Raw genomic sequence first — 65,351 nt, 5'->3', positions numbered from 1 at the left:
TGTTCTGGTTGTCTTTCAGCGTGCTCCTGGACGACCTGCAGCTCAGTGACAGCGAGGAGAGCGATGACAACCAAGTCAGTTTGGGATGTTGGACACACCAGGCACACAGACGTGCCTTGGAATCATCTCACCTTGTTGCACTGTTCTGAGTTCCTTGAGCTAACCTTTCCTTCCCGTCTTCTCTTTTTTTTTGTGACCAAAACAGGTTGCTGAAAAGCCTCCTTCTGCACTTGTTTCTCCGAGAGACAGGTATTTTACCAAAAAAACAAACTTCTTTTTTATGGGAGGGGAAAACGGGAAAGGGTTCCTGGTTTCTGTCGTGTATTGTTAGTCAGAAGTAATATTCACGACAGACTAAAGTGCCCCTGGCCAGCATTAGAGGAAGAAAGGTGGAGAAGCCCAGAATTTTTCCTGTAAGGCAGCACTGACCCACATTTTTGTCTTGACCAAGTAACACAGATGAAGAAGGGAAAACTTAAGGGGGAGAATTACGAAATGGAACATCCTGAAATCTGGTAGCCTTTATTGGAAATTTTGCTTTTGAGGACTGGGGCTTTCAGAAAAGCCCTGGCCACTTTTGGTGGGTTTTGAGAGTTTAGTTAGCCAAATGCAGCTTCAGAATGTAGCAGTGATGTCCTGCTTACATGTTTGTCTGACCCCGTTGAAGGATTTATTATTTCCAGAGGTTTTTTCATTCCAGTGCTTTATGTTTTGAATATGGCAATGTATTCCTCTGGCCTTCTCCCCTCTCCTCTCATTGCCAAAACAGAGGGTTTCAGTTTTATTTCTGAATACTGCCATGTCCCTATAATAAGTAAGTAACACTCTCCCATGCTCCTTTCTAGTTTTAGCACACGGTGGCCACGCATTCCCCTACAGTCCCAGCCCAGGAGTGTGGCATCATCTCCGTCCAGCAGCTCCGAGTCAGGGAGCAGCAGTGACTCAGAGAGCTCCTCAGGCTTGGAGACCCACAGGATTGTGGGAATCAAAAGGCCTGGCAAGCCCCTGGTGCACGATGGGTCCAAGAGGCACCGGAAGGAGGACAGCGACCCCAGTCCACTGGAGATCAGGGCCCAGTCTTCCAGGGACTGATGCTGCAGTCTGTGAGCTGGGACTCACTGTTCTTGGAGTGTTCTTGGAAACCTTGGAACGCTGAATAAAAATGATGTAACTGAGCAGTGGTGAAGCAAGGTGCTATTTGGTGTCCCCTGGTCATCCTAACTTCAGAGGATCACTAATCTGATATGCCACTGTATTATTAAATGGGATGGTCTCTGCCATTTAAAAGCAGAGCATTTTAAGTCTCTCTCCATTGAATCCTCTCAACTTTGTAAGTGCTGTCTAGTTGAGCTGGCAAGTCAGTCTAATTCAGTCAAAGCACATAGAGGAGATGTCAGGAGGGGTATTTCTGACCACAGAAGGTACCATGTACCATAAGGAGGAGAGAGAGACAGTGCTGCAGTTTATTTGCCTTGTTGGGTGATTTGTCCCAGGGAGTTTAGTTGCTGTAATTACCCCTTCACTCAGCGACAAGGGGCTGTGTTGGAGGGATACCTTTTTTGCAGTGTCCTGATAGTCTGGGTGCAAGTGTTGGCTCCAAGGACAAGTCCTGAGACTTGCTCCTACTTGAAAAGCAACTTGTGTGTTGTTGGCTGATAAAGGTGTGATATCTAATGCACAATGAACTGAACAAAGTTTCATTTCGCTTTGGTTGAATCCTCTGTATTAACAAGTTGTCTCACACTTCCAGGGGAATTTAAAGAGAGTTGGTAGAGGATGTAACTGAGTCTTAAAAAAATCCCTACAATGTATATACACCATATTCACAACTTTGCTTCCCATCTCCAGAGCATCAAAACCATCATTTGAAACCCAGAAGAAAGACGTGCTGCCCCCACCCCAGCCAGCCGTGACTCCTGCACATCCTGCACCAAAGCCAACAGACATGACCCAAAAGATACAGAGCTGAGACACAGCTGAGACCTGGAAGAGACACAGAGCAGAGGCTGACAAACTGCCTGCCATGGATAACCCCAGGGATCCTTTGTTCACCAAGCACTGGCAAGTGAAGGGAAATTACACGGAGCTGTCAAAGAGCATCAGAGTAGGCATCCAGGATAACTGGTGGGATGTTTCCAGCAACCCGTGGGTGCTGTGTGATTTTCTTTAGAAACATACTCTAAGATTAGTCAGGGTTTCAGTACTTGTAGGAAACTGTAAAGACAATATTAGTGTGAAAATAAAGGTGTTGATAAAAAGAAAGGATGAGTTGCTTAAAAATAAGAAACTTGCAGTTTTGTCTGCAGCCCAGGTTTAAGGATTTATAGCTTCTTTACAAAATTGTTCATGACCCTTGCAGCTGGATCTTTGCATTTCTGGGTTCTAAAATCAATTCCATGGCTGTTTACCAGTGGCTTGTGTTCTGTGTTGTCCCAGGCACAGTCTATTGTCCAGGTGCTCCCCCTCTCACCTTCTTCCCCAGCAATGTTGTTGTTATGTGTGTGTTAAGCCAGACTTTGCACAGTGTATTAGGTGGCTTCTCATTGCTTGCTTTTCCTTGACACTGTAGTCAGTAATGGAGAGTCAGCAATTGGTGTGTGCTTAAGAGGGAAATAAGTGGGAATGGATATCACCCATTCCTGCCTTGGCTAGTGGCCATGAGAAATGTGCTGCTTGCAGCCTTCCTGCTCTTTTAGCCACTGTGCAAGGAAACCTGCTACTGAATTTCTCCATGCTTGGGAAAAGTTTAATGGTACTGAGCATTATGAGCAGCCAGGTGAGAAGCCAAGTCTCCACTTCCATTCTTGGATGGATTGCTGAGGAAGAAGGTGAGAGGGGGAGAGCCTAGAGAATAGACTATGCCTGGGGCAAATACACAGTTTCTCTTGAAATTTAAGAAAGCCAGGCTTTGGAATTGGTTTAGGCCTCTCTCTCTAACCAGCTTTATATCTGTGGTTTTTCTGGGATTTGCAGGGCATGTCACAAAGCCTTTCCCAGTGCCTTCTTTGCCGATGTCACCTTCAAGCCAAGGAGGCCTCTACTGAAGTTTGAAAAGTAAGTATCTGTTTTACACCCCTTGTCTGTAGTTCCTGAAGACACCAGGCAAGAATGGCCCTGCAGCCACTCTGGCTCCTGCTTCTTCAGGAGCACTTCTTTTGGGAGGACAGAGAGAGGGAGGGATGTGTGAGACCTGCCCTGTTGGAGCAGCACTTGCTAAAGGAACTTGGCTCCTGAGCAGCACTTGAATTTTGGAGTCCTTGCTGGGCACGTGACCAGTATTTGCCAGTAGCAATTTCTAGAATTGTTGCTCCTCTTGTTATTGTACAGTTTTGTCATTAAAACTGTTGTGTTCTCCTATGGTGCAAGCAGTGGTGCATCTTTAAAAGCTGTAGAGGGGGTGCAGTTCAGCCTGTAACCTGCCATCCCACGTGGCCTTTGCAGTGCCATTTTCCATAAAACACAAGGCTTTGTGAGCTACTGAGGATGAAGGGATGCAGTGCCATGATGTGCTGGCAGAGTGGCAAAGGAAAATAAGCACGATGTGCGGTAGGAAGGCTGTCAAAAGGCTCACACTGATGAGGCAGTTGCTGAAATTCTAAAGGCTTTGCAAGTGCCCTTTGAATCAAGTAGCTGTACTTGCTGAGTGTCCTCTGTCAGATGTGCCTGTTGTATGAAAGCAACCAAAGGTTTTCTCTCTCCCTCTCTTTTTCCAGAGATCTTTGCTGAAGTCATCAGAGAGACCCGTGCTCTGGTATTGACCAGGAGCCTGACAGACCTGTCACACTCCACCAGGCAGGGATTACAGTGACTGAGACTGGAAGAAAACATGCCGGAATTGTTTCTCCAGGATGTCAAATACCTCCCAGTTTTTTGTAGTTGTGAAGCCTTTGGAACTTAGAAACTCAGTTAAGCTATTTTTTTGAATTTTTCGAGAAAGCATCTTGAATTTTTTTGCACTTCTGAAAACTTAGAAACTTAGAAGCTTAGTTTTGTTAGTTTTTTGAATTGTTCAAAAAGAACTGTAGGCAAAACTAGAAACAGCTTAGTTATTTTTTTTAATTTTTGAAAAAAGCACTGCAAGCAAAAATATTTTAAATAAAGTTCAAGTTTTCTTTTTCCATTGGGAAAACTTTGCACTGTGTTTTTTTCAGGTAGTGCTTTCACCTGCCTTTAAAATGACAAAGTGCAATGAATTGTGTGCACGGACCAATCTATTGATGATCTATGCACATTTCTATTATGAGTAACCAACAGGACAATAATTGCACATATTGCTGACAAGGAGATCTGCCTCCAGAGGTTATTAGGTGACATCCCACAGTCTGCAGTAGTTGTGTGCCCAGAAAACACCAGAGGAATGTTTTCCAAGCTCTGGCACACATCCGCGCCCTCAGCACTGGAACTGAGTTACTGCGGGTCTTGCTCAGTTTCAGCCTTGGAAGCCTCAAGCTGGGGTGGCAAATGACAAGGGGTGTTTGGGAACAGCTCTGTCTGTCTCCTGTGGTGGAGGGATGTCACTCATGGGCTCCTGCTCAGAAATCTGCTGCAGAAGTACACGTCCCATGCTTTCTAATAGTTCCTCCAGCTTGCAAGAAGTGCATGGTTATACCTGCAGAGCACAGCTGATGTAAACCAATCTACTGGCAATTCTGAAGTACTCTTAGAAAGCTGAGACACTTTGTAGTTTATTTCTTCTCCCCTGTCTCAGCCATATTTTTCCTTTCTTTTGCCTCAGAAGCACATGAACAGGGAGTCACTAGGGGGTTCCACAGGGCTCCATCTTAGGCCCAGTGCTCTTCCACACCTTCTTGAATGACTCGGATGCAGGGCTGGGAAGGATACTAAGCATGTTTGCAGACAACACAGAACTGGGAGGAGCTGTGGACTCCCTCGAAGGCAAGGAGGCCTTGTAGAGACACCTTGACAAATGAGAGGGCTGGTTAATCACCAACCATATGGAGTTCCATATGGGAAAGTTCTTTTCTGTGAGGGAAAGTTCTGGATTCTGCACCTGGGATGGGGCAACCCTGGATGTTCAGACTGGGGAATGAGATGCTGGAAAGCAGTGCTGTGGGGCTGGTCCTGTGCAGGGCCAGGAGTTAGACTCGATGTTCCTTGTGGGTCCCTTCCAACTTGGCATATTCTGTTATTCTTTGTGCCCCCAAAAAGCTTTGAGAAGCCTATCTTTTCATCTGACGTCTAATACTCTTTACTCTCCAACAGTTCACTTACAGACTTTGCCCGGTGCAGTGTGGGGGTCTTTGGAAGGAAACAGATGTTATACTACTTCTCTCTTACCAAATCCTGCCTGGTTTGTCTTGAAAATACTAAATCCTAAGACCCCCCTCTCCCTCAGTGAAGGCCTGACTATTTGCCGTTGACCGTTTTGTCCTCTGCTGTTCAGTAAACGTCCGCCCACGGCGCTCAAGGAGCAAGTTAGTGCATGCGGCCTGTCGGTTTATAGCCAGTGCTTCACATGCAAAAGCCCAGACTTAAAAACCTCTAGGCAGCAATCTCTGGACTCTGGTAGGTTGTGCAGCGATAGAAACAGCCCACAAAAGCATCAGCCTTGAATCCTTCTTTTGTCTTTGTGTTGGCAGCCTGAACCACCAACTTCTATTAAGTGACACCTTGTCAAGTGTTATTTTATGGGGGGGGTGGGGTGTGGATTTCTTTAGCCACTGAAAGGCTACAGTATTCCTCAGGCCGAAGGTGGGAGGAGGTGAATGTCTCCCTCTGCTTTGCCCTCATGAGGCCCCGCCTGGAATGGCCCCCAGCTCTGGGGCCCAGCACAAGCAGGATGTGCCTGTTGGAGCAGGGCCGGAGGAGGCCTCAGAGGGCTGGAGCACCTCTCCTCCACAGCCAGGCCGGGAGAGCTGGGGCTGTCCATCCTGGAGAGGAGCAGGCCTCATTGAGGCATTCCAGTGCCTGAAGGAGGCCTGCAGGAAAGGCAGAATGATTTATTATGTGGGCAGAGACTGATAGGAAAAGAGGGAATGGTTTTAAGCCAAATGTGGGGAGATTTAGATTAGATACTAGGGAGAACTGTGAGGGTGGTGAGATACTGGAACAGGCTGCCCAGAGAAGCTGTGGATGCCCCATCCCTGGAAAGCCCCATTCCAGGACAGGGCCCTGAGCACCGTCATTTAGTGCACGGGGTCCCTACCCATGGCAGGGGGTTGGAACCAGGTAATCTTTGAGGTCCCTTCCAAACCAAGGCATTTTGGAACTCCGTGAGGGTGTCCTGTTACCTGGACATGGAATGTTACCCAGTGGTTGCCGTGGGGACTCATGGACTTCCCCTCTAGCTTTGGGCAGAAACTGGTGGCTCGGGAATGGGAATATTGGAGTGAGGGGATATTTGCAAGCCGTTGGGATAGGCTTTTCCTTGGTGAGGCAATGGTAAGAGATTAGAGGTGATGTCTTTTCCTTGATGTGATGCACTCAGGTAGGAATGGCCCACAGCACCATTCAATGCATATTCCAGCAGTTTGTCATTAGCTGGGCCCTCTACCTCAAGGGAACATGTACAGCATGGTACCACAAAATTAGAATACCCTCTGATTCTCATTTTGGTGTTTTTGTTTCTGGTTTTGTTTTTCTGTGTGATATACATTCCCCTATGTTAAGTGAATCTTTTGTTAATTCCTATCTCCCACAAGCTGCTGTCATGCAACAGAACTGTGTGAGGAGCTCAGCCACTGCTCCTCTTGTGCTGCCACTTGTGGAAGACAGGGCTGGTAATGCTCTGTATGGACTGTTGAGGGCAAAGCTTGAGTGAAATGTTGGACATGTTCCTGAAGAGAACCAGGACACCATTTGAATCTTACCTCACCGTATTCCACCATGGCAGCCCATTTCATTCCTCTGCCATCTCTGATCTTGATTCTAACATTCTGTTTTTCAGCTGGTGAAGAATTCATAGATCTCACAGGTGAATCTTCCAAGCCAATCTAACTGGCAATAGTTCTGTTGTGGTAAGCAGTGAATGGCACCCTTCTCTCCATCCTGCAGTCTCTTGTGCTCCCAGACCTGTCTTCTGGCATGTGACTGAGCAGCCTGACCTCAAGGGTCTGATTTACCACTTAAGACAGAGTTCCCAGTCAACTCCAAATGCACTCATGAACACCTCAGCATGTCTATCACTTGCAGAGGGTGGAGAGTAATCTAAAAAAGCTTGTTGCTTCAGAACTCAGGGAGAACATTTACAAATCATGGGTAATGTTAACAGAAGGAGATGCCATTTAAGGCTGAAACTATTCTAGAGATACCCAAGACATAGGCCGGTGATTTAAAGAAAAAGCAAAGGAGAGGACAGGAAGTCTTTGACTTCACAAATATGAAATGTTTAGCTGGTTTAAGGTATGCCTGTCACTGAGGTGCCAAGCATAATTGTAGTGGATCAGGGCACAAACGAGTTCTGTTTATTACTCCAAGAAGTCTGTAAATAAGATCCAGCCCACAGTGTAGTTTATCCCCTCAGTTTTGGGATGCCACTGCTGCCTTGTAAAGCAGAAACATTTAGCAAGAATAGGAAAAGGCCTCAAGCTTTTTTACAAAAGGATCTGCATGACCCAGCTCAAGTTCCACAAAAATAATAGTGGACTTGGGGTTGGGGTTTTTTTTCAGCAGCAGTTCATCTAATACAGAGTGCTTATGGCTATCACAGCTGAATTTGCCTATTTGAGGGAGAGAGAGGGAATGAAACACCTACAGCCCAAAATCAATTAGGGAATTGAAACAGGGGAGCAGGGAGGAGAGGCTTCAGGTGGCTCCTAAGCTACTTCCATTTCTACTCCATTGCAGCAGCAGGACTAAAACCAGCAGCACCCACTTGTTTCCAGAGCAGCAGATAATTCAGTAGTGACAATGAGTGACAATGAAGAGGAACCAAGAAATATTAATGGGTATGTGACAGATAAAATGTCTCTAAAGTCTAGTTTCTGATACACATACAAACAGGTTTTTGCCAAGCTTTTGGGTTCTGTTTGATTCTGTGTGAAAATTTTTGAGCTGGAATATAGAGGCCTGCCTGGAAAAGAACTAATTAAACAGAAAAAAACCCCACAAAACAAAACAAAAGAAACCACTGTGAGAAATAAAAATATGGTTTTTTATAGGCATATCACAAAGTTGTAAGATATTCAAGTCTCAGGCTGGGACTAGGTCAAAGGACTTTTTTGGCCTGATAAGGGAAATATAAAAATTCCAAAAAATTAAAATTTTTGGGGACCATGTGAGAATTTTGTTCACAGGGATTTCTCTTCTCTCTTTGGGCTAAGAACAAAGGAAGATCTATCATTTTTCACAGAGGATGTCCAGTGGCCAATTGGAAAGAAGGGAAAGCCCCTTTTCAGAGAAAAGAAACCTTTTTAGGCAAAAAAGAATATATTAAGCTTATCTGAAAAGGGTGGGGATTTTGTGAAACTATAAAATGTATGGAATTTAAACCGAAGGGATCTTTCCCTTGGAAACTCGGTGCGAGAAAGACCCAACGTGTTGAATAAATTCTTCCTTGTTTCTTTGTTCCCTGAGTTTATGCCGTCTTTCTAAATTTAAAAAGAGGGATATTTCCCACACCACCAAAAAACCAAACCAAAAGCACCAAAATCCAGTAGGAACCTTTCTTCTTTGTTCATAAAGGCATTATTGAATGTATCTTACACTATGACTTGAGATATATTGAAATGCTTGCAGTACATAATAGTTCTTGGAATAATTTTGTTGCTGGGGTGGGATGATGCTAAATCTGAATAGGGGATGTTTTAATTTCTGACATTTTATGTATTGGTAACCCTTGATGCACAGTAAAATTAGTGGCTGCATGTTTTTTCTGGTTCTGTTCTCTGTAGCACATGGCCAACAGGTCCTGTTAGTTCTCCAGTTTGGGTGGATATGAGCTCAGAGGTAAAGATCCACATGTTGTCATCCTTTCTGCTTTGTCGGGGGGAAGGGGCAGAGGGGGGAGCTGTACCTCTCAGTTGGCTAATGTGGGGTGCTATGGGCAGCTGGCTTGAAGCACAGACCTTACTTCGAAGCTCCAACTAGCACGTCACTCCAAGTCACTTCTTCATGGTGTATGTAGAGGGGGAAACCCTTGCCAAGATGGCACTCTAAGAACTGAGGGTTCCTTATTGTTCTAGGAGTAACTGGCAGATACTCGAAGTCCTATTTCCCTGGTGCCAGTACAGCAGCAAACTGGAATTCTTTACTCCCAATCACCGTTGTGGTTTCCTTTCTTCAGCAGCTGTTCATTTAACACAAAGTGTTTGGGGCTAACACAGCTGAATTTGCCCATTTGAGGGAGAAAGAGGGAAAGTAATACTTTCAGCCCAAATCCAATTAGAGAACTGAAACTGAGGAGCTGGGAGGAGGGTCTTCCAATGGTTCTTAAGCTGCCTCTGTTTTCTGCCCTTTTGCAACAGAGGGAGCAGAACCAGTAGCAACCTATTACTTGTTTTCAGGGTAGCAGCTAATTGACTACTAGTTTGAGTGTACTTAACCAAAATAGGAGGTTGATAGCATTCTTCCCCTGTGCTGTTGTAACTGCTTCACTGAGCTGGTGCTGCACCAGGGGTGCAGACCAAAGTCTAATTGTATTTTCTTTTCTCTCCCTTCCCATATGCATTGATGAAGCTTCCTGAAGGTGAGTTGACATTTTACAGTTGATAATGGAAATGTCTTAAGCATAATTATTATGTTTTGTTTGTCTTTTTCAACAAACTTGAGGAGCAGGAATTGAAACTGCATTTAGCAAAATGAAAGTACAATGCTAAAGCCTCTGTGCAGCATCTTAGAGAATGGATCCAATCTGAACCTGATAGCCACTATCAGGCACACTAGAAAATCCCTGCAAATAAAAGTTGTAGCTGAATATTTATGCAGAAAGGAACTTTAATTTGGGGACACTTTCTGTAATTTTGATTGATTAGTACTTGATTATTGTTACATGGACTGTGGAGTTGCAGAGTTGCCTGTGGTTTCTGAGAGTTAAAAAACAAACAATATTTCTTGACCCTTTGGATGCTATAGAGCAGGCCATTAAAAACTGATCTCCTTTTAACTTGGGCAATATAACTCCATTGTCAAGTTACCTTAACTCAGGAGAGAGATGATGACAATTTCTAAGGAGACTTTAAACCACTTTATAAATTCCGAGAACTGTTCTTAACAAGACTCATCTGATAGAAACTGCCTTTGAGTGGGGAGGTTTGGTTTAACACAGACAAAGAGAGTGCAGCAGTTTAGCATCATACAGCAACAAGGAAGCACAACAGCTCTGGAATATATAGTTTTAGATTTAGGCATCTCTTCAATCTCTTATGAAGGTTTCTGAATAAAGCACTCTGTGTTTTACCAGGCCTTTTTGTTGTGTATGTGCTGTGTCACCATGCTCCTTGGAAACTTGACTGCAGCCCTCTCTCTCCACTATCACACAGCAATTGTTGCCCTTCCTGGCCATAGGATTGCAGCAGACACTTTTAGTAAGAATGGGGTGAGGGACCTTCCCTTTACAGGGCAGCTTTATTCACAGGTAGTGTAAGTCTATAGAACTTATACATTGAGAATGTCTTGGGTCACCTTTTCAGCTGTTTGTAGGGTGAATAGGGCAAATGCTTTGTGTTGGTCCATAGCAGAAATGTCTGGAAAGTGTCTGGAAGGCTTCAGCCTTAATATTTGGGAAACTAGTTTGTTTAAGATTGCATTTAACCCAGGTGAATAGAGTTCATTTAAAACAGGAACCATTACAGACTATTTATGATAATGCATTTGAAGGATAGTTCCGGGGGGAAGAGAGAGGGAGAGAGAGAATAAGAATTTTAACTTATCAAAATTAAATTACAGAGTATATACAACAAATGAGAAATCTTTCACTTACAAGCCATCAACAGTCAGACAGGTCTGTACTGAGCAGATATGCTGAAGATGAAACAACAGTCAATGATGTGTATGGGACTGCTACAGCATCTGAACAACAGGTATCACCAGAAGAGCAAACTGCAAGATCAAAGTATGTATTCCTTATGACCTACCAAACACTGAATTTGCTTTTTAAAAAAATTTTATATAGATAGGACTAAGTTATAGTGCAATGGCCTTCACTTACTCTACTTATTTCCCTCTTTCAATGAGGATAACATCCTGTATTGTATGATGATCAAATGATACCATTTGCACTTTAGGAGAAAAATGCAGCCCGAGACAGATGCATAGCTTTGCATACAACCTTAAAGATGGGAGTGGGGGTATGGCAAGGAAGGGAGATAAGTCACAGGCCGTAGCTCACAATGTACATTTACTTTTTATGCCAAGCTCTGGTAGTGATGTTAGATACAGCAACACTTTCATTGGTATGGATGAGGCTTGGCATCACGAGACCAGCAGGCAGCAGCCGGGCAAATTCTCTGCCGGTTTTAAATAAAACTGGTATGCTTTGAGCCTTTTGGGTTACTGAAAGGCAACATAGGAGAAAATATTAAAAAAGGAACATTGTGTTCCTTTGGTCTCAAGCTTCTCCGTTACAGAATGCACCTTCCTGCTCTGTTCAGGTGAGGCTGAAAGAGCTCAGAGCTGCAGCATTTAACATTGACCAAAGGGTCCTTCCTGGGGCTGGAGCTTGCCAGAGCCATCTGCAGTGTTACGCTGTAGTGTCAGACCTCATTCCCTTCTGGGGTGAAGAGTTCCCAGAGGATAGCTAAATCCTTCAGTTACAAAGCTGTTACTGATGACCTGTTGGAGGTTAATGCTGCCATACATAGGCTGCCCAGTGCTGGAGACTGCTGTTAATTCAAATCCTAGAGCAGGGTGGCTGACTGCATCTGTCTCCCATTGAAAACCAAGATGCTGTTTCCTTTAGGACAGGGAGCTCTGAACTCCTCATTACATGCAGCAAACTGAGAGAGTTACAGATTTGCAGGGTTCTTCAAAAGAAATGCATCATGGCTACTCAGTGCAGTCAGATGATTATGTGATGTTTTATGTATCAGTAACCCTCAATGCCCAGCGATAGTAATGGCTGCTTGTTCTTTCTAGATCTGTTCTCTCTAGTCCATGGCCACCAGGGACTATTTGTTGTCGAATTTGCACGGATTTGTACACAAAGGTAAGGCTCCACATGTTGTCATCCTTTCTGCTTTGTGGGAGGGGGAACGGGGCAGAGGGGGAGCTGCACAACTCAGCTGTCTTATGTGGGATGCTACGGGCAACTGGCTGGAAGCACAGACCTTGCTATGGGGCTCTGAAAATCACTTCTTGGTGGTGGACGTAGAGGGAAAAACCCTTGCCAAGATGGCACTGACAGATCCGTGGGTCCCCCATTACGCTAGCAGTAACGGACTGATTCCAGATCCTCCAAGTCCTATTGGCCTGGTGCCAACAAGAGCAGCAAACTTGAATCCTTTCCTCCCAATACATGTTGTGGTTTCCTTTCATCCAGATTCTGCGAAGTCAACGACTGGTTTTGGCAACCCGGTGTGGCCATATCTTCTGCAGTCAATGCCTCCATGCTGCCATTGAGGTTACCGGGGCTTGTCCAGCCTGCAGCAGACAACTCACTCACAGACAATATCATCCCATTTATTTATGAGTACTTCTGTTTCTCAGCACAGATTCAGATGGATTTTGGTGAATAGGTGGCAGAAAGACTTTTTGCTTCATGTATACAGTTCTCATTGTATACAGCTCCATTTTTTCCTGAATTTAATTCTAAATAAATTGTTGATTTAAGTATGGTCAAGTCTGTTTGCTCATCTATGTTGGACTCAGCTGGTAGACCAAAACTTCTTGTAACAGGTGGAAATAAAACTCTTTGTTGGATCAGTCAGAAGCATTCGTTCTTTTCATCACACTGAAGTCATTGATTTGGCAGAGAAAAAATGCTAAAGGCATAAGCTTTGTAGTTCTTGGGGCAGTGTGTGTTGTGTGGGGAAAAGGAAACAGGCACTGCTTGGGCTGCAAGGACTTCTGTTTCTCAGGACAAACTCAGCTGGATGTTTTGGTGAAAATTTCATGATTTCAGTGTCCTGAGGATTTAAAGAGCAGTAGATTGTGCACACGTCCAAAGAAAGCTATTCCCTTGAAGAGTAACTTGTACATATCTAGACAGCTTGTTTATGGTCCAAGCTGCTCCTTGTTACATCCGTGGTTGTAAGGTTCCATTGATGCCTGCCAGCTGATGACAGGAGCACTGCCAGCTTCTGTGAAGCTCTCCCCCTTCTGAAAAGCCGGTAAGCTTAAGGGCAATTGCAAGAATATAGCAGTGTGAACTGCTGTGTTCAACATTTAACCCGCAAAATAGAAGGTGCTTTAAGTAGCGAGGTAAAGACATAAAGCAACTGCCCAGGAACGCAGCGCCACCTTTTGCCATTGCCCTCACTGTCATCTTCACCGGGACCATCGCCATTTGCCTTTTCCACTGCAAAAGCAGATTGCGTACAGAGGGAATGAGGAGCCTGCAGCAGCTCCTAGGTCCAGGGTGCTGACATGGGCCGGCAGCAAGTGTCCCTGTCAGTCACGGGGAGTTACACCAGACATTGCCAGCGAGTGCTGATGGCGTGTACCTGTCCGTATTTCTGGGAGAAAGCATCCTGCTGAACGCACAGGTCATTTCTCTAACTGCCTGCAGGGCTAAGCGAGACCTGCACTTCCCAAGCTCTGGGTTCAGCGCTTGCAAACGTCTCCATCTGCCAGCTGGACGTGGTACTTCACAGCTCAGGGGCTGTCGCTGCTGAAATACCCTTCCCTCCATGGGAGCCCTGCACAAAGGCTCGTCTTGCATTTCTCCTTGAAAAATTCTTCTATTTCATCAGAAGAATTTTCAGTTCCTGGGGATGGAAACCCCAGGATAGAATAAACTGTCATGGACTTCAGGCATCATTTATGTGGCACACTCGGGGTAGACCTAAGAGCATTTGCAATCAGAATGCCAGATTTCTTGCTGCTTGGGGAGAAAGAATAAAAAGACAACAACACTGACACTTCTGCTCTATTCGGAGTAAAAGATAAAAGTTTGCTGCAAGTTATCCTATAGAAAAAGCACTGCTTTATTTGCAAAGCAACTTTTAATAGGAATTCTTTAGTTCTCTGTTGCAGTTTATGGATTTCATAGGTTGTATATTTGGGAAGCTGTACTTTTACTGCTTCCAGCAGGACTCATGGAAGTTCAATCCAAACCACTGCTTTGATTTGGTTTGTTACTAGTTGGGGAAAAAAAGGGGAAGTATGGTATATTTAATTTTGTAATCCTTATTGTAGATTATGGAAAGTTTCTTCAGAGGTTAGGCAGAGAAGAGTGTGACCAATACTTTATCCATGCAAGTTTCACTAAATTCTAGAGCAGTATACAGCAAAGAGCTGCACGTTACCATCCCCAGTCACCAAGTCATCCATATTCTAAATTCCTAAATGTATAACTCTGCACTTTATCATCAGACAACAGGACCACATATTTGTGGTTTCATCACTTCCAGCCCTATGTGTGCAGTCCACCTCAGCTTTGCGGAGGAGCAATAAAAAGCTGAGCTCCTTTTAGCAAGAGCTAACAGTGTTCTGAGCTCACCCAAATCTATTACTTCGAGTTCCTTAAAATGCATCTCTGTAGATATTTGAGAAGCTACTCTGCTGGCTATTTTGAATGGCTAATAAACTCTCTTTGTGTCATCCTAGTGAAAGGTCCAGTCAGAACACAGCGTGTCCTACAGTCCCTCAACTATGGTAGGCAGAACAGGGGAAATAACAGAATAACAGGGAAGAGTACTCAGGGATACTAAATTTTCTTAATAATCATTCTTGATTGTTGCATGGAAGACAGAACTGCAAGGTAAATAACTAGTCTTCAGATAAAGGTAAGGTGAAAATTGTCTTCCTCCAGTTTATAGCATTTTGAGTATCTTTTTGTTTATTTGCAGGATGGCTTATGCTTCTTCTCCCACACATTCTTCCAGTAATATTAGTGACCTCTGATCCCATTTCACATTCAGATATTGTCAGAGAAGCAGAAAGTGCGCCTCAAAAAGACTTCTTTTTTTTTAACTTTTCCCAGGAATGTGTATCTCTATTGGTTTATAAGAGTCTTTTATCTAATAAGATATTAAAAGAAAGTTATAAATTATGTGTGCTTAACTCTAGAAGAGATTTTAAATAAGAGGACTATTACCATTCAAATCTAACCTGCTCAGGAAGCTGGAGTTAATATCTTTGACTTTGGAAGACATATAACAGGATCATTAGTGAACAGGAGTGGCCAAGGTGCCACTCTACAATTCATCCACTAGACAGCCACTTTAGTAGGACAATATCCTCTAGCCCTAGTCTGTAGCACTGGTTCTTTGCCCGCTGTCACAGTACATTTGGATCTCTCAAATTTACAGAGCAATGCACTCTGTAAATTAAACTTTATTTTACAAACACACTAAGAAATGTATCAAACAAAGATGACAAGCAAGGGCTCAATCCCCTTTGCACAGGTTAGTCTTTCGTGAATGCACTAATTCATCACTTAAGTCATGAGATTTGTCACTCACAAGTTATCTAATTCATAATGTTCAACTCATAACTTATTACCTTTAGCTTTTAACTTGTGCATCTATGAGCAAATTTAGTTACCTGAGTGCTCATCTTGCCTCTTCCATTACAGTGTGGGCATTCACTGAAGCACAAAAGTCTCACCAGTCAAGCTGGGGTTGATTTCCTTTCAAAAGCATTTTGCATAAGCTGATTGGAAGTTTTTTCTATACCATTTCCATGAGGTAGTAAATTCTTACAAAATGGCCAGACAATCAATATTCAATATTCAAAAATCAACATACAGAATGATGGCTGCAGGGCAGAGCAATTTATAGGTGATAATGGCTGCAAAACAGCGTTTTAGCCCTTTCTGGCCACCTCTCCTGCCTGCCTGGTGATACCACTCCCAGCATACCTCCAGATTTAACGTGAGTTGCATTAGACAAACACCCAGCAGGAGCTGAGTGAACAGTCACACTCACGCACAGAAAAGTAATGTCTCAAAAATCACAGTGATAGCTTAATGTCTCAAAAATCACATTTGATTTTCTGTGGGGAAAAAAAAATTAGAGAATAGTTTTGTCTTTTCTGAACTTCCCAAAAGTGGAGGAAACCCAGATGCAATCCTTAGTCCTCCCTCATCTCGAGAGAAGCTCGGATAAGATGGCTCTGTGTGTCTGCCATAATAATGAGGTAAATCTAAAACTAAGCCAAGAAGTCCAGTCAGCAGCGTAAGGCCAGCTTCTGCAAGGGGCAGGGGTGGGCATGGGCACAGCTGCAGCATAGCTCAGACAGGGACCAAGGGTAAGAGCTGGAGCTTAGTTGCAGCTTCTGAGCGAAAGACAGGAAACCTCAGGGGAGGCATCTCACATCTCTTTCTCGTGCAAGTATTACTCACAAGTTCAGTGCTATCCCAGCAGTCTGATGTGGAGGTACGTGTATATATTTTCAATAACTGCTTTAGTATTTGTGTGTAGTTGGGGACTTACCTCTACATCCATTTATCATGTGTGTAATAATACAGTGTGAGTTCACTTCAAAAGACTTCCCCTATTCTAGTAGCCATTTGCTTTCATAAAACTTAAAAATCTTAAGTCCGTGGTCCCTTTCTCAGATCAAGCCTGCATCAGCCAATGAAGTAGATATTACTAGGGAAGGGGGCACTTGTAAATAAGGTTTTCTTCTACAGGAAGCCAAGCTATAAAAATAGAAGTAGGTTCACTGAAGCAGATGGACTTGTGGAGTACATGTGTAGGTGAGGGGAGAATCAACCTATGGTACTTTTACTTAGGATCAAATTTCTGCTTCAAAGTGATTTATAAAGCTAAATTCACAGCTGCATAAACTTCTCTTTAGTGGATCCTGGAAATCAAAAGCACCAGAATATGAGTCTGCCCTGCTATTCTGAAAGGGATCATTACTTTGGCAAAGGTTGATTGAACCCACTGAACAAATGTCTCTAACAAGTAAAAAGTATTAAGTACACAAACCATGTATATTTTCAAGGCAGGCGAAAAGGACAAAACAACAAACAAACCCAACAGAAGACAGAATTGAGTAGCAACTCATACACTCATCACTCAGCTCCAAGAAATACAAATAATTAAATTCACCTCTCTGTTTCTCAAGACAGGTAGGAATTCTGTTCTTATTGATAATGTGTCTGATGCCTACCCAAGCCATTGTGGATGCCTCTAGAAGAACTGCCACAGAACAGCCTTCAGAGATAAGACAACTGCTTTCTTACCAGTATCCCATTTCTGTGCTGACTTGAACTCTATATAGCATTGTGAATCCCTGGGTGGGATGAGGATTGCAAAGGATTAAGCTTTTGTTAATCCAAGCACAGACAAATACAAACTACTCAAATGGATAATCTGTTTTGTTAGCCATGAAGATATCAGTTTTTGATTAAGCTGTCAGAAGGCTTAGCATGGTCTAAAAGTTAAACAAGACATTTATTTTAAGAAGATCCACTTGTCACAGAAAACCAATCTAAAAATGGTAAGGTGAGAAAATTGCAAAAGCCATTTCTTTAAGCCAAACTGTGTAGGATCACTGAATTTCAAGATCTTATTAATTTTAAAGATTGTATCTCAATACTAAATGAAAGAAACAGAATAATATCCTTGACATTATTGTTTGGATTATTGTCATGTTTCAAAACCAAAATTTGCTTTAGAATAAAGGAGAAACAAGCAAACATCCCAAAAAACTTTCCAGGGATTCCAACCTTAACTGTGCTAAAAGCAATATGAACTTATGAGAGCTCAACATCTTGAATCCAGACCCACAAACTAAGATTTGTGTACAGAGAGTGATGGGCTGGAGATTTCTTTTGCTTCTCAAAATCTGTGTATCCGATAACTTCATTCCTGCACAGCCCAGCAGCTCTGGAATCCCCATAAAACAAGGTATACTGGCCTAGGGTTAGGGTTGGGCAGGGGAAGTGTGGCAGGTGCACCTGCCCTAGCAGGATCAAGGCTCCCCAGCTGGTGACCTACAGTTGACCTCACTCTTGTAATTGCTGGCTTCAGGTGTGTATTTGACCACAGAGCAGATTTGGCTAGGGTATAAAAGGAGCCCCACCAAGGGGGCTGTTAGTTTTGTTTTCCTTAGAACAGAGCTTCTGCATTGAGGGATTATCCCCCTGGCTGGGAACACCATTCAAGCTACCTCCCTGAGCTCAAGAGTCTTTTTGGGTGAGTGATTGGGCATTCTGGGTTACCTTTCTAAAAATTAAGTCAGTTGTGTAGTGCCAATTCCATTGGACATCATTAATCTGCATTCAAATGTTGATGGAGATTTAATTGCTTTAATGGGTTAGTTTGATTTAACTGGTTTATATAATAAACCTCATTTGAACATACTATTGGTCTCTATTTTAGGTCTCTGCAGCAGCCTCTGCTCTAAGCAAATGCAGAGGTTTTCTACCAGGTGGAATTTGTAGGATTATATTATTTCTTATGCCCAGCAATGAGCAGCTGCCACAACTTCTGAATAATGCATGCTAGTTCTCAGTGTTTTTTCCAAATATATACTTAAGTGACCTACTCTACAGGTTCTCACCAGTCCATCAGCTTAGAGAACTGACTACATTCAGTACTTGAGCAAGCATCCAGTAATGACCATGTGGGTAATTGTTTGATTAATTTTTTTCCTTCTCATGGTACAGAGGCCAATTTTTGCTTATTCCTTTCTCAGACTTTACTACATCTGATGCCCTTATAGGGCAGGCTGAGGGGTGACCTCATCACAGCCTACAAGTTACTCAAGGGGGATGGTGGAAGGGGAGGTACTGATCTTCTCTTTCTGATGACCAGTGATAGGGCTCAAGGAAATCAAATGAAGCTGCATCAGACAAATATCAGGTTGGACTTCAGGAAAAAGCTGTTCCTGAGAGGGTGGTCAGTCCCTGGAACAGGTTCCCTAGGGAAGTAGTCACAGCACCAATCCTGTCAAAGTTCAAGGAGGGTCCGAATGATGTGGTTAGTTATGATTTCAATTTAGGTAGTCCTGTGAGGAGCAGGGAGTTGGACCCAATGATCTTTATGGGTCCCTTCCAACATGAAGTGTTCTTCCTCACCTTCTCCAAAAAGGTGTACTTTAGGTCTGTAATGCTAACATTGGTTTTCTAGTCATACCCAAAAATCTGCTTTTACTTGACAGCTTCCAAGTGATAGGTTTGTCTCATGACCAAAGCTGAAAAAATAAGTCTGAACTGAAAATGATATTGCTTTTCTACATAAATTACAACAAATAGAAACAGGGAGACAGCAAGTATCACTTCATAACTGTGTACAGGTGGTAAGTGAATTCAGCTGAGTTGAATTCTTTTACAGAGCCTTAGTTAAATTCTTCACCACTGCAGTGTGATCCATTTGAAATGCCTTTGTTTCTCCCAGGAGACTCCCCATACTCCAGCCACCTCCCCAGTGCATATGAGACTGTGTGATATCAGTCAGTGTTGTGTTGCCTGTTATTTAGGTTGCTCATTTGCAACTCAGCTGAGCTGAGATCTGACTGCTGAGACTGGAAAGATTTGATTTTAATCTAAGTTCTTTTGCAATAAGGTATCTTCAGCATCAGCTATATGTACAAAGTAATGTATTTCTCTCCAGCAAGTTTCTCAGGCCTATATTGTAACTCTGCAGTTCTAAAATATTTCTATCAAGTTAGCAGATATTAAGAAATGTAAATGCTAGCAGGGAGTCTCAGAAGAACTCTCATTCATATGCATCATCTTAAAATACATTTTTTTAAAAGCACATGAAGGCAGATATTACAGAAGATAGATGCCACAGATACAAGCAGCTGATGCCTGATGGTTTCATTTTAGGGTATAATTTTTTTAGCATCTGGATTTCTCTTGAGGCACGACAGTGATAAAAAATACCACGATCCTCTGTAATAATGTCTACTGAAAGTGAGAAACAGTTATATGAAAAATGATTATAGTGTTCCCCCTTTGACATAGTTTGATTTCTTCTATTTCAGAAGGTAGCTTTCGTATTTCTAGTTTTGAAGTGGTAAGAATGTAGTTCATAGCTGTACCAGCCACTTGGTGTCACCAGCACGCTTGCTGAGGATGTGCTCAGTCCCACTGTTCCATGTCACTGGCAATGTTAAACGGTGCTGTCCCAATACTGACCCCTGAGGAATGCCACTGGTCACTGTTCTCCACTTGGACATCAAGCTACTGACCACAGCTCTTTGAGTACAACCATCCAGACGATTCTTTATCCACTGAGTGGTCCATCTGTCAAATCCATGTCTTTCCAGTTTAGAGCCAAGAATGTCATGTGTGAGAGTTTAAAGAACACCTTGCACAAGTTCAGCTGGATTGTGTCACTCGCTCCTCCCTTATCCACCAACACTGTAACCCCTCTGTAGAAGGCCATCAGATTTTTCAGGCACAGTTTGCCCTTAGTGACGTCATATTGGCTGTCACCAATAGTCTCCTTATTTTCCAGGTGCCTTAGCATAGTTTCCAGGAGCTGGGAGGAGGTGATATTAACCAGCTGAAGTCCAAAAAATATCAGGGTGGTTGAAGTCCCTTGTGAGGAGCAGGGCTTGTGAATGTGAGAATGCTTCTATCTGTCATCTGTTCTGTCTTCCTGTTTGGGTGCCTGCTGCAGACCCCCACTCCAGTGTCATCTCTCCCTGCCCTCCCTTTAGCTCTGACCCATAAGCTCTTGGTTGGCTCCTCACCCATCCCCAGGCAGAGCTCCATGTGCTCCAGCTGGTCACTGACACGGAGGGCAACACCCCTTGTGGCCTTCCTACTTACCTTTACTCTCTTCTCTCTCTCTAATATGCATCTTTGGACACATACATGGTTACCACACTGGCAGCATCAGCCATACTACTGTACCAGAATGACCATTATGGTCAGAAAAGTTAACTTTTGTTGACCCCCTCAGTGAACACCAATTTTTGGCAATTGCAGTGCATTTAATGCTGCAGGTAACTGAACTAATATGAATTTGTGTGAGTTGATTGTGACAAGGATGACTGAGATTTTTTTGAGTAGTGCACAGTTTGTGGGGTTTGGTTGCTTTTTCTGAGGTAAAATATGATGAGAAGTAGGAGGGAGCTGAGCACTGCAGAGTTTGCTTCACAGGTGTTTCTCTGGTGGGAGTGTTCTCTAGTGGCACACGAGGCATGGGGCAAACACGTTCATGTTGTGCTTAAGTGGAAAATCAGTACCCTTACAAAGGCAATGGTTCAATTATGCTGTGGCATAACTCACCCATCAGGGAAAACATACCTGCTGCAATGACTTCTTAACAGGTTGGCAGTATCCTCTCTCCTTGCTGCCAGAGGAGTGAATTTCTTGATGAATGGTCACCTTTCTAGTGAAACCCTGTCTCACAAGCCGTGTCAACAGCACTGACTGATCTCTTGCCAAACAAATCACCTGCAGCTGTCATTGACTGGGGTTTGTGTCTACCAGCTACAGAGAGAAGGCTTTTCAGCACTGGCTGTTTTTCTATTTGTCTTTGCCAACGTGTTAAAGCTGAAGTTTGTGTGTTCTACACATAGCACAAATGTATCCCTAGAATTAAAGTATTTCTTGAAGGCTCATACTCAGTGTTTAGAGTGAAATAATAATTTGGTTACCCTGTTTGACATGGAAAAGTACAAACATTCTTTAGGATGCCTGCTGTCATCAAACACTCGGTACTCTTCTAACAAATGATTGAAGTATATCCTTTCCTAAGAAAGGGTAAGAACAGCAAACATTAGAAAATAAAGGAGGTAATGAGTTAAAGGATTAGTTTATCAAAGGGACAAGGGAGAGGGCAGTGTTGCTGTTAACTGTCATTATCACCTGTATTGCTGAAAGAAACTCACAAATCAAATTAGTCCTCTGTGTTAAACTCTTTTTGATGTCGAGGCTTGTTTTACTTGCTGTGTTCAAAAAAAGCTCTGAAGAAAAGCCTAAGAAAATGCTGATGTCTGTCAGATATAAATCCTGTTCTTAAGGCTGTTTTCTTGCTGTGTGAGAGTTCTGTGGTTTGAGTCATGCTGCAAGCAAGCATGCTAGAAAACTAGATAGTTGTAGATAATTTGTCAACGTGCAAAGTGTCCTTCTGTTTAAACTGTTGTGTGACCATGAAGATCAGGTGAGAGGACTTGTGAGGCTTCTTAATGGAGGTATGGGAAGAAAAGAAATTTGCAGACAACTGTGCTGCAGCAAGAACTAATAGAAGACTCAGTTCAGCAAAGCTCTCCCCAGAGCAGGCAGGAGATGTGCCAAGACAGCAAGAGAATAGGGCTAGAAAGACACTCTTCTTAGAAGGTCATTACAGAAGCAGGTGAAGGTGTACTGTACTGATGCTGTACTGAAGGGTTTTGAAGAAGTGAATATAAGAAAAAGTCTTTCAGAAGTGAGACAAGTTCTTTGTGCACTGTAGAGCTGGAAAGCCTGTAATCTAGTCCATATGGTGTGTGGGCCACAGGATATCTGGAAATTAATTTGGTTTTACAGTATCATTTTTGGTTTAGAAAGCCATCTAATGGCCAAATCTTTTGCTAGTGATGGGAGTTCATGTTATTTGACTTGTTTATTATGTTTTATAAAACTTATGATGACTTAGTTCTATGTTTCCTTGGGATTTTTTGGGTGTTTGAAAACTGTAGGCCAAGACCTGACCTCTGTGAAACCCCTGCTGTGGAATTAAAATGCATTTAGCAATTATTTCCTACCTGTGTTCTGAGGAATCTGTCTTAGATACTGTTTCAGACACTCTGCATGGGGTACATCATGTAGCTTAAGGCTCATAAACTTAAGTGTCCATATATAGGCATGTAAGCTACAGCCAAGCATCTTGGCTCTGTTTATAGTTGGTGGAGAGGAGATCTACAACAGACAACAGAGCTCATTCTTAAGTATATAACTGGAGCCAAGGTAGCCTGGAAGCTGATTCCCAGTCTTACTGCATGACAGAACGCATTTTATATTTTAATTTAATCAAACACCTTGTAATACCAAATCACATGCCTTCCTGGAGTGGGAAGAGCTACTGAAGAAAGGAGAGAACAGTAAAAATGTGGAAAACAATAGCTTTATAAAAGGTGGGCAAAGGCCTGTCAGAGAGGAGAAGGAACAGTCCTCCACATAAGTCTGAAGTGAAGGGGAAAGTGCTGAGATGGCTAGAAGAGAAGTCAGGGCTAGGAAAAAGAATTGAGGGATACACACAGGAGAAAGGAAACATAACAGTCTCAAGAACTGAAGGTGAAAGCACCCTTGGGGGGCAGGTAAGTACTGGAATAACTCTTGATGGCTGTCTTGCAGGTAACCAAATACATTTTGTGTAAGAGAAGAGAGCAATCTGCTAATTACAGGTCTAGCCTTATTTTTAGTTTTTTGAAATAGTAATGAGGAAGTTATGAAAGAGGGGGAATGAACTGCAGCAGCTCGTCTGTCATCACACAGTGTGGTTTGAGGTTGGTTTTGTGGTGGCAAAGTGGAAGTGACAGTTGGAATATTCAATTACCAGCACTGTTGTGCACTTAGGGTGAGCACCTCTCAACACTGTGCTGCTCCTGTCTCCCATGGATAAAAGAAAGCTGATGGGATATTATTTGTTTATTTTGCAAGGATAATTTAGGCCAAGTTTCTTGGACTGCTGTTTCTAGTTTTCAAGCAGTGATAGAGAAGATGGAAAGTTGCTTCTTAAAGCCAAGTCTTGATGGATCTGCACAGCCTCATCGGTTTAAGTGGTTTTCTGACTGACAAGAGATGGCTCTTTTAAATTAACTTGGAAGTTTTCACATGTGGTTCTGGCACTGGCTGAACTGAAATTGGCTTCAAAATGCTAATTCAATTGAGATAACTAGAGAGCATGGCCTTGGAAATGCAGGATCCTTCTCTGAAGGAAGACACTGAAAAGGATGGCAGTATCTCACAGATATACACGTTCTTGAGGTTGGACTTTCAAGTATGAAATGTTTTTAGGTCAATCTAATTGAACAGAGCCTTTTCCCACCTTCATGGCTGTAAAATATATCCATTCATCACTTCATGGTCTGCAGGCTTTGCATTGCTTACTTCTTATGTAACAAGCTTGAGGAATCAAGTTAAGGCCTAAACATGTTATCAGCATTTTATTATAATGTACCGCTGTTCTATCCCAGTCTGGAAAAACCGGTTTTAATCTCCTATTAATGAACACCTGGTGGTCTGTTGGCTTTTCAGGGATCTGTAAACAAGCAAGCTTAGCTACCCATCCCACCTTAAACTTACTCTTTATAAGTTTCTTGACTTTCCAGAAGATTTTTGAAGGGAGAACAGAAGTTTAAATGAGGTAGAAGAAAACTAGTTATTTCAAAAGAGGGGAGAAAGTTTTTTGGTTCAGTGTTGCAGTTAAGTATCAGGATATTGAGGAGTCTTGCTGAGGTCTTTGCCCTCTTCTGAGCAGAATCTTGGCCAGAATGAGCCCATAAGGGAATGTAAAACACATAAGTAGCTGCTATCCAGAAATGTACCTGATTTCTTGATCCCAGGTGGGCACCTAAAATTACAAATATCAGGTCAGAGAAAGAATATTAGGAGCCAACCTATTCACAGCAGTGAATTCAGTAGGAAAATGTTTCCTTTGGGGCATTGCTTGCAGATGTTTGGTTTGTTTTTTTTTTTTTAATAGCTTTTCAGTATAAAAGGTAGAATGCAACTGCTTCTTGGCTGTGCAATATTCCTCTGTAATAATCATTGCATATTTACCCTTCAAACAAACCACAGTGCTTTTAATGCTTTGAAATACTGTTTGTGCCCTGGACTGTCTAGGTGGGAAGGAGAGAAGCGTGGTGCCTTTCAATCTGTAATCCTGCTTGCAAATAAGAAGCTTAAATCTCACCAAGTCTCTGGCTCCATCTGTTGCTTTCTCTCCTTCTCCATCAGTCTCTCTGAAAGCAGCAATGAAATCCCAGTCACAGATTGCTTTTCCTCAATTGAGAGGCCAGGGGCCTGTTCAGATTATTTATAGACAATAACAACAAATGGGCCTCAGTGCAAGTTTCAGTTCTTTTACTTTTCCTCATAACTTTGCTTTAAATTTTACTCCTTGTAACTGCATGGCTTGCAAAGGGTGTTGAGCAGACATTCTCATTGTAGCAATTTCATGTCAAGCACCTGTCTTTTGAGCTGACAATGTCAGGTTCAAGAAGCACATAGATAATATTTTTCCAAGTGCTTTTATAGTGAGATAAAATTGGATAGGTTTGCCTTTCTATTTTTCTTTCTGGTAGACTGAAAGAGATATTCTCTCAATTTTCAGCTTTATGCCAGTACAATGTCAATTTTATAGGTAGTAAGTCAGCTGTAGCACAAAAAAACATTCTCAGGCTGAATAGGTAACTAGAATGAAACTCAGAAATGGAAAGAAATGGAGCAGCTGCCTCTGAGAAGCTTAATGCTTAGAAATGAAGACAGCAGGATTCAGTGTTTTGATTACTTGATTGCAACACCAACCAATAGATGAGGGGGAGTAAGCCAGATATAAATTTTTTAATGCAGGAAAAAGTTATATTACCTTCAGCTAAATGTTGTGTATGTTGACAAGATGGTCTGGTGTGTGTGGTTTGTTTTTTTTTTTTAATTATCCTTAGGTCATACAAACTTAAAAAAAAACTCTTCCTTGTGCCCAGTGAGCACTCTTAATTCTCTTCTAGATGAACAAAAACTTCCAATCTATATTAGTCATTCTTAAAAATGGAAAAACAGCAGGGGGGAAATCATAGGATGGTTTGGTTCAGCTTGTGAAGGTCAGGAGAAACTCAAGTATACTTCATATTCCTGTCATAAGCCCTGGTATAGATGGAGTAGGTGCTTGACCATGATGCAGTCATGACAGTGGATGTGATGAGGGCAACACCTACACTCTGTCTTTTCAGGTGGAGTAGTTCCTGCAGCTACCTGTTCTGACTTGGAGGACTTGCTTGGAAAAATACACTCAACCCACTTCCCACTGCTTTGGCATTTTGCTCTGTGTAACCAGTCTGAGCAGCTCTCAGCCAGCAGCAGCATCTGACCCTTTGGTCCACTCAAAAGGCAATCTTTTTTGTGTAGGGTGTGTGGATCCCTCAGGCTTTATCATGTGCTTAGGTTGTTAATTGTCTTCTCTAGTCTGTAGTTGTTATTTCAGGGAATTAATGCAGTTCTCGGATTGGGAACAAATTATTTGGGAGGAGAAAATGTGTCATGCCACTCTTAAATGTCCTCTTTCAGAGACAAAAGAGAACCCTTTTGTAAATGATCATTTCTGTAGTGCTTCAGTGTCCTGCTGGGCCTGTTCTTGGCAGGAAAGCTGTTTTTTTTTGTTGGAAACAAAGGAATAAAAGACATGTCTGCTGTGCTAGTCATTGTTAAATGGCCCTGCTACTTAACTTCCTGTTGCAGGGACCTTTATTTAAAGCTAATTACAGAATTACTTGTAATTTCATCTCCTGAACTAGTTCTGATGGTTTCAAACCAAAAAGGCTGCTTGCCTGGAGCTGGTGAATAATTGCACAAGTTCACATGACTTGTGCAACCTCAAGAAATTAAGTGAAAAGCTGGAGTTTGGAGGAGAGCAATCTGCCTGATTCTAAGACATGTCTCAATCCCTAGAGACCAGGGTGTGTGTTATCTTGTCACTTGCATAAAGGATGAAAAGCCTGGCAGAAAGCCATGTTGAAAGTGCAGTCACAAAGACCCTGGCATGAGACATGACCATATTCCTCTGTTGCAAAGATTCAACCTAAACATGTTAGGAGAGCTTTTCCCTAGATGGTCATCAGTTTAGGACAGACCAGAGTATACCATAACCATGCATATGACAAGAAGTTCAATAATTTATTCACAACGTCATCAAGATATTTGTATATGAATGAGAATATTTTCCTTGTACTTCATGCTCGATGTGTTCTCCAAGAATGTGTTTCCAGAGTGTTGACAGTTATGTCCTTTCTATTGCTTGAAAGGAAACATTCTTAATGAAGGATTGGACTTGTTCTTCCGTGCAGAAGGTCAAGGTTGAACTGCTCAAGTACAGGAAACAGGTTCTGTCAGTGATATGTTGTTATGGTGTATCTGGTCACAATGGTATTCTGTGGTTAGAGGTATGTGTGTGCACAACTCGACAGAAAACAACAAAAATTCAATCCTTCACTGACAGAAATCATTAAAGTAATGGTGGTCTAGGCCCTTAGCTGATACCAGTTCTGGTTAATCTTCTTGAATTTTAAGTTGTGCTGCTGTAAACCCAGTGAAGTCTAGACCCAGGGCATTTGTATGTCTTAGTTCCAAAGTCTGTAAAGGAACTTTGTGGTGACAGAACTTGGGAAAAAGTAGATTGGGCAAACTCAGATAGATCTTTGCTGTCCTAGCCAAAGGTATGAGGGTTTGAGCCCTCAGACCTAAGAAAAGAATGAAATGTGGTTCTCTTCTTACTGACCACTTGGCTGTTATTGCTGTGTCTTGTAATAAATCAGTGGTTTATTTTGCCAAAATGGTAGTAGTGATCTTGTTTCTGTGGTGGGCAGCTGATGCTGCAGGGCTGCATAGGGAAATACATGCAGTGTCTGTATGCAGTTTGCCTCTAGGTGATGTTTGTGTTTTGGTTTTTCCTTGATCTGCTTTAGGAACTGTAAACATCTGTCAGGCTGTTTATCCTGTGAAAATGCCTATAGGAAGTACATGTGAAATCCTTGTGACCTTTGTTTTGATTTGTGGTGTCTGGAAATTTTGTTGCTCATATGGACATAGTGACTGAATAGCATTTATGTGCCACTCTGACACTAACGTAAGTATCACGGGAATAATATGTGTCCTGTCATGTCAAGCAAATATTATAAAGGCAGCAAAACTAAGAAAATGACAGATCTTCTGTGCACTATTTCTGCTTAGTATTTAACTGTTGCAAAACAGTCCATAACTTTGGTGTCATTGCTTTGGCAGAGAGCTGAGAGCAATCCAGTGGTAAAAAAAACCAACTAACCAAGAAAAACCCAACCAAAATCAACAAAATAATCCTTTTAGCTCAGCCAACTACTGATTAACACTTTCTGCCCAGCTTTCCACTAGCTCTTTGTGACTGTATTTCTACCTGGGGAAGGGGTATTTGAAAGATATCTTTAAAAACAACCCACAAACTTGGCCAAGCTGTGTGACTTGCTCACAGTAGGTAAAGTGGAGTGGTTGCTGGGAGCAGAAGAGGGTTCCTCTTGGTTCCCTGTTTGTGTGAGTTGGCACAGACAGGCGGCCGGGGCAACCACAATCCCACGTCTGAAACACAGAGTAAAGTTATTTCTGTTACCTCAATAACCAGGGGATCCCCAAAGCAGCACCCAGGCAGAGGTACTTAAGCAGAGACATAAGCACTGTTAAACTCTTCTTATACCAGGGGACCACTGGCCTGCTGTTCACACTGGTTTATCAAAGGCTCAAGGTCACTTGAGTGACTTACAATCCTCCTCGCCAGCCTTCCTCTTTTAACACAAAACTACTCTTAATTCTTTCAACAATCTGGTTTCAATGTATTGCTTACATTATTTCGCTCCTCCTGTGACCAGGAACTGGTGCTTAAGTGGCAGCCACAAACGCTGGATCTTACAGATCTGTTTGCACAATGAATCCCAGGTCGTTGAATGGGCAGTACTACAGTTGTTGCTTTGGAAAATCAACTTGAAAATTAAATTTATTGCATGCGTGAGCATCTGAGCAGTAAATTTTTGCTGAGTTTGAAATAACTGGAGACATAATTTGTTTTCTGCTTGAAGGTCAAAGCATCAGGTCTTAGAGTTCAGCTCTAGAGTCACTCAAGATGCTTCCCCTGCCCCCAAACCCCTGCACAATATGTTTTAACCTGAATCTTTTTTGTTACTGCACGGAAGCTTGTGGGTTTACAAATGAGAACTTCCCTTTTTTCATCTGACAGCTCTCTGGGTTTTGAAGGAAGCTAAAGTAGTTCAGATGAAGAGCATTTTCTTACAGTAGGGGGAGTAAATTAACAATTTATGCAAATGTGAGGTCAGTAGTCTACTATTATGCAAAAAAATAATTATGCTTGAGGGCATCCGTTTATTTTAATGAATGTTATTTGGTTATTCAAAGAGATAAGGGATGGTATATGCTGAAAGGGAATTATGAGATGATAAGAGACAGAAATTAGACAGATCCTGAATTTGCACAGTCATAAATTTGGCAGCAACAAGGGGCCTTACTTGCTATCTCTTAGGTGGATGGTGGTGCATCCATCCCTAAAACCATTACGGTATTGTGCTATGGAAAGTATTTTTTATGTAATATTCTCCTGACTGAAGCAGTTAGGAAAGCTGTAAGGAAAAAAATCCTCTTAGTAAATTCTTTTCTGTTCTGCTGCTGTTTCACTGTGTATATGGCCAGAATTATTTGTATTGCTGTTAGAGACTTGTCTCCTGAGCCCTTGGTGATAGCAGGTGGGTCAGTGAACCAAGTTAACAGCTGGTTCTGTGACTGTTAGTGTGACATCAGTATTACTGGCTTTGTAATTCTTGTTACTATTTTTTATTTGGTACTGTAAGAGGCATGTATTAACCCTGACTGAGATCACATGTGTTGTCTAAACATATACTGGAGAACTAATCTTCAGCTTAGATAAGATCATTGCATTCAGCAAAGCCTGGTTTTGGTTTCTTTTGAACTTGGCAAACTTGAAGACTGAAATTTGCCTTAGAAAAATATAAATATTAAGAAAATCTGAACATTTACTATCTCTGGAAGTTTTAACTTTCTTTGTTCTTATTGACTGTAGTTTATAAGTATCATTTCTGTGTAGTGCCTGAGCAGTAGCTTAGGGCCTGTGTTAGGTCCTGTCATATTTTATGCATTTTAATGATAATCTGCTGTATGTAATGCATTGTAGTGATAACCTCTTGTTCAACGGTTATAGGTACTTTTGAGAAGTGAAATGAAAAGTGATTTTTAAAAATAAGGGAGATCAAATTTTTCACCAGGTTGTGTGATCCGAACAGCTCACAAATTATAAAGTCTTTTTCAGAAGTTTAAAAACTGGTACATTAACTCAACGTAGTTGTTTAATTTTTAAGAATCTAGAGAGAATCCAGAGATCATTTCCTCTGCAGTCACTCAGAGCCTTGCAGTTTGTAACTACTGTTCAAAGTGAACTAATTGAAGAGGTGATTGAAATTGCTTCTATCCCTCTTTGCACAAATGTGTTTTATAAGGTATATGTGCTACTTATTAAATTATCTCACTGTGAAGACAGTAGAGAGGAATTTCCTTTCTGGATAAGGTCATCTACCCCCACTTATTACCTGAAATATAGAAGGCTTTACATTTTTTTTAATAGAAAACCTATTGAGCCTTTGTCTCAAATGACAAAGCAGGCTCTGCTTGATTACTCACTAATTTACAGCCAGATGTTGCATAGTGCTCCCAGAAGTCAGATGGTAAAAAACTGCTGCCAGATTGAAGGGAAATTTGTCATGATTTCTGTGCTTTTGACAAACACTGCTCTCCTCAGACTTCTGTATCCTTCCTACTAAAGTAATTACCCTCATGGTACATTGAATTAGATTTGGATATTGTTTATTTTTACTTCTGAGTTGTCCTGAATTGTGATGGCCTCTTCCTTAAACCACATATGTGTCATCTTCCAAGATGAGTATGAAGCATACACTCGATTTTATTTTGTGATGGCTGCTGCCTTAAAAGTACTTGTTTTAAAGTATTCAGAGAAAATACAGTCATCTCATAAAAAGGTCGAGTGACTCTGAGGAACACTGTTGCAAATAGTGCTGTTTGCAGGGCGTTGTGAGCACCTGCAGTGATTTGCTGCTCTGCCTGAGGGCAGGCATAGCACCCTTACTGAGAGGGGCTGGGGGACACCAGTAGTGATATGCAGACACATTGCTTCCTTTGATTAACCTCTTTGTGCCATCTCTCTCTTCTCCTTAGTCATGGTTTTGAACCACAGACAAGCAAGAATGGGGCAAGGTACTTTTTTGGGGGGGAGGGGAGGATAGCTTTGGTTGTTCTGTGTATCTATTTTTTTTTCCCACCTATAATTTATATCTCTGATACCTCACACACACCCTTCCCTGTACTTCCTCGAAGCTGGCATATAGGTATGTCACTAATTGGATCAGTTAGGAAGCATTGCAGGTAGCAGAACTCATGGTCCTGAATATTTAGTTCAGGGTAAGCATGAAGGTCTTTTCCTAGATCTGGGCAAGATCCACATATTTTAATGGCTCGTGTTAGCCCCTGAAGAGATGGGTGGAGGGCAACTGACCCTGTCTTATTCCAGAGACATCTCGTATTTCTCCACTTTGGTAAATAGGTGAAAAAACCACAGATTTAGGGACTTACTACAGTGGATGAGGCATCTAAAGCAGAAGTCTGATCAGCCTTCTCGTTAGAAGGGAGGCTGTGATTCAGCTCAGAGCCTCTCTCTGACCCTCAAGTGTACTGTCCTGTAGTTTGGCATAGAACTGAGCTTCTGAAACAGCACCTCTGAATGTCAGAAAGTGAGTTCTCTGGCCTTCTGACCTCTCTGTTGCAGTGCTGCATCCTACTTCTTTTGCTGAAGAGTGCTCTGGCTCATGGGACAGGCTGTTTTCACACATGTATGTCTCTGGATTCATACTTGATTCAGTGGTTGATTCTTTCCAAAGGTCTCTAGGACAACTTTTTGATGCCAGCAGTAGATGATGGAGAAGCCTAAGTATTTTTTCTGTTGTTTGATACTACTTTGAAAGACCACTTGTCCAGGTGTTCTCCAGCACATTTGTGGCTGAAACCCTGAGATCTCTAAATTTTCTAAATTTTCTCTAAAACTTTGCTCTTCAGAACATTGAAAATAGGGCAGGAGTTGCTGTCTTGAGCAGTGTTTCTCACTGAAGAGGTTAATCTGAACAGTATTTGGGGGGAAAAAAAAAACCAAACAACAAGGCATAAAGCTGAGAGATCTGAAACACAATAGCAGCCTCCTGAATGGTGTTTACAAAATCTAGCTACTAAGTGGGGTTCTGAAAACTCCAGCTCCTCATGTGATTATTGCTTGAAATAATCCTGAAATAACAATCTTGTTTGGAAATTCTGCAGGTTCAAAAGTGAAAAGAGAATGGGACAGCAATCATGCATTTGTAAACATATTTAGAATCCTGAAAACTCCAGCTCCTCATGTGATTATTGCTTGAAATAATCCTGAAATAACAATCTTGTTTGGAAATTCTGCAGGTTCAAAAGTGAAAAGAGAATGGGACAGCAATCATGCATTTGTAAACATATTTAGAATCCTGCATGTTCTAAAGATTACTGTTCAAATTATGTGGAGGAAGTAGCTTGTTAGGATGAGTGACCTCAGGTTTGGAAACACTCTTTTTTTCAGTTGTCAGATCTCTTTAAGTATGCACTGTAGATCCACACAGATATCTCTGGTGTAAATGGACATAGTAAGGGGCTGATGACATACATTGTCAAAAATGAATATTCTAAAAAAAAAAAAATAAATTAGAAAACATTTACAGTTGGCTTGATGTAGATGTCTAGTTGTGGAAGAGTTGTTGATCCTTGCACAAGGGCATTGGTTTCCTACTTTTTTCCTTTAAGGAAATGGGGCTGATCTTCAGGTGTCAGAATATCATATAAGCTGAAGGAAAGATGTGAAATGACACAAGATGGGAGAAAACCCTGGACAAGCATTAAACATCGTTATTTTCTGGGCAAGCCTGTATCTGCTTCTTGGCTCCAATTCAGAAGGAAGGGATCTGGCAACTGAGAACTTTGTAATAGGATATACTGCTCAGGAGTAAAAGCTCAGGGCTCTGATTTTTCTGTCTTGTGGTTTAGGATGTTTTGGCCTCAATTCAGCAAAGCACTTAAGTCTGTATGGTACCTTTTCTTATTAATCTGGGTAGAACTATTCATGTGAATTATCCTATACCAGAGCTTACTGACCTTCCTGGACCGGAGGCTTTATGATATGTGAGAGGATGAATTGGTCAATCTTAAAAAGGCTGTTGATGTAATAGTGCTACAGAAATTGAAGCATAAGCAGCACTGAAAGCCTGGAGAGAGGAGATAGTTTAATCTTTGCTGTCTGTCACCCTAGGCTAGCATTAGAAACTTCTGACAAGTGTATTTCTTGAGTTCTTAATGTGCTCCATAGAGGGAACACAGCATAGACTCCTGCTCCAAAGTGGTGAAAAGTCAGTGCTCTATCACTGAACCTGTTCATAAATATATGAAGTGATACTGCATTGACGAAGTTCTACTACTGTGTGTGTTGCTACACCTCTGGAAATGGTGTTACCAACTTTGCTACCAGAAGTTACCCAGTATTGGATGTCTAAATGCACTGTTAGGACCTATCAAAGTGTTTGGTTCCCTTGGGTTGTCATGTGTCCATAGACAGGACCATTTCAATGCTGATGAACTGACTGTGCATCTCCTGGTAGTCCTGGTCTGTCTGCATTGAGGCTAGTAGGTTACTTAGGAGCCCCAACAAGCTCAGGGTGAATAAACTGCTCTGCTATGTGCAAAGGGCAGCAAAAACAGCCCTTGTTGTCTCCTAGAAAAACTGGTAACTGAATTCATCAATTTGATATTTCTGCTGATGGGCTCTCTGAGAAAATCGTAAAAAGAAAACCTAAACAAAACAAAAAACAAACCAAAAACAAACAAAACCAAAAAACTACTTTAAAATGGCAAACCACAAACCCCATACTTCTTTCTGAATTTCTGGTACCAATAATAGTAGCACAACAAATGAAGAGCATCTTAGCAGTTCATTAAATGAGTGCTTTCACCTACAGAAACACTATAGTTCCTCACAGGAGTTACTTAACTATCAGCTTGCAGTTTGACAACAGATGTATCTTGATTGAGCTTTCCAACATGTCACATGGAAACATTCAACTGCTGTTGCTTTCCAGCTCACTTTCTGGGATGCTCTGGGACAGCATCTTCTGACAAAGGTTCCCCTTGACCAGTGTCTGTCCTCACAGATAGCAATGTGTCTGAGGGCAGAAGTGCTGCCTGCCTGCAACCCTTTCACTTAAAATTCTGTGCTTCACATTCCTCCATTTTAAAGTGCAGCTCTCTTTTTAAGAAGTAAGGTAGTTAGCTCTGAATTCAGATTCAGAATGGGAAAATATGTGCTTTTCTGCCTTTTTCAGATGTATCTGGCAACTAAGGAAAAGAGTTGCAACTCTGTGCTCTTGTGTATTCCAGCAACTTTTTTCTTGCTTTTGTAGCTGATGAGTGGCAACTATTGCTCTATTTCTCAAACTAGTATATCTAGCCCCAAACATGAATCTATATTTCAAGGTGTCTGAAAACACTGGCAACATAGAAAACATTATGCAGAAGAGCATAATTACTTCTGAATTGGAGCAGTTATTTGTTTTGTTGGTGTTCTGCTGATGTCTGGCTTTGAGAGGTAAATTAACAGCAGCCTAGTTCATTGCCAGGGGATTTTATACCACTGTAAAAGCGAGGTGCAGCAGTGGTGAGTTAGGACTGCTGTGTTTCTTTAACATCTTTGGCAAGAGTATTTTAATGCAATTTGGAAAATTACCCATTTTAAAGCCATCTCGTTTTGGCATCCCTGCTTTCTTTCTGAGATCCTAATTTATAGCTTTCTTTGACATGTGCTCATCGTAGACATAATCTGATTTTAAATAATTGTGAATTGGAGGTTCTGATTTCGTAGAATCATAAACATGCTGAGTTGGAAGGGACTCATCAGGAACATACTGGCACTGTGCAGTAGGGTGCTGTTGCCTCTGTTTGGAACCCCTAGGTAGAGTTCTGCCTACCTGAATTGCTTTTTAGGTTCTTGGCTGTGTGACATAGTTCTAAACTAGGTTTGGAAAATGTGTCTCTGATTGTAGCACGTGTCATCAGGCCTGTACCCACCTCACAGTAGTATTAAGGCCTAGAGCATAGTAACAATTTACAGGTTCTGTCTGGATCCTCCTTAAGTCCTGGGGTTGCTGACACAGTTAAAATGCAGATGACATTGAGCAAGCAGAGGAAGGTATTCATGTGGTAGGGAAAAAAAAATCCCTATAATGGTGACAACTGGAAGTGTAAAATTTCTCAAATACTTTCAGTAATTTATGTCCATGTTAGAAAAAATTCCAAAACATACTGTAAATAAAAATCCTGTAGATCACAGCAGTGAATGTTCCCACTTTTAATTTCAGTCATTTTTCTGGCAGAAGATTTACTTGGTAACACTGACTCTTAAGTTTTCTGAAATGGAAAGTTAGCTGAGTTGGATTTTGACTAGAGAGAAAGTTTCTGTCCTTTTTTTTTTTTTTTTTTAGAATATATTAGCAGCTGAGGATCATCTGTATTAAAGTGATCTCCAATTCAGCTCCCGTAATCAAAGCAATAGAAGAATATATATTGACACTATAACTGGAAAAAAAGAAAGGATACAGGAATACTTCCTCCCCTCTTCCCCCTTCAGAAAGGATTAGATTATCAGATCTTGAGGTTTCCACTAAGATTTTTTTCATGCTTTCCTGATGCCAAGAGAAATTTTACTGCTAGTACCTTTGAAATTGAGGCTTATTGCATCTGGTTAAAAGGAAATAAGTGACCAGCATCCACACTTTGAAAGCACGTCTTTATTTTCTCTTTTTTTTTTTTTTTTTTTTAAAAAAGTTTCAGAAAAATGTTGTGTATAGTATGCAATCTCAGTCAAATAATAATTAAATTGTACTTAAAAATTGTATTATATTACGTTTTGAATTAATGGAAGGGTTCAATTACCCCTGTTAATGTCCAGGCAAAGATAGTTCAAGATTGTCTTCTCACGCTAAGTAGAAAAATATTCAAAATTTGCTTCCCAGATAATATCCAATTTATCTGTCACTTGCAGAATTCATAAACTGAAATGACAGCAAGGGGTGAGACAGATGCCTGGTATTAGTGCAATGAGTATTTTAAGCATAAGCAGCTAACTTGGGGCAGGATGAGATTCCTGTGACTTTCAAGGCTTCATAGCTTCCTTGGGGACAGATTATCACCTAAGTGCTTTGTGACCTTTTATTTTTCCTTTGTATTATCCTTGCTGGATGTCACTGAAAGCAGGATATTAAAACTACAATGACTGTTGCTGTAATATAGGGGCACTTCAAAGGGTCCTGAGGCTTACTGGGCTCAGAACAAATTCTGTCCATTTACAGTCGTCACCAGATTAAAGTAGTATCAACAATTACATAGCAGCCCATAACAAGAGCATCCTGGATCCCTGTGCCTTGAAACCCGCAACTTTGACTCATTTTAACACTTCACAAGTGGGAAGATGAAGTGGAAAAGAGAATCTTCATCCCTTGAAGAAAATGAAAGTTTGTGTCATAAGCAGAAGTCAAGGCCTGAAATACGGCCATGGCACACAGATCAATCAGAGGCAGTTTGCCTCTGAAGGGGAACTTTGCTTTTCTGCATACAGCTTTTGGATTATCTTTATCTCCCTAGACACACCCAAGGGTGTGGGTGGGAGAGGCAAAAGTCTGCCAGGGGTCATCAGTGTTTTGCCTTCACTTCCAGGCACAACACAAGGAATATGACATCTGTGAAAATGTGACTCACTCAGAGCTCTTGGCTGTGATGTGCCTGTAAGGATCGTGGCAGAGAAACATCTGCTTTCCACAGTCTGTTGCCAATCTGTAGTATGCTAACAGTGGTGTGGTAGATTAAATCAACTTCTGAAGCAGTCTGTCCGTGGGACAAGTACTTAGATGACTTTAAAAGGAGCTTTTTTAATATTAATAAACAGTATTAGTTGAAAGCTTTTAATAGTCTGAGTGTGTAAGGGTCTGTTCTCACAAGGAAAAGCTTTTATAACAGAAGTTTGCACAAGGTTCTTGGTTTGGAAAAAGTATTGTTACCTGAGCTCATTTTCTAAGCCCTATTTCTTGTAGGATTTGTCACACCACATTTGTCCTTTGTAACAGAAGAAAATCAGAAGGGACAGATGGTATACCAGAGATCTGTGGGTCAGATGAATTTTAAGCCTTTGAGAGTAAAGACCCTTAAAATAAAAGCCTTAACCTTGTGAACTGCACAGCAAATATACATTGCAACAGATATGGTAACACTAATTGTTCTTGAATTGGCTGAAGTGATGTAAAACGTTGCTGTCAAAAGCTGGGACTGGGTTTTATTTCATTTTTCAAACTTGGTTTCAGCATACCTCACTCAGTGTAAGCAAAAGCACAGATGATTAACAGGTCTGGACTGGTGAATTCATATCCAGCACAGTAATTTGTCCATTGCAAACTTATCACCTGAAACCTCACGGTTTGTGCATGTCTTTGGAACCCATTTAGAGGAAGCAAGGGCAGCTGGTCTAAGAGTTATATATATCTCTGTACAGCAGGGGACATATTTTCAGTTCTGGGCTTTATCTTTTATCAGAGATGATCAAAACCACCACACAGAAAATGTAGATATGTGTCTCTATAGAAGGCAGAAGAAAAGGTTTGATTGTCCTTTGTAAGGACTCTACCAGCATGTGGGCAAGAAAAGGTATTGAAAATTACAATGCAGCATGAAGAAACAGTCCTGATGGCAATCAGGGGCGATTGTGTGAAACAGGAAGGGGGGTTTTTTGCCTGAGTTAGTCCTGCCTTTATGGCTTATAAGCAGGGTGTACGCCTGGATTAAGAATTCACAAAGAGGGTATAAAAATACCTAAAGTTTTCAGATACGTTTTCCATATTTATTTTTCAAATGCCTAGTTGCAGTCCCTGCTAGACTGCTCTCTTTAAAGTGTTCATTATCTGGTAGATACTGTGTTTGGCTCAAGGCTTGGAGTCCTAGGTATGATATTTTATTTTATTTTATTTTGGCTTTGTGTAATGCTATTAAAGAAGTCTGCAAGTTTCAGCTGAGTTTTTGTTTCGTGGTGATCACCAGGTACAGGAAGAGCCATTGGAGCCTTAAACTGAAGAGCTCTGGGGAGGTAGAGAGCCTGTAATGGAAGTGTACCCACCTGTCACACAGCCACAGGTAGCAGAACTGATGTTTCCATAACAGCACTGCACAGAATTGGAAACTCAAAAAGAAGAAAGTTTGAATGTGTGAAAATAGAAAATGCTATTTGTTTAGGCTGAGCTGTTGCAAACCTATAGTTAGCACTCCTACAGAACTTAGCCTTGGCACAGGATAAAACAGTATTACATTTTCTGAAGCTTTTCAGGCAGTACTTGAGAGAGTGTGTAGTATGAAAGACCAAACCAAGATAATCTGATGGTGAAAAAAGATTTGATCTCTTTTTGATATCTTCTTGAAAAATGGTTTTTGTCCTAGGTGGTCTACATAACGTACATGATGCCATTGTCTTCAGATTAAAATGGATGCTAATTGCTAATGAGATATGCCATCTGTACAGCTTTCACTGGGAGCCATGAGTCACTTTGGGCTGGAGAGTGCACCCTCTCCACAGATGTATCAGAGCTGAAGTGCATATGTTTAGAGCTGCACTAGACAGTCAGTCGTTTCCTTGTGACAAGAGGATCCAATGATGCTGAACTTAGCTTGCTGTCCTTAGTATTTCTGGTTATTTTTAAAAGCCATTATAGCACACTTTGTGATTGCTTTCTCCACCCCTCAGGAGCAACAGCTGCTCTTAACTGTAGTGCAATAGAAACATGAAGTACTGCTGTCACATTCACAGGCAAAAGCCTCAGGAAACAGGGTGAGTCTTTGGCCCCCACTGACTGGCACTGAGTGTGGTCCGGGGAGGGCAGTGCTTTCTGCTTCTCCCAGCAACTGAACACTACTTTTGACACAAAATAAAGAAGACTGATATAATTGCTTAGTGGATGGTAACTGAATCTCGGCTGAAAGCACCAACTTTAAATGGTTGTTAGAGAATCTACTTAGATTTCTGAGGTCTCGTGAGATTTGTGTCTGTTGCTTTAAAGTAATTTTTCTTTACTCTTGTTTCTGAGGCTTTAACAGACCTTAACAGCTACTGCTACTCATTCCAGGATTTAGTAATAGTATATGAGAAATGAGGGTGATCCTGTCAAACCAAGATACTATTCCACATTGAGGAAGGGGGGAAAATGTATTTATTCTTTAGAGTGGTATTCAGGCAGGTACCTTCCTGTGAATGTTATTTCTGAGAACACCACCACGTCAGACTTTTGTAAAGCTCCTACTTGGACTGAGCTTTTCCCTAGTTTTAACCATTAGGATACTTTCCAAAGTCTATTCCTTTCTAAATTCCTCTCTTCCCAGCCAAAAAGAAATGCAAAAAGCTGCTAGAGTCCAGAGGGAACTCATGCCACTCTCTCTGCATGGTCTTTGGGGTCTGTTTGTATCACGTTATCACAAAACTGAAGATTTCAAATTACCTTTTTCCTTGTTGGTTTATGTTGGAGGCTTGGAAACTATCACTTTTAAAGTGGAGTATTTCAGAAAATGGTTACTGGGTGAGTAATAAAGAAAAAAACAGACTGCAGGATTCTGACTGCTCACCTTGTGAAAGTAAGAAGAAAGTCCTGCTCCTAAAACACTGATGCAATTTTGCTTCTAGGTTACACTCATGAAGTATGGAGTGTTACAAGAATTACCTGAGATCCCTGGCTTAGGTTTAACAAGGTCAGTGTCACACACAAAGGGACAAGATTTGAGCTTTCTTTAAATGTAAGTGAAGCACTAAAGCTACAGCAGTAATAAAGGTATTTGAAAACAAAACACTAAAAACCTTTTTCTTGATTAATCTGGCACATTCTTCAGTGAAAGTCTGTTGTTGCCTGCTCTTTTATTGACTCACAGAAGATAGTTCTGGTCAGTTATTGGTTTCCTGCCTATAAGAAACACCTTTTGCACGTCTGGTTTGTTTTTCCACCTGTCATACATTTCCTGTTTGTCTTGTGCTCTGCTATTGCAGGGGGAATGGAATCCAAATTCTACATATTTTTTTTCTTTGACGTGAGCTGTCAAAATTAGAGGTCAAAACAATAAACTGTGCTTCATCTGCTAGTACATTGAGAAACAGAAGAGGTCAACATCAAGGGGACAAAATTTGCAAGTGGCATCTGAGTATATGTTAGCAAAAACTAGAAGAGTTTACAGTGCATTGGCAAGACATCCCAGAGCTGCAATGATCTGAAGTGCCATAGGAGATGAGATTAAACTCAAGCCAGGGCCAAATAGCACATGTTGGAAGTAAGAACTCTGGCACAGATGTGGTTGACTGTGGGAGAACACATTAACTATGAATCGTGGAAAGAACGCCTTTAAGAATGGGATCGTAACAACATCAACTCTCCATCATCATCATTCTGATCCATCCGGTCGTCACGTCCTATCAGCCTTCTCCCACAACTCCTCCTCTTCCAGATTAGATTGCAACTAATCAAGGAAACATATGGTCTTCTTTGGCTAAGTCCTTAAATGTTGGCTCATTGTGTCTTTCAGTTTCAGATCCCTCTAACCCGCTAAAAACATGTTTAATTGCAATTCCCTGGTCCCCTCAAAAATGGACAGAATTCTGAAATCAATATTTCCCTTGGTGCAGTGATCCTGACGAAAATGAAAACCGGATTGTGTCCTGCATCCCCTGTCCCCCAAAGGCCAAAACAGCTCCACAATATTTTAACAATGATCCTGAAGAATTGGAAATCCCCCCCCCGTTGTCCACTGTCCTCCCCAAGGGGGTGTTCCTTATCTGTGGACTTTGGGTATGGAAATCAATCCCTAAAGAGGCAGTTGGAGGACCTTGCACCTTTGATCAATTAACACTTTATAATCCTGTAAAGACAATTCCTTTCCTAGTTATTAATCTTCACAAGAAAATTACAAAGTGAGACATCACAGTCCATCCTGAAAACCTGGACTCACCCGCAGTGTGAATTTCTCAGACCATTCCCAATCCATCCACTCCAACATAAATGAACTCTGCTCTCTCATTCAACAAATTAGATGAGGTTAGTTGGGACGATATGTTTGATTGGTTTTCCCTAAAAGGATGAGGTTAGTTGGGACGATATGTTTGATTGGTTTTCCCTAAAAGGACTTTCACTGCACCTGAAAAAATTCCTATTATTTTTGCTTTTAGGCTTGTTTGTGTTAGTAATCCTTCTTTGTGTCCTCCCACATATAGCTAAATGTTTTCAGGATCTTGTTATGCATAATGCTACTCAAGTTTATGTTTCATTAATAAACAAAAATGGAGGAATGGTGGGAGAATGCATTAACTATGAATCATAAAATAGTGGAATGTGTCACCTTTGGTGGCTATGTCAGTATCCTAAATTGTTGCAAGAAAGAAAAGTTTGAGTGGAGGAGCCTGCTGCTCTGTGACATCAACATACACCCCTATCCTGTCCCTCCTCTGGTGGTGTTCTGCTGCTTAGTCTGATTCCAACACACATTCTCCAGTCAACCTGTGGCTTCAGCATTGACTTGAACATGAATCCTCTCTTCCCACTCTTCCTCCAACTCTTTTTTCACATATTCTTTTCTTTCTAAGTATATTTCCACTTAATGAACTCTACCTCCTGTAGTCTTCAAAGGGAGCTTCTGAAAAGTCAGTCTGTATCCAGGACTTGTAGGAACTAGTAACTAGTAAAGTCCAAGATGAGGCACATTAATGCTGGCTGAGTAAGATAGGAGATGCATTACATGAAAAAGAATAATCACTTCAACAAAAATCTCAGGTTGCTGTTACTAAGTGGCATGTTTTCAGTTAAACTTCAGTAGTGTTCTGGGCTGTCATTAATCTCCTGCTTTTATTAACTAGTAGATTCCCAAAGAGACAGACAAATAGCTAAACCAAGCTTTCTGATCCCCCACACTTCAGCGTCAGTTGTTCACTAATTTATCCTCCTGTTCTGATATATATTCCCCACCTGGAGGGCAGGTTGTTTAAAGAACAGTCCCAGCTTGAACTGTCATCATCTTTCCTACTGCCTTGCTGATGCTGTGTTTGTTTGATGGCATCTGCTGCGTTTCTCTTGAGCAGCAGGTTGCTGTGGCACAGCTCTGCTTGGCCTACCACTGCCCCAGAGCTCAGGCAGCTTTGTGAAGGTGAAGAGTTAAGGGGCTTTTGAGGGGCAACTTGATTTATTTATTTATCCCCCCCTTCTCCCGTGCCAACCCTTTTTAAACATGGACTTTTAAGATCAAGGCCAGGCAACCTTGATCTCTGTCCCACTTTCTGTCGAGTTAACAGTTAATGGAGCTGTGATGTAGAAACGATTGCCTGCTTCTGAGGAGCTGGCAGTTCTGTGCATGCAGCAAAAAAGCACTGTATGCAGAAATAATTGTTTTTCTTATTTTAACATCTGGTGTTTCAGTTGAAAAGAGGCATACCTAGTAATGGAAATTGGCAAACCATTTGTACAGCATCCCAGAGCCCAAGTCCACTCAGTTAACACTAAGTGCTATCTACTTTGACTTCAGCAGCTCTTAATCTAATAGCATAGTTTTAAGCCCAGAGCTTTTACTGTAATTGAGATTTATTCCTGCTGCGGTCATTTCAGCTGATAAATCAATTAATGCTAGGATTAATTTTCAACTGTTAAGTTTCAAAGCAAAAGAGTGAGGGTTTATGTTCAGATTTATACTGGCACAGTACAGGTTTCTACTTTCACCCTTCATGTTCTGAATAAACTTAAGAGTTCCCTCCTAGCACATACCTGCATCTGCAGGAGCTATGGTCTAATTGCTACCTTGGATGTTATCTTTATAGTTTGAGTGCCTGGGCAGAAGAAGTGAATACAGTTTAAAGATTAAGTATTCAGCTCGTAATCTTTTGTGGCAGTACTCAGGCTACAATGCTGATTTTGTAGCATCTGATTGACTCTATATATCCATGTCAAACATAGCTGCTTTGTAAAAACAGGGTTTGAGTGTTGCTGTTCCTAATATTTTCAGTGTCCTTCATGCTTTCACATATGAAATTTGCCTTTCCCAATTGGTCTGACACCCCGACCCCTCTTTTTTCCTCTCTAGTTGTTCCAAGGCTATATCATTGCACATAGACAGAGTTTTGGGTGATTATATTAAATGTTGTATGAAGCATACTTGCTATTAAAGTCTAGGAAAACTACTTCTGTGTTTTTTATATGCTGATTCTACGACAGTGAGGTCTGTTGATTTCTCCTTCTTGCTCTGTGTGGGCTGGGAAAAGAAATGAAATCATTCCTTTCACTAGTAACTTTCCAAAAGGTTTTTGGTAGGAAAGCTGTTGCAAACCTACTCACTTTCCATGTGAGAAAGATAACAGCTGTCCTGATCATGGGGCTGCTGAAACCAGCCCATTAGGGAATGCATGAACCATGAAAATTGCCTTTCAGGATTACATCTCTCTGTGTTCTCAGGAACACCAGGAAAATGTGCATTGAAGTTTGGCTTTATTATGTTTGCATAATTCATTACTTGGCAACACGTAAATGTGGTCTCTCTCTTGTTTCAAGTCATGTTTGTGTGGTGACACGGGAAGCCTTGCCAACAGCCCTTTCCTTCTGTGAGTAATTTGGGGTGTTTGCATATGTCCAAACCAGTCTTTTGTTTTACATGAATCTTCCCTGGTTTTAAGGAAGCGTAGAAAAGAATTGTATGTGCAGACAAGAACAGTGATGAACAGATCACATATTATGGATGTGCAATATGGGTCAGTACAAAAAACATACCTGATTAAGATGGTCTTTATCCACACAGAGTCAGACCCAAGATGGCTTTAGTCTGCAACCTGTCCACTGTTGAGGAATAAATTTAGTGCAGGTGGGTCAGAATGTGAGCTGCAGGTTGTGCCCTGGGTGGGGGAAAATGTCTGGAGCTGCAGGCAAGGGGCTGTGAACTGACACCAACGCAATAGGAAGACCCCAGACTACCACACTCTTGGGCTGTAAGAGCATAAAAAGCTCAGGGATTCCTTTTTTTTGAGTCCTTCGTTGGAGGCACCAGCTCAGGCTGTTTCTGTTCAGCTGGCCCTGCAGCACAATTAAATTGTTTGAAGGATCCAGACTTCTGGGAGTATGCTATAGGAAACCTGGGGTCCAGCCAGGGAGGGAAATCTGTCTGTGTGAGTGTGGGGTGTGTAGGGAGTTAAGCGGGGAGTCCATCACTTCATGGGAACCCCTTGCTGTAAAGGGGCTTCGTTCCCAGCAGTGACAGCCTGGGGTGGTTGTGAGTGTGACTGACAGAGTGACTCCTGAATGGTCAGACAAGAAAACTTCCTTAATACCTCTAACCAATCTAGCGGCCAACACCTAGGGAGCTTATGGTAAAAATGGGGCACACTTAGGCGGGACTTGCCCCAACCTTTGAAGTATTTTCACCATATGGCTTTTTCTTAGCTAGATACAGATTTCTCTTTCATGGAATTGGTTGATTTCCTTTTGAACTTAGGTGAACTTTTAGGACCCACAGTCATCTGTTGCAGGGAATTCCCCGTGTCATATTCTCCCATTGATTTTTTTGACCTGGCTCATGGTAGTTTGAGTGACAGTTTGCTAATTCTTGTTTATGAACAGTCACACTCAAACTAACTATCTGCTGTCTCACACTGCAATAATCTTTCAGTTTCCTGCACAGAAAACCAGTACAGGCAGTCTCTTAAGACTGAGGATAAACATAGTGACTAAGAGGGAGCATGCAGAGTTGGAAAGGTCCGCTCAGCTGGGTGGATTTGTAGGAGTAGCCTTTAAATAAACTTCTGGCTCTTTGGCTCATTTCAAGCTTGTCTTTTAACTTGGTAATCAGCACTTCTGTTTTGGGGTTTTTTCCCTAAAAATCTGAATTGAATATATCTCTATTTCCTGTTCTCTGGATATGATAATGATGTAAAGTTTAAATGTAAATGTGACACTCTCTTTTGAAAACATCTCTGTAAAGTTGTAGCTTTTTACTCCTCTGATATTTTCATTGTGTATTCAGTTGCGATATTTGATGTTGGCTTAACAGAACTTGGAGAGCATGACCCAACCTTTCTGCCTTCTGATGGTTGATAACAAAAAGCCTGACTAAAACTCATTGAAATGAATGTGTTGCCTTCTGATCCAATCCATGGTTCCAGACTTCACGCATAACCTCCTTACTGTACCCAAGAAGACAATTCCTAATCTTGTGAATCCAAGTGTGACACTAGTCACAGAAACATCCCACTTAACAAAGAGAAGGGAGGAAAGAGGTGGGCCAGAACTAAGTTTGTGTGAACTACTTGGAGAATTAACCCCTTGAAAGATTCAGTTCTTGTAACCTCTCATTATGATCAACATCATGAAATATATAATTATGTGGTGAAAGTAGAAGTACCTCTATTGCCCAAACATCAAGTCATCTGCTACAGTACTATGGTAATATTGTATCTCTAATTTTAGTCTCAGGCAAATCAATTTGGGTTTTTCTTTCTTGGCCAACAGTCTTGTAATATGAGAGTTTCTGCCAAAAATCTGAATGGTTACTCAGCTGTGGAACTCCCTTTCTGAACTGACAGTTTTTAACCAAACAGGCCACTTGAGAAGATCACCAGAGGTCAAAACATCACAGTAACCTGTTTTCAGAAGTGCAGTGCATCTGGCAACTGCCACTGACATCAAAGGAAGCTTCCTGGTGCTCAGATCTCTCTAGCAGGTTCTGTAAATATCACCCCTCACAGGAGAGTAATTTCTTAATGTTGTTTCAAATGCCCAGTACTTCTCAGTTCCCAGAGACAGTTGCAGCTGTCAAGAGGCTGTACTTGATTTCCTAATTTCTGTGCAATGGTTTCGTGCTACTTTTTACCAACTGCATATGCCTTGACTTTTATTTGAACATCTCAAGACCTCTAAAATAAGATATTAATAAAGGCAAAGTTGGAGATTTTTATTTTTTTCCTTCAGACTATGGAGAGGAATCAAGCAAGAAAATGTGACTGATGGAAGGTCTGATAACTTTTCCTTTCCTTCACTGAGTGCCTGCCATAGTCCTCAATTCTAGCCTCCTCTTCCTCTGAAGATGCACATGCTTATTTTCAGCAATTGAATTCACAAACAGAGTTTGTAATCTGATTTTAGGTTTCTGTCTTCCAAACAATGACAAAGGTTCTCTTTATCTTCATATTCTGAATGGCTATTCATCTAATTTGTTCAGTTTGATCTGAACAGAGCCTGTAAGACATTTCCACACCTTGAGTACTTTAAAAACTGAGGTGGAAGTCTGAAATTTTCCAAGTCAGAGAGCCTTTGACAGAGAATTGCCTGTCAAGCACATTTTTCTGAGCCCTTACTCAGGCAATATTTTCAAGCCTGCAGTAGTTCTACCAGGTGAGAACCTGATGCTGATTTGTGTTACTGCTTTAAACTAAAACTTGAACTGTAAGACTTGGGAAAGACATCTTTTCATTGAGGGATTTTTGTCTTGTTTCTTCACATATGACCTCATACATCAGAATTTTGCACAGTATTAAGGATGGTTATCCGTAGAAGGTCACTTGGAAGTAGTTTTGGTTAAACCATGCTGACATATGCCATAAACATGGCAGCTGAGGTGCAGGACAAGCTGAGGCAATGCAAGCATTCATTCCAACACTGAAGTATCTTAATGAAACCAAATTAAAAATTCTCAAACTCTCCATATTTGGATTTGGCTTGGTGTGCAGAACATCCCTTCAGGGATCCTTTTTTACCTCAAATGAACAAAACAATAGGTTTATAACTGGCAATGTGATACAAGTTTATGAATATCACTTCACTATAAAATGAAACTATACTTCTGTATACAATAAATACAGTAAATATTGAAAATATTATTTTATTATACTTGAGGGTGAGTCATGAGTTCAGCAGACAATTTATTTTTGTAATTTTTCACTTAAGGAAGCTGATGTAAAAGGTTCCCTTGTGCAGCTTTGCCTCTGTCTTTTCTTTCTCTCAGCTTTATAGCCTGGACTGCTTCTCAGTGCTTAATAACCTACTAGCCCAACCAGGCAGTTAATTAATGCTGTAATTGATATGCCACTGCTTAAATGAGAGTGAGTGGGTCATCCTGAAGGAAGCTAGTGCTCCTTCTGTCACAGCTGGCTGCTGCTCCTGGGGCTTTTTTTTGTTGTTCCCTGAGGTTCTTAAATAAACTAAATGATAGTTCCCAGATTTCTGGACTCTGTGACACATGTCACTGCATGTTGTAGATTCAAGGCTGAGTAGTGAAGGGTGATCATTGATGGTTTGTTAAAACCTCCCTTGTAATAAGATAAAAGGCAAGGGTAGTTGCTCTGTTTTCTCAAGCGTGCTGCCTGGCCACAATTTCCTTTTCACAGAAGTTTGGTACAGTTTTACCACGGCAATTAAGCTATAGGATTCACAAATGCTCCAAAGGATAGGAATAGGAGCCTGCCTATTTGTGAAAGTTCTTGCATAGAGCTATTTGGGTTATCTCTGATCTATAGAATTGCTCTCATGGGGCAAAAACACATAGAAAGATGATATAACATTATTTTATACATACACTACTTTTCAGCCTAGAGGAAACAGCGACTGCACAGAACATATTAATTACCTCTTGAATCTCATCCTGACATCAAGTCATTGAATAGTACTGTCAATCTGTCATGTTGTACCTACTATACTCTGCAGTGATTATTCATAACAGTTCAGCTGAGGGACACTGTGGTGTTTCACATATTCCATGCAGGAAACAGGCCTTGCAAGTGATAACATGAGCTTCACAGGGACCAAACTGCAGTGGTTGACTCTGGCACAGAGACCAGAGCTGGCCCTGCAAGAGATAACATGAGCTTCACATGAGACAACCACAGAGAGGTTGACTGGTACAGAGATCAACCCTGATCTTTGCCAACTGAAAAACTTGTTTGGTTTTCCAGATGGTGAAATCTGCCTGAATAGATCATTGCATTTTCTAACAGGAGGAATGTTTTGATAGGTTATTTTCTCTTTCTTGTAATTTCTTTCTTCCTAAATCAGCCAGCATTAGTGTCTCTAGGCTTATCCTTATGAAAAGCATTGCTGGCATGAAAAATAGAAAGTTCCTGTGCTAGTGAGGATACAAAAATAGAGTTGAGCTCAGAGCTAAATCCGGAAAGCTGGCAAGCATCTGAGTCTTGTGCTAAATTGAACAGAAGGTGCTCAGCAGGTCTTAGTATCTGGCCTTTACTGAACAGCAGGAGACCGGCCTGACTGACATAAGGTGGGCTTAGTGTGCTCTAAAGGGCTTTGTTCACCACTTGATGAGGTCGTAAAGCTGCAGCATTGGTCACTCACAGCACAATTCTGAGATCATTCCTGTAAAAAGCGTAGGAAAGCTGTGTAGATGTGGAAAGATGATGACTTAGCTGTAGTGAAAAGGAACTTTTCTGCAGCCACTGCCCCAGAAAAGTATTGACTGATGCTTTCTCCATAATTAAAGAGTAAGCTACCTTGTGTGATACACATTAAGTCACTGCTTTTACTCAGGCCTCATATATGTGTGAGTTCTGATTATGTACTCAGACTACAAAGCAGTATGTTCCTTAATCCATGTATGCTCACTTACTCCAAAACAGTGCAACACAACCTCTGGGGACAGATGATGAGAACTTGTCAACTTCCTTTGAAGTCAATATGGTAGCTGTGTGTTGCACTGTCTGACCATTTGGCCTAATAAAACTGCATTTATAGTGGAATCTATCACCTCCCCTTACTGAGACTCCTTAAGAATTTGCAGGCTGACCTGGCAAGCAGCCTCAGGAGCTCTCCTTTTGTTTAATATCTTTTTCATAAAAGACTGCTCTGACATTAAGCCCAGCTCCTGGGACAACATCAACAGACTATTTCATGAATATTAGTTGCAACTAATGTGATTTTAGATGTTATTTTGTATTTGAGGGACAATCTATACTGAGAAGGAGATGAACTTTTCTCAATTCATACACATCTATATCTGCTTTTCAGTTTTCTTTTTATACTCCCTCTGCTAGTTAAAATTAGTGTCAGGTTATCTGCAACTGTTAAGTCATAACTTTGATGCTGCAGGTCTAGTTCACTTTGGGGGAAAGAATATTAACTAGATTAGTGCAGATGAAGTTACCTCTTTCTATCAGATATTTTCTGTGGGCATAAAAATGCAGTAAGTATATGTGGTATCATTACTTCCTCTGCCTGTGGTTACACTCTGCTGTACTGGCTTTTGAAAACCCATGAGTTGTTACAGAAAATACTGTGTGCCAACTGTGTTATAGGGTTAACTGTGTAAACAGGAGGTTTTGGTGGCAAGACATGCCAGGCAAGAATGAGAAAAATTTAAAAATTTAAAACTTAAAGAGATGGTCTGAAAATGGTTATTCTTACTGAATTAGTCTCAGCATTGGACTAACTCTGGTGGTGTCGATTAACTCTCTTGAACTTGGATGTTAGGTCACTGCTGTCTGTTTCCAAAAGCAGCACCTCTATTTGCAGTGGTTGTGTTAGCCTGATGATAGCCCAGAATGGCACAGGCTGTCCTCCAGCTTGTCAAATGAATGAGTGGGCAGGCATCTTAGACTTGCTGTTCTCTCACATTACTGATGGCACCCAATTCACATGTGGTTAGTTTTGGCCCAGCAGTCACAGTGATGGTGGCTTAAAAAAGTTTAAATTAAAATTGGATTTCATTTGCATAGACACAAGAAGAGACAGTAGTTGTCAAGTTCTGGTGCCTGCCTCCACCCAATATCCAGTTCTGTTTACTTGAATGATGTCTAGGAATTTTACCCCTAAGACAACTACAAAGTGGTTGGTGGGATAAAACATGTTCACTATGGATCTAGGAGAAAGCGAACTTTCAAGAGATGAATGCTACCTACAGCAGTCAATATTTTTGAAGGACTTTGCCCTGATCACTCAATTAAATAAGTTTCCCTGATGTTTCCTGGATCATCCCATTGTCCATGTCGATTGCTTTCGGGATTTCAGATTGGTCTCTATACTAAGGAAAAGGTTTTCAAAAGCTCACTGCATTTGGTTGCAACTGTCATGGAAACTTGAACATGTTTTATGTATCAGCAGTATTGGTGTTTTCTCCTTTCAGTTTGTTTTTCTAGGGAAATGGGATTTTTCTTTCTTTTTTCATGCTTATTATACGTTTGTGATCCTTCTCCCCACCCTGTCGTCACTGTTGACATATGAATTTGTACAACAGAAGGCTTGAGGAAATTCAACTTCTGCATGAGTAATGCAGAAGAGATCAGAATCAATTCACAAGGAAAGGTTGTAGTATGAGATCTCCTCCTATTAGACATCAAAGGATCCCTGTGGAAACACAACCTTTCTGAATGAATTCACAGAAGATTACTTGTTCTCTGCTTAGGGAGTTATTTAACATTCTTACGTGGCAGGGCAAATCCTCTCAAGGGACAATTTGTTTCTGCAAAGCCATAGCTGAGAAGACCATTAAAATCTGAGTTGCTATTTTGGTTTTGTGTTTTCTACACTAGTACAAAAAAACTAAAACATTGGGTTTAGCTTCTAATTATGCCACAAGCTCATTCTGGACCTAGAGCTAGTCACAATGCCTCTGGGACTTGAGACACTATTTCTCATCAAAGCTAGGGACAAAGTTGTGCTCTTTGTATCTCTTGCCTCGTTAGAACTTAGTTTTCTCTTAAATTTTGTAGCAGACCTTTACCTGCAGGAGTAAAATGTCTGCATTTTAATGTAGCAGTTCAAAAATCAACACAACTACAGCAGTGACCATGTTATGGTCATTTACCATAGCCAGTTTTCTGACAGGAGTTATGGTCGTAATGGGATATGACTGGCAGAGCCCTGTTTGCACTGAATAGAGAGACACAACAACAGTGGAGTGTCAGGAGGGAATTACTTTTGAAGATCAGCTTAATTGTGCTCAGTCTTCCTTTGTTTTCTCGGGGAAATATTCAGGGGAATATGGGTTAGTTGGAAGATGTACCCCTGCAGTTTCTGCACAGCTGCAATTGCCTACCATGCTAGGCAGAGTTACTGAAGTGATTGAAGTTCCTCAATCCTCCTCTTGTAATATCAAGTTCATATGTGATAGTACAATAGAAACCTTCCATCTGGCACTGCTGTAAATGGAGCTTCTCAAAACCAAAGATCAGGCCAAGCAGACTCTGTTGCCTGACTTTGTTTCAAGAGATACATCGAGGGATCTAAAATGATGACAGTGACAATCAAGACCTTTTCTTCACTATTTTTGCTTTAACTTTGAAGAAATAGCTAAATTTAGCCAAATCTTTTGAATTACTTGCAGTACTTAGAAGGGCAGACTCAAGAATGAAGTCAGGTGACTGTTCTGTCCCAGAGACATGAAAGCAGAACCCCAGCTGCAACGCAACTAACATGTCAGCTCACTGCCTGCCCAAATACAATGACACCTGCACCACAAAACAAGCTGAAAATAAAATCAGCCCTTTACAGTGTTTAAAAAACTCAGTCTTGTTTAATGGGATCAGGAGAATAAAATGGAAAGAGGAAGCTGAAGCAATGACAGCAAGAGAAGGAAGCAGAGAGACCAAAGGTTTTTTTATGTTGGAGTATAACATGTACTTAACAGCTGCACAACTCAGTGGGTGAACTGAGTGGAATTTACTTCTAACAGTCCCAAATGCTACTGTGATCGCAGGGATATTATTAATGTCTTTTGAACTCTACTGTTGTTAAGGGAGTAGAGCTGTTGGGGTTTTTTTCCTGCAAGGGCCATGGAAAACCAGAGGAATTGCTAAATGCAGCATAAGAAACATTCAAGCAGCTATAAAACAAGAGAAAATCTATACAGGGACTTAGAGCGATATATTTACAGGGGACTACTGTGCTACTTGAAGGGTTTTAGTAGACCAGAATAAAAGGAGATTTTTGTTAAAAATGATGGTGTTAAGCAAGGAGGTAGTGCATTCTGCAGAGAAATAGCTGGACCAGGATTGTCAAGCATGAATGTGTTCTTAGAGCTTCCAGAGGTGGGAGAGGTCATATGAGCAGCCATATAGTGCAAGTGTACCTGTTCAAACAAACTGATTGCTCCATGTGACACTGAAAAGAATAGCATGGCTGTTGTCAGCTGAGTGATTCAGTGCCATGCTACTCTGTCTTGCTTTCCTTGGCTGTGGATTCCTCCTTTTCCTTCTCTCTGCCTGCCTTGCAGGGTTGCTAACTCTATCAGAGGGTAAGATGGGAGCATTTATTCACGACCTGTCAGCCTAAACACCGGCACACACAGTCAGAGTGTCTCTTGCCCCATCTGCCCCTTTTACCTTTCCTTTTAGTATTTCTTGTCCTGTGCCATCATAGGCATAAGGAGTTCTTAGCATGCTGGGCTCACTTCTTTGTCAGTGTGTTCCCATGACAGAAGATTTCCCAGCAGCTCCCCAGTCACCTTGTCAGTCTTACCTTTCTCTTCCAGCCCTGGGGTGAGATTGCTTTGTGGCAGCAAGGACAGACTTCCTGGATTCCCTGCCCTCTGTGACTGACTTGGTGTGGTTTTTCAGCAACTCTGACACACTTCTAACAGAAGCCACCCCTGTAGCCCCCCCCACTACCAAAACCCAGCCACAAAAACCCACTACACACACAGAGAAAAATTCTGCTTCTGTAGCTTAGATGTCTCTTCCATGTGAAATATGACAGAAGATAGTACTAAAAAAAGAACTAAGACATCAGTTGGAGATGCATTAGATTCACACAAAACTGTTTTTCACCAAGTATTTCAGGCTATGTGGCTATTAAAAAAAAAAATCCAAATAAAATCATAGAATTGGTTCTAGACTCAGAATAGTGTTGGTAGTTTGCACTTATCTTCTGTTTTTCAAAATATGTAAACAGCCTGAGATTTGAGTGTGTCTTTGCAAATATTATGGTAATTCAGAGAAGTAATGTTTGGGTTCCCTCAAGAGGCTTTTGAAATGAACGTAGGACTCGCACTCCAGCATAATCAGCTAACACTGTGAGACCTTGCATGGTTGGAGAGTTGGTTTATGCTTGAATCTGGTACAAGTTGTTATTTATGGGGCAGCAGAATCATCCTAAGGGAAAGCAACATCCCTGACCACAGGATCTTACTGTTTCGGTGTCTAAGTAGAAAGTCTGAGGAAATTTTATGGTCTTAACTGTGGTTCAGGATTAGGAGTTTAAACCCATCTGAGCTTTGTTTAGTCATTGATTTTTGTTGTACTTACTTTGCTTAGCATGGATGTCAGCAAAAAAGCTTAGCTCTGAAGTAAGAGCTCTTTTGACTCATGAATATTTTACCTGCTGCCAGCTTCAAAGCCTGACATGAATTTCCACTCTGACCAGCCAAGTTAAAGTCTTAACCATATAAAAGCATATTTTGCTTGGTGACCAGCTTCTGGCAAGCATGTTCTCTGTCCTTGAGAGAACTTGTCATATTCCTTAAAACATCCACCACATAGCTTTTCATTAGCCATCATAGCCTATAGACTTTTTTTAGTTTCTTCATAAACATAATTATTCCAAAACAACAAGCACATGTGACTGTCCCTTTAGTTTGAGTGCAGTGCATCCCAGGCACACGAGAGTAGCTGTACTGGGTGAGATTTCAGGTGTGCCAGTCCCCTTCTGTGTTTTCTGGCAGTGGTTGGTAGCAATGCTCACAGGAGGCTGCAAGGAGGGCGATGACAGTGATGTATCTGGACCAATGCATCCTCTTAGCTCTCTGAGACTGCATGGAACAGCTTGTGGGTAGAAGTGGTGGATTGGGTTTTTCCAAGGAATGTCTGCTGTGAGATAAATAAGCTTAGGCTAGCGATGTGGGAAATCAGCCCGAGCAAATCACCCTCATTTGTAATGTCTCGAATTCCTTTATCTCAAAATGGATCATATTTTGCACTGAGGCTAAAGAGTGTTCCTCAGATAAGTGTAGACAGCCCCTCCCAAGGCTGCTTGGTGACAGCAGGGTCACTCAGCTTGGGTGTTAGCAAACTGCCCACTCAGGTCTAGGTCTGAACATGGTTCTCTTTTGAACCATGGCCCTTTTGAACACGCTCTGTGTATTTACCTGCCTTTAGATGCCCTTTGCTTTAAACGTTATGTTCATTCTCTAAGATAACTACTCCATTCTTACCTGTGCCTTCAGCACTGTGCTTTTAGTTTCTACAGAGAATGCTCTCTCTAAGGGTCATCTTCTATCCTCCAGTTACTTCATTCAGTAGAAGCCTTGCTATAGATTTAGAATTATATCCCCCCCAAAATGCAGTTGCAAATGTAATCTGGTCTCAAGTAGTGGTGTGGGCCCAAAGTTATTGTCTTGTCATCTACTTCATGGAGTGTATTTCAGAGCATGTTTCAAGCAGTAAGATACTTGTAGTATGGAAATATCATAATCCTCTACAGATGACAGTAAATATGGATTCCAACTAAACATGTAGTTAAAATAATTAAGCCTAGTGATGCAAAAAAAAAAAAAAAGTCTGACTTCACAGTGGTCCTAGCCTTTTATGGTTTTTCAGATTGTCTTCTGAGAGCTAACTGTGCTCAACATAATGAGGGGAAATAAAGCAGAATATTTTTTTTACTACATTCCTATTTAACATATTCATATAATAAACAATTAGTTTCATGGTAATGCCTCATGAGTTTTAATCCAGATCACAGTGGCTTTGTGGCATCTTTCCAGAAACAAATCATATATATTTTCTTTAGATTTCTGATAAGGTGGTATGTTTGCTCCTGCTGTGTTGTTTACTCACAGGAATACCTTTAGTTTCTTGTCTTTCAAGACTTTTTGCAGGCTTCTGTCTATTAGTTATAGTAATTTCTTGTTGTTACTGCTTGCTGATGTGCCCAGAAAGCTTTGGGCAAGACTGAGGCTTTCCTATTTTGAGGAGTAGCTTTGATTTTTTTGTTTGTGTACCCAGTTTGACGCTCTCAGAACCTGTTTAATCAACAGATAGAGGAAATAATTTGTTTTCCTGAATGTAAACAGTTTGGAATGAATAAATAAACGTTCTTAAATGGGTGCTTTATTTAGTCTTAATATACCCAAGGACTTCAAGTATGTTTGGTTTAAAACAAACATGCTTCAATGAATCATCCTATAAAAAGATGTTATTTAATGAAAATCACAGGAGGAATTTGTTTATCCTTCATCTCCTCCCAAACCCATGCCCAAGGTTCTGCTTTTCCAATATTTACCTTAGTTGCAAGAAACAGGGCTGTGGAGAATACACACAAGCCCCCAAGAAATAAAGTACCTAGTGCAGCTGACATTCTGCTGCTTCTGTGATGGGATGGACAAAGCAAGAGACACCTTTTCTCTTTTATAGGTGAATTAAGCACTTCCTTTGCATGTTTTAAGCCCTTATTCAAGGATGGTTTAGGTGCTTTTAGGAAACAAGTGAGAAATAAATAAGCTAGCAAAATCACTCCCTCAAACCAAAGTGTGGTCTTCTGGGGTGTTATTGTTGTTTAGGGGTGGGTTTAGGTGGTTTGTGGGGAAGATAGAGGTTTTCACCATTAGATCAGTACTATGGTGTTCTAAAGTCCAAGAGGATTTGAAGTTGCAAGCCCATTTTAATCTACTGATAAATGTCTAACTGGGTTTTTATTGCCTGTTAAGATCCAAAGTGGAATGCTTTGCTGGGGCTATTTGTAGATTAATTGATTTGCTGGATAAGAGCTCTAAGGGACTAATTTCTGCACCGGTGTAAAGCCCAGAACTGGTAACACCTCTTCCATCTTCTCGATTTAAACAAAAACCAATGGAAAGGTTCCCATTTATTTGAGTTTCAGTACCTTAATTCTAAAATGCCAGTTGCTTTTATGAGAAACCGTAAAACACTTCAAGATGGCCAGAGGACTTTCTCAGCCTGAGGCAGCCCTGCTGTGGAAGATGCTGCTTGTTGTGGCTCTGCAGCCCTCTGTGCCCTCTCATACGGGGGTCACAGAGCAGCTACAGAGCAAGCTTGAGGAAGGGGACTTGGCAACCACAACTGATCTAAATGGAGTATCTATCCTTTTTAAGGATTGGGTTTTTTAAGCTGTCACAATTGCTCTGAGTATATGTTCTGACCGAGGATTTAAATACTGATTCTGAAAATCCTGAAATCCCAGGAAAGGCTCAAACACAAAACTGCTTACGCTTTTTCTGCATCCCTGTCAAGGTTTAGAAGTTTTCCTCCAGACTTGTTGACCTGTATGATCAATGACTGAACAGCTGTTTGCTAATCGTGCTTGGGGTTTTATTTATATTTTCACTAAAACTATCAAAACAAACAAACAAAAAAGGGCATTTGTCTTCCACGGGGGCGATGTTTGATGCAGGAGCAGGAATTGCTGCTTAGAGTACACCTAGTAAAGGTTAGAGCTAAGGAGCACTTCTTAGCTACTGTTGAAGAACCTTTTTGAGTCTTTTTGACTCACTGTCAAGTGTTCTGCATGAGCCAGGATTCCACAGAAGGGGTTCGTGTGTAGGTGCAGGCATGTGCCCATAGGAGAGGAGAATCCTCCTTGTCAGGGTTTTTGACACTTTTCAGGTGCAGTGGCAAAGCTGCCTTTGCATTGCTATTTTGCACTCTGTGCAGTGAGTGCCTGTACTTTGCAGTATTTACGTAGAGCAGTGTTGAAAAGCAGATCATCTGGAGCTGATATAAACTGAACCATTCTGAGGGCACAATATGTGTGGGCAGCCTCTTCTGCAAGGAAATAATTCTCCCCATCTGTGGTTTTGTTTACCAGAGGATTCTAAATATAGTCTCATATCCTGTTGATGATTAAGAATAAGCCTATTCCTGCATTACAGAGTTAGAAATCTGTTTTTCTTGGAGTACACTGGGAGCAGTTTCACTGTCTGACTTTAGTTACCCATTTAATAATGATGTGATGCTATCACTGAAATCATGAAGAGCTGTTGCATATGTAGTGCTCTCTGCTACAGTTCTTCCCTTCTGTGTTAGGATATGCATATGGCTGCTGTGAGGGAATGTGAGACACAATTGTTATGGATCAGAGTTATCCTGAAACCTCTGTGTTCACTCTGCCATGGGTTCAGCAGCATTACAAGAGGATCCTGAGAGAAATTATTTTTTTCCATGTCCTTCTGTTAGATTTCATTAAAATTGATTTTTTGAAATTTGGAGGAAAGGCCCCACATTTCTCCCCACTAGAAAAAGGTAAAACAAATACTTCCCAGACACTTGATTTACTACTGGAATTATACTCCTGCTTTTAATCTGCTTCTTCAGAGAGGAAAGATGCAGTTGTGGATGTTGGTCTCAAGTACACGTGTTGGAGCTGTCAGATTTGCAAATGCCATTAGCATTGTGAACTGGATGGAAAAGGCAGCATACAAACAAAACCTTTGCAGGCAGAGGCTGTGCAGATTGTGAGCCCTTACTTATGGTACATCTAAAGCCTACTTTGTAATTGCTGGTTAAAAATAATGACCATTTCTTCCACAGCAGGACTGCTGCTTGGTCAGTAATAGTGCAGATCTGGGCCTTTTACCTGGCTCAGATGCAAATATAATTTAGTTATGTGTTCAGTGGGGGCCAGTGCCAGGATCTCTCTCAGCATATAAAATATGCAGGCTGTACCCCACTGCTTACTGAAGCCTCAGTTAGGATGCCATGATCAAAGGGTTCTACGTCAGCTCACTGTACGTGCTCTGCATTTCCTCAGTGGGTTGTCTACAACAGCGGGAAATCCAGAGCAGGTGAGGTTCAGGTGACAGATTGGGTAAGGTTGCATAGGACCACTGAAGGTCATCTAATCCAGTGTCTCTACTCAAGCAGGGTCTCCTAGAGCATGTTACTCAGGAGTGTGTCCAGATGGGTTTTGAATATTTCCAGGGCAGGAGACCAGAGCCTCTCTGGGCACTTGTTCCGGTGCTCTGTCATCCTCATGGTAAAGAAGTTCTTCACGTTCAGGTCTACTCTCTGAAGTACAAGATAGAGAAAAAGAATGTGACAGAGACCAGGATAAGTTTTTTTGGAGACTATCGTTCCAGTGCTGCAAGTCATACAGGGAAAGGCACAAGTATTTGAGGAGGAACTGCCAAACAAGCATGGAGAAGGAAAGAGAATGCAAGCCTAGCATGGAAAAATTAAAGATAGAAATGAAAAAGAAAAGGTAAGCATATTTAAAAAACTACTTACAACTAAATTAAATAATTGAAATGTTCCATAATAAAAGGAATTGGTTTCTGAAATACAGCTTTGTGGAACTGGATAAGAAAGCATTTTTCTTTCCCCTTCTTGATCCAAACTGCTTGATTATGAGAGATGAACTTCTTGAAACAATGTCAGGGATTTGAAAGAACCACTTCACAGCAGATACTCTTGATGTATACTGGTGCAGCTTGTCAGGAAATCAGATTTCATTTCATTTACCTATATTCTGCAGTAATGGCGCAATCTATTTCTTAGCTGGTGTCTGGACCACTGCTGTGTTTGGTGGAGAGTCAGCAAAGGTGCCATTTGTCTGACCTATTTAGAAGTCTGCCTTCAAAGGCAGTGACTCACTCCTGAGAAGTGCATGTCTCTCCATGGACCTGTGGGGGAATCTCAAAGATAAACTCCAGCATTTGTATTGAACATGTTTATATTTAGGTGAGAAGAATCCTACTTCACTTCAGCAGTGAGACACAGTCTTAGGAATCTCCAGTTCTGTCTCTCCAACTGAGTTGCTCTAATCTCATTTCAGAAAATCTTACTCTTTGATGTTTTTCTACAGTTTCAAAACCCTACCTTCCATGGTATGATGCTCAGCAAGTCACAAAGGCATGACAGTCAGTGAGGACGTTGTCTATCTAAAAGCCCTCCTACTTTCCTTGTAGCTCAGTCCTCTGAGATTGCTTTTTAGATCTCAAACCAAAGAGCTGAGAATGGAAGTTTTTATGAATGATATATTTCTGAACAGAGCCCTTTTTCAACTTTTAAAAGCCAATTTTATGCTCTTGGCATGCAAATTTAGACATACACAGGGCATGCAGCTTGGAAAATCGATTTATTTCCCATGGGAAATAAAATTTTTGTAGTGACTAAGTGACTGGTTAAGGAGCAGTTTTCTCAAAGAGTTATTAATTTAGGATATTGGTAGTAGATCAGTCAAGTTATAGACTGCTTGGATGGAGAAAGCCTTTTTTGATAACTCGACATGCTATTTGGAGGCCAAATGTAAGCTTAAAGTGTGGCTATTCTGAGACTTGACAGCAGTGTGCGTTGTCAAAAACGAACACAAAAATGTTTGTGTGCAGATCAGTTCAAAAGGAACTGACCCCTCAGAGATGTGGTGCAAGCCACTAGTTTTTCAGAGTGCTTTCTGTTTCTCACACCTGATTTTCATCTTTCTTTGCACAGGGGTGTGGCTTTACTCTGTCCAAAGTATGCCTATTTGTACACCATTTCACAGTCTCCTTGCCTAGGTATAAACAGATATACTGAGGCTAAGATGAAAGCAATCTCTCTTAAAATAGCTTTTCCTCAGTAGCCTGCTTTTAAACCTCAAGGACCTTCACAACAGCAAAAGAACAGACCTGGAATAAAATAGCTGAGATAGAAATCTCTCTTCTCATTATTGCAAGTGTTGAGCTTTCACCTTGAAACACCACAAAGAGGGTCAGATTTAAGGAAGTCATGGTGCAATCCTTTCTGGCCATCTTTTGGAAAGTACCACGTAGTGACTTTCAAAAGATAAAGAGCACAAGAATACCAGTCAAGTCAAGAAAACCTTTGCCAGGCTTGCTGTAAACGGGCAGAACAGATGGAACAGATGGAATTCCTTACTCTGAGTACCTTTAGTGAACCAGATAATTCTGAGTAGAAAAGAGTGTGGGAGGAATATTGCATGTGGTAGTAGATTTTGAGAAGTTATTTTGCACTACTTTCAAGTTATTTTAATTAATTTTTTTGTTACTCAAAACTATTTGGAGTGGAATAAGAGAGGTATTTTGCTATCTTAATACAAGATGAGTCACTTTCAAACCCTAAAAAAACCACTATTGGGTTAGAGTACTGAAAGAGAAAAGACTTTACAAATATCAGATGAAAAGGAATAAGCTGAAGATTCTTTAGAGGGAAAGAGAAGCAAACTAGTGACATTGAAACAGAGCATTTTTGGCTTACATAAATTCATTTTGGTATAATGGATCAAATAAAAGGAGACCCAGATAAAAAAGAAGCAGCAACTGGAATGGTATTTAACAAAATGAGCTTTCAAAAGAGAAGTCTTTGTAAAGGAAGATTCTGTGCAAACTGACAAAATGGACTGCTAACAGAGAAAACAACTGATCTGGGCTTTATTTGCCTGCAACAGAGGCTGAGAGAGCACAGCTGATACTGTGTGAACGTGTGTACCCACATGTGAAGGTGCGTGAGTTCTAGCAACGGGGTGAGTGTGTGTGTGCACCTACATAGTGCATGCACACCAGGAATTTAGGGTACATTTATATGGAGGCATTTTCAAAGTGCAGAACAAATGTTTCAGACACGGGAAGGGGGGGGGGGAATATAATTCAACCCAACAGAAGCGTATTCAGTTTTCAAATGACGTGGTTTGACTTTGGTTTTTTTATATGACCTTTCTTCACATATTGTGCTTCAAAATGTGTTTCATTGAAGTAATAGGTAAAGTGCTGTATAGATGGTTTTTTCCCTCGTGTTTACAAAGGGACAGATGTGTTCATCTGTTATTATTTATTCATATATTCCTGAGTTGTACTGACATTTTTGAACCAAAATACAATTAAAGCCGCGGAAGATGCTGAGATGGCTGTTGTGTGGTAGCCAGGAGCCATTTTTGTCCTTACAGAATTTTTTTTTCTTTTAGTTTTGAATTGTAGCAAATTTTAGGGTTTTTTTAAGTGTTATGTAAACTGAATGTGTCACTTTGTCTGTTTTTCAGTCAGCATGCAGTGCAACTTATTTTTAGGGCTGTTCTTAAACATAGTTACCCAAGTGCTGGTTAATCCTTGCGGTAGTTCTGTAGAGTGGGAAGGATGTCATTTGTCCAAATCACAGTGTCTTCAACAAGGTGAATACTCTTCCTTTGTCAGTTTTTGTTCTGGACTTTAAATTACATGTCTGCCTCCAGGATGCTTTCCCAGATATCTCTGGTTGCAAAAGTAAACATAAGTTCTCCATCATGTGTGTGTAATGTTGTGTAAGTGCACAGGTTTCTCACAGCCCCCCCTTGTCTGCCACGGAACTGTTTCACAGTACTACGATCAAAGGAAAATGGAAGGGACATGCAAAGGTTTAAGCTACACAGATTGGTGTGAAAGAGGAGGCTACTGTGCAAGCAGTGGTGGTAATAAAGCTAGTGATCAAACACATTTTCTCTTGAAGCTTCTCTTGCCTGGAGCTCCAAGGCCTTCTCACATCTTCTAAGAAATTTAAAGAAATGTGGGGCTCAGCACAGCACTGATGTGTGTTTGTGTGCTTGTTAAAGCTGGTCACCAAGGTAGTGTCTGTCGGGCCTGAGAGGCACCGGAAGGGCTTTGTGTAAAGGATCTCACCTTCTCTTTCCATGGTGAGTGCTGTTGTTTCCAGAGAGCTGGTTTCTGAATGGGGTGCATACATTGCTCATGATATACCAGTGTACTGCTCCTCATTGCATGTCAAAGACCAAAGTGCCCTTCTCTGACAGGCCCTTTACTTTCCCTTTGTCTATGGTGTCTGGTGTAGCCCTTCATGACTTGGGTCTGACAATTTGAACGTGAACACCAGAGAAAATAACACAGCTTTTGATTTTAAGAGAGAACTCTGTCTCTGTCCTGAGAATTTAACAGCACATATCCTAAAAGGAGGCAGTAGTCTGTAATGTAGGAGGCTATTAGCATAGCTTAAACTCGGCAGAGTGGTGGGTATTCAGTTCTACTACCCAAACAGGAAACGCAGGTAGTACGTTGTTACGCTAGTACAGCAGTAGCAGGGCAAAAGGGAACTTGAGTCTCAGCCACCATTTCTCTTCTGCATATCATTTGTCCTCATGTAGAAGTAACTTCTCCATCATTGCACAGTTGCTGGCTCCTTGGATAGATTCTGATCTGATACACTGGGCAACAAGCAATTAGAGGGCACCTGCCTTTACTCCTTATGAGACAGAGGGAAGTGCTCCCTGGTGTGGATACTCTTAGCAGGATCAAACAGAGGGAGGCAAGCAGGCTCCTCTGTCTGCGCTACTCAGCCAAGAACAGCCTAACCTTGAGAGACTGATGAAGTCAGATATCTCTGCAGTGTCAAACTAATGTATCATTTGACCTTGAGTGTCAACTGTGATGTAAAAGGAATGTGACTGGAGTGACCCGGGAGCAGTAGTTGGCTGTCACTGATGCAAATGTACTGGTCCTCTCAAGAGCTGCAGCCTGAGATTTAAAGAGTATCATGGGAAGCTTTCACAGACTAGAACTGCAGCTTTGCCCAAGCTTGCCTAAAAAAAGCATAAAAACTCCTGTGTTCCTCATATGATTGCTAAGGTGAAATGGTGAATAGAAAGGCTGTTCAGCAGAAAAAAAAAATCACATGGAGAGCTATTTATCCTTTGTTTTTCCATAAAAAGGTCATCTGCATGCAGCGGGAAGTCAGACAACTGAAAAGAGTGAGAATAAATTTGCCTCTATCCATTGGAAAATGGAGAAATAATGGGAAAAAATTGTGGAGCAGAACTGTGTCATACCAGGGACTGAAATAGAAGAATGCTGTCTGCCTATTTACACAGAAACAGGGTGGCTCTCTTCTTACCAGGGGATTGTCCATCCCTATTTTTCTGTGATATCCATTGTTTCCCATTGGCTCATTAATATGGCTCATTGATCTCAAAAGGAAGCATAGTTCTAAGTAACTTTCAGAGATTCCATTTCCTTGTCTCAGTTTTGTGTGGCTCCTTTCTGTCATTATCCTCAGTAGTAGCCTTAGACTTTTCTAGAGGTTTTTCTTTCCTCACGTCTCTGTCCTTCAGACTCAGCAGAGGAGGTGGCATTGTTCAGAATTTCTGTTATGAAGTGTCTGGACCCCCACCACACTCTTCAAAGGCAGGCAGAGGAGAAGATGGCGTGCTTCAACAAAACAGTATTTTTGATAGCCAAGATGAGCCAGAGGGTGGGAAATCTGTGTGTTATTCTTGCTGTTTTATTGATCAGGAGATACGTTATTGAGGTTAAATTTGCTGAGAATTGACTGCTCTCATTCCACATGCAGATTTGTGACTGGAGGGCCATCCTTCCTAGCATCCCCTCAGACCCACCTTAGGGAGGGGAAAAAAAGGCACCCAAGTCTCTCAGATCCTTCAGAGAAGTCTCTTCATTTCAGCTCACAGACAGGAAGCTCTGTCACTGTAGGGGTGGGAATAACGTGACAGGATATCATAAGACCAACTGCCTCAAAAAAATCCCCAAACAAACAAAAAAAAAACCACAACAAAAAAACCCCCTGAAAAACAAAATGAGAAAAATATCATCTGAAGTTCTCAGGCTGCATCCCAAATGGGACTGTTAGCACTAGTTTAATTTTGGGCTCCAGTTTCTTTATTTAGAGTTTACTGCAAGCAAGCTAATGGCTTGGGTGCAGTTACTGCACACAGATCCCATTTGCCTCCACTTAATGATGATGAGCTTGCTTTAAGCTCTCAGTAAGAGACAACAGAAGAACTTCAGGTTTCTTGAGAATGAAAGTATCTGTTGGCGGTGCTGCCTTTGAGTATTAATCTCACTATCTTATTTATCATCTTTTTATTCCATGCTAAGAAGTATAAAGTCTCAAATCAGTGCATACCCTCAGTGCCTTAATACATATCACAAAGAGGATGGAACCCAGCAAAAATGGAGCTGCTTCTGAAATGGACACAAAAGCTCTTGCACAGCCACCTGGAAAAAGCCACGACAGTCCCTTTGGCATAAAAGGCTGGTCTTTCATGCACCAGGATTGTCCATAGACTGGATTTGGCACTTAATGAGGAACTGGCACAACTGGCAAATCTTACATTCTAATGTGCAAATGGGAAGTGTCTTTAGCATTACTGATTATTGATAATGGGCAAACCTTGTCCTTTTGAGCACTAGAAAATATCAAAACACAGCCATAATGTAGGAATAAAATAAGAAAAAAATAATTTTCAGCTGTTGAGGCAAGATTTTGGATTGTTTACATGAATTCTTAGTGTCTGTGTGTGTGCCTTTAGGTAAAGTTAGGATTGTGTCAAAATTCCCTTGACACCAGAAATGTGAATCCCCCCAGCCCAGAAGGGTTAGGTTTGGTTAGGTGGGTTTGTTTCCTGGGTTAGGGGTGACACAGCTACTCAGCTGTTTAAGCTCGTGGGGTACACTGTATTTACAGCCTGTCTACTGGAGCATAATGAAATTTCCAGATTTTCTTCTCTTTTTCTCCCTATTTGTAGGCCTTTCTGGAGAAAGGATAATACTCTCTTTTCTTCTAAGAAAATCCTCCCCATGTAACTTTTACAAGCTTGTTACCGTGGTTTTCAGGGAACTTCCAAAGAATCTGGTTTGGTTTATCGAAGTGAGAGGCAAAGCTCCAGCCTGTTCTACAGGGCAGGTGAGGCAGAGCCTCTACCTTCTTAAGGAATTCCCATTCAAAAATACAATTCTTTTCATCACTTGTACTTTCTTCCTCAGCATTTTTAAAATTAGTTACTTGTGATGCAAGGCAGGATCTTAGCACTGTGGTAGACCTACTGGTAAAATAGCAAGTTGTTCTATAACCACAGTCCTCACAGAACTGAGTCTTATTTTCACAGACACCAGCACCTCTTACCACTAGTAACAAGGGACAACTCCAAAGCCTCAGTTCGGTGCTTTGCTGACCTGGAGAGAGTATCCCCTTCTGATCTGCTCTGGGGATGTGCCTGGGTGACCTGGCAGGGTCCTTCCAGCCCTGGAGATGTCCTATGCAACCTGGCTTGTCTCCAACCTTCCCATGGCAATGTGCAGTCTTTTATTACATTAATTTGGGGCTAGATCCTACAGGGGGAAGATTTAGTGCTTTATAATCTTGCAGTTGCTGTTAGTTTATTAACCTGGCTGGTAACTTCCTTGTAAGGAAAACTGGTTTACAGTACATAAACAGCAAATGGATGAAAATCAAAACTCTGAAGGAGTTTCCTGAATTCTTGACGTTTTCAGAAGTTATGGTATTTAATGACACAATTAGGAGAAGCTGGAAAGTCTCCTGAGTGCTTTAAAAAAATTATTCAATGTCAGGATGTGCTTTTAACTGCTCAGATTTTGGTAATGCCATTTAAATTGACTTCTAGCATTATGTCATTCTCTCTGAAAGGTCTCTTCAAATTTTGATTTAAAGATCTGAAGAATAATGGGTCTCTAAATTATTCCTTCAGGGATAAAAGGAATATGGGGTCTTTCTGATGATTTTTTTTTTTTTTTCATTCTACCCCCTGGTGACTGCTGAGTGAAAGATACTGTGTGGCAGCAA

At 41.3% G+C, this 65,351-nt stretch overlaps 1 protein-coding gene and 1 long non-coding RNA gene across 2 annotated transcripts; both read left to right on the top strand.

Annotated features, from left to right (window-relative positions):
• The first annotated feature begins 5,247 nt into the window (after positions 1-5,247).
• On the top strand, positions 5,248-7,872 carry LOC108641906. Its single transcript, XR_001922336.2, has 3 exons — positions 5,248-5,526; positions 6,908-6,977; positions 7,807-7,872. It is a non-coding gene; the product is annotated as an uncharacterized LOC108641906 (long non-coding RNA).
• LOC108641872 (E3 ubiquitin-protein ligase RNF4-like) lies at positions 7,870-12,791 on the top strand. The gene is made up of 6 exons (XM_018085707.2): positions 7,870-7,907; positions 8,853-8,907; positions 9,637-9,646; positions 10,846-11,011; positions 12,034-12,103; positions 12,437-12,791. The coding sequence occupies exons 1-6, from the start codon at positions 7,870-7,872 to the stop codon at positions 12,584-12,586; spliced, it is 489 nt and encodes a 162-aa protein (XP_017941196.2). The 3' UTR covers positions 12,587-12,791.
• The last annotated feature ends 52,560 nt before the right edge of the window (positions 12,792-65,351 follow it).

This window comes from Manacus vitellinus, unplaced genomic scaffold (assembly GCF_001715985.3).
Source record: "Manacus vitellinus isolate BGI_N305 unplaced genomic scaffold, ASM171598v3 scaffold_0_pilon, whole genome shotgun sequence".
NCBI classification, from domain to species: Eukaryota; Metazoa; Chordata; class Aves; order Passeriformes; family Pipridae; genus Manacus; species Manacus vitellinus.
The sequence above is the reverse complement of the archived record's forward strand: the minus strand, read 5'-3'. Positions and strand labels throughout refer to the sequence as shown.

Coding starts and splice junctions, on each gene's coding strand:
- LOC108641872 (XM_018085707.2), top strand. CDS start 7,870: ATGAGTGACAATGAAGAGGAACCAAGAAATATTAATGG. Junction 7,908..8,852: donor GAACCAAGAAATATTAATGG/GTATGTGACAGA, acceptor TGTTCTCTGTAG/CACATGGCCAACAGGTCCTG. Junction 11,012..12,033: donor GAGCAAACTGCAAGATCAAA/GTATGTATTCCT, acceptor TGTTCTTTCTAG/ATCTGTTCTCTCTAGTCCAT.